At 40.6% G+C, this 72089-nt stretch overlaps 1 protein-coding gene across 1 annotated transcript; it reads left to right on the top strand.

The window, feature by feature from the left end:
- Nucleotides 1-24429: 24429 nt before the first annotated feature.
- On the top strand, nt 24430-42848 carry FAS (Fas cell surface death receptor; the record flags this gene model as incomplete). Its single annotated transcript, XM_080694827.1, has 10 exons — nt 24430-24537; nt 24758-24856; nt 26192-26348; nt 30684-30821; nt 32149-32257; nt 34637-34698; nt 35319-35387; nt 35578-35741; nt 41735-41759; nt 42481-42848. 10 exons carry the CDS (start codon nt 24430-24432, stop codon nt 42846-42848), a joined length of 1299 nt encoding a protein of 432 aa, XP_080550953.1.
- Nucleotides 42849-72089: the final 29241 nt, after the last annotated feature.

Consider the following 72089-nt stretch of genomic DNA (forward strand, 5'->3'; position numbering starts at 1 on the left):
CATATATAGTACCCTTAGGTAATATATATATATATATATATATATATATATATATATATATATATATATATATTCCTAGAAATTGAACCCAAGGGCATTCTACCTCTAAGCTATACGCCCAGCTCTTTTATTTTTATTTTTTTGAAACAGGGTCTTGCTAGGTTGTTGAGGCTGTTTTGGAACCAGTGATCCACCTGTCTCAACATCCCAAATATTGGGATTACAAACCCATACCACTATGCTTGGTATGATATTGTATTTTAAAATTATATATGCTATGTATTAAGAGTGACTTCAAATTTAAATTATTTAGGAATGCGATTGTGTTCCTGAATAAGAAGCTGTGTTAAATATAAAATGTTGTACAGCATTTCTTGAAAATGTTTTCATTTAATTAAAATATGTAAATGTTCAGTATTTGTATAGAGTTGAAGCTTGAAAACTGAATTGAATAATTCTTTCACTAAACATTAGACCTTCTTAGAGGCCAAAAACCAATACCAGTTCATAGGCAAGTTGCCTCGCATTTGAGATACTTAACTCTGGTTAAAGGAATTTTTGCCGAAGTCCCCAAGATTTCTATGAAAAATCAGCAAAATGTATACTTTGGGGTCCTGTGAGAGATGCTAATTCTCTACTCCTTTTAACATCTAAAGAATTAGTACTTTTTAAATAAATTTAATAAATAATTTGTGAACTGAATGGTTGCAAAGATAAGTTTGTGCCTCTCCTCTTCACATAAACAGATGAAACTCAGAAGACAGAACAGGAAATACGTTTCTTGGAACTTGCAAATCTATACAAGCTTCTATCCCATTTGCTCTGACATTTCAGAAAGGGATAAGAGAAAAAGATGCTGCTCTGTTGGAAGCCGGTCTCCAGGGAAGAAAAAATGTCAGCAAGGCAGGCTCACGCTAAGGCTGGGCGTAGACTTTAGTAAGCTAGGTCACTCCACCAGCAGGGAACTGTATGACTGGGACCACTCGGAGAGAGGAATCGATTAAACTGAGTCCTCTCTCCAGCTAAGCCATGCTAGATTGCTCTGCATCTAGTGGTTGTGTCTCCAAAAAGCCTTCTGTGATACCTGAAGCCAGACACCCCTTCCTTTTCGCTGTCATAGAATTTTACCTCTTCTGTTATCCTATTATTAATAGAAATTTACTATATCAAGAACTCACTATATGTCTTGTATCCCACAGCATCTCTTACAAAGTGCCTTCATTAAGCCTCATAATAAGCATATAAAATTCATTTTACAGATCAGAAAACTAAAATCTCAGAAAAAAAGACTGTAGATGATTGTTAATTTCAGATGGTTTGATTTTGGATCTCAACCTGACAATAGTATAAAAGTATACCTATATAACCAGTACAGTATTCAAAAGCTCACATGAGATAATTCAATATCTTATTAAGTTGGATGGTTTTACCCAATTGTAGGTTAATGTGAATGTTCTGAGCATGTCCAAGGTAGGCGAGGCTAAGCTATAATATCTGATATCTTAGGTGTGTTAAAAATGTACATATTTTTTATTTATGATATGTTTACCAGGATGTGACCCCATTGTGAAGGGAGGAGCATAATTGCCCCCCACCCTCACAACCAACATTACTGGAGTCAGATTTGACTTTAGAACCCATTGCCTAAGCCTGGAGATTATACTGCTCTACTTTGTGTTTTTCTAAGGGATAGAACTCATATCTTGTTTGTCTCTGTGTCCTGTTAATCTTTTCTTCTTGCAAAGGCAGTACTATCGCCCCAATTTAATTAATTTAATAAATACATTTCTGAGTTTAATAAATAATTAATTTAATAAATTAAAATTTGAAATTAAAACCCAAGAGTGAATTAGTCTTTTTTTTTTTTTTTTTTGGTGGTACTGGGGTTCCTGGAAGCCCTTCTACCTCCGGGCTACACTCCCAAACCTATTTTTACATTTTTATTTGGAAACAGGGTCTCCTAAGCCAGCTCTCGAGGCTGGCTTCGAACCTGCGCGATCCTCCTGTCTCTGCCTCCCAAGCGCGGGGATTACAAGCGTGCGCCACCACGCCCGGCTTGAATTAGTCTTAAACTTCACTTTGGGGCCAGAAAAAACTAGCAATATTAGAACTAAAATTGTTCCAGCCTGTCACTACCCACCCACCTACCTACCTCTCTTCCTCTTCCTCCTCCCCTTCCTTCTTTCCTTCCTTCCGTAATTCCTTTCTTTATTTTTTCCTCAGTTATGGGGTTGGAACCCAGGGCCTTGTGCATGCTAAACAAGTGCTCTACCACCTAACTACACCCCAACTCATTTTTTAATTCTTTAAGACAGAGTTTTACTATGTTTCTCAGGCTAGCCTCTAACTCTTACTCCTGCTTCAGCCACCTGAGCAGCTGGGATTACAGACATGGTCCGCCATGTCAGACGCATTATTTTCTAATTGGGGAAAGTGAAAATGTAATAGAGTTCTGGGACCTATTTAGAAACAAGACTAAAGATGAAAAATATCGTCTCTATATATGATTTTTCAGAATGTCTTAGAAAGTTTCTTTTCTCCTATTTAAAATGCAAAGACAGTTTTTTGGGCTATGTCACAGTACACACCCAGAATGCTACCATCTTCCAAAAGATAAAGAGGAGGCCTTGTGATTTATCAGACGCCGGATTCTTGCTGACTTCAAAGAGAGATGATCGCAGAAGAAGATGCCAGCACTCGGGAGAAAAGGGAGTCTGTCCAAATGCTTGTCAGGAACACTTAGTGTAGACTACTCACCACAGGGCCATTTTAGATTCTGGTAGGTGTAGGCAGAAAAAGCCTAATGAAGTAGAATAAAAGAGAAAATGAGAGCCTCAGACTGAGGCTAGCCTCTCCTCTCTTTCTCCTTGTCTCTTTTTCCATCTCTGTCTTCTAATTTATGATGACATTGTCGCTTTTCTTAACATGTCTGTAAGTCCTGAGAGATGGGGAAAGGACAGCATTGATGTAATGTTTGGATATTTATATCACAAATCTGGACAAAATACAAACCCAATTCAACCAGAAAAGGTAAAAGTTGCTCAGTCCTAAAAGTTGCTAATTGTCTAGTTGGTCCTGACGCCACAATCACATACCAGGTGGATCCACAGAGCCACAGCAAGGTCATTCCAAGTGTCTATGCCTTCCTCGCCCATCTCCTTCCGTGTGTGTGAAGCATCCATAAAAGCTGCAGGGAGGCCTTGGCCATGCTCGGTGGTAGAGGACACAGTGCTTGCTCTCAAGGCGCGTCTCAGCTAACCATGGAGACTGACAGACACAGAAAATACACACTCACCGGCCAAGTCTGTGGGCTCAGAAAATGGCCGGCGGGACTCAAGGACTAATGTGGACTTTTTTCCTTTTGAAATTCTATTTTACTTTTTAAAATTTTGCTCACTGCTTTCAATCTCCTACCTCTTTGACCTGAATTGAAACGAAGGAGTTGAGTCTTAGTAAGAGTTCAAAGCAACGAGTGGAAAGTGAACAGGAATTAAATACAATCTACCTGCAATTTAAAACCAAGAAGCCAGTGCATGAGGCACGGAGTCCAGAGTCACCTGAGAAGAGGTGACGGCTGACACTCTGGAGTATTTCTGAAGAGGTGGCAGGAACTGGGGACTAAAAAATGCTGGTAAGCAGCAGGTGGCTGAACATCTCCTGAGGAGGGCAGGGAAGGAGGAGGTGCCAGAGCCCAAGGTTTGCAAAGAGAGGGCTCTGAGAGGCAGAGGTTGGGGCTGATCATGACAATTAGTTGAATGTGTCATCCCCACTAACACATAAAATCTATGCTTGAAGGGGGGAACCGTGTCTGCTCTTGTGATGGGGAAGGGGTCACACACCTGAGAAAGTGAAGAAGCTGTGAAACACAGATAAAGAAGAGCGCTCTAGCTTACTCTAGGTGCATCTGGATTAACCTGAAGACGTCATTTAAAATAAGAGACAGCCGGGCGTGGTGGCGCACGCTTGTAATACCTGTGCTTGGGAGACTGAGGCAGGAGGATTACACAGGTTCAAAGCCAGCCTCAGCTATTAGTAAAGCTCTCAGCAACTTAGTGAGACCCTGTTTCCAAATAAAATATAAAAATAGGTCTGGTAGTATAGCCCGGAGGTAGGAAGCCTCTGGGTTCCATCCCCAGTACCGAGAGAGAGAAAGAGAGAGAGAGAGAGGAGAGAGAGAGAGAGAGAGAGAGAGAGAGAGAGAGAGAGCGAGCGAGCTGGGCACAGTGGCACAAGTTTGTAATCACAGCATTTGGGAGGCTGAGACAGGAGGATCACGGTTTGCAGACAGCCTCAGCCTCAGCTACTTAGTAAGGCCCTTTGCAAATCAGTGAGACCCTGTTTCAAAATAAAAAATAAAAATTAGGGCCAGGGGTGTAGGTTGGAGGTCGAATGGCCCTGGGTTCCATCCCCAGACCTGCAAAGAGAGAGAGAGAGAGACAGAGAGACTGACACACACACACATACACACACACACACACACACACACACACACACACACACACACAGACACAGAGAATTCTCACAAACTCGGAGTATAAAAATCAATCTGTTTACCTCTCAAATGTGCCAAGGAAAAATTGTAAGTTTGGAAGGGTCACAAGAGGGTACAGTGACTCGTGAAAGGGTACAAATCTTCCATTTTCTTCATATGAAAAGTGTGATCCGAGCTGCTCACGTAGAGAAAGATGGTCCTTCTAGAGGGGAAGCTTGGCTAATGGGGTGGGGACGGGGCACTGGGAGGTTAACTGCAGGGAGGTCAGCATAAGCAAAGGACAAACCATCAAAGAGGGAGCAGTGTCAGTGGACACAGTGTCCAGTTAGGAACCTCCAGGCCTGTGTTCCAACCCCAGCTCTACCACATACCAGCTGTAAGTGACTTAAAGCTCACTGAACCTAACTTTATTAATCTGAAAAGTGAGGACAATACTAGATATTAAGATAATGTGAGGATCAAGTGAGATCATGTGTCATAAAGCAGTTTTCTAGTGCCGTTGAGCCGTTACTAAATATTAGTCATGTGCTAATCACTGGGCTACGTAAGGGGTGACAGTGAAGAAATTGGCCATTGCTTTATCCTCAACAGTTATGGTTTGCAGCCTTCAGTTGTACTCACAGCATGAAAAGTTGACAGTAAGGTCTATTTGAGCTAAGGCTAGGCTAGTCTCCAAGGAACAGAAGGCAAAATGAAGAGATATGGTTTGGGGGATGAGGGAAGAGCCAAGATTAAGGAAGGACTGACAATTTCCAATTCAAGCCAAAATAAGAGGGCAAGAGATGGAGAAGGAGGGCAAGACGTCCTGAAAGAGAGAACTTTGGAGGAGGTAGGAAAGCTGAGGTAGGGAGAAAAATGTCAGGCTAGGTATTATAGACCCTTCCAGAAAACGCTTCCAGGGCCCAGTACTGTGCGGTTCAGTCTGCAAGGGTTGCAGATTGACTTTCTAATGAGGTGATTTCATACACAAAATAAGGCAGGAGATAGCATGCTATTGCGCAGAGAGCCCAGGCCTTATTCAGACAAATCTTGGCACCTCATTTGCAATATGAACTTGATCAAGCTACCTTTTTATACAAATCAGAATTTATTTTACCTTACAGATGGGGGTATGAGAATAAATGAGATGATATATGTAAGACAGTTGGACACATAGTCAATGCTCAACTATCTAGTGCATGTTAAGTAACACTACTACATACAGGAAGTAATTGCTTCGATTCAAATTTTATAACTTACTCACTGAACAACTAGTGCACTAACCACTCAGGGCCTTAGTGATTTCGCCTACATGTGGGCATCATAAACAGCCTGTCTCACTGGATTTTTATGAGCATTAAATGAGTCAAATTTGTAATGCCCTTAGAATGGCACCTGGTTCATATTAAGTGCTTTGAATGTGTTAGGTATTACTATTAAGAGAATTAAAAGCTGCATGTGTATCTGTTAATAGCTTTTAGCATAAGAGACAAGATGTTTAAAACAGACATCATACTGAACTTTTTTTTTTTTTGAGAAGAGGGAAAAGTAAGACATAAAAGGCAGAGTATGTGGCACAGAACTGTAAGATACATGTCCCCATGACAGAAATAAAAAAGGGCAGAGATCCACTGGGGGGCGAATTCATGGACATTTATGGTCACATTGTTCTGATTGGCTGAGGGAACCAGCAGGCTTCTGGCCAGTTTCCCTTCTGCTCACAGAAATAAAAGCTCAGTGTGTTTGAAAATGAGAAAAGATTTTTTTTTTTTTCTTTTTCTTGCTAGGAAAAATTTATGTAGTTAACCAACGCCAACTTTTTTCTGCTAAGTGAAAATTTGGCTTTGGCAGTGTAATATTAAGCTAAATGGAGACTGGATAAAAGTATGTTTGTTGTAAAGTTATTTAGATTTTCCTATATTTTTCATCTAATACCTCTAAAAGATGCTTCAATAATAATACAGCTGACAAAAGTGCTGCAAGTAGAGATAGAGTCTGTTTGTTTTTTCCATATAAGACCAAACAATTGGATTAGTGATTAATTTCTCTGAGCTCCCTAGACCCGTGTTTCCTCCTGGGCCATGGCAGATAGTAGCTTCAGTATCATTGGAGCCTTAGGGAAGTACAGAATCTCACCCTCCACCATTCGTCAGACTTACTGAATCAGAATTTGAATTTTAATGATATTAATAGTTATTTATATCCACCTTGAGGTTAGAAAGTCACTAAGTGTAGACTTATGCCACGCCATCTTAATTATATCCTCTTTATTTCCCTCCAAATGCACTGTTGTATGAGCTATGATTCTTACAAGCAAAAACGGTATAAACAGAAAAAAAATCTTAACAGAATTACTCGGTGCGATTAAGAGTTCCCCTAGCTCATTCTATTATGACCTTGGTCAATAAAGCCTGGAATTTAAGAAAATGTTGTGATAAAAGTATGCTATTAGTCAACTGAGTTTTTATTTTCATGGGGGTTTACATCTTGATCATAATGCCTCTGATTTAACACTATTGGAGAAATTCAGCAAGAGCTGAAAGTTTATCACTGTGGGATATTGGACAAGTCATTACAAGTTTCTCTTCTGTAAAATAAGATGGTAGGAGGACCTATTTTATGTGGAACTATACATGAAACTTACAGGAATTATCATATACACAAAGCATGCATACAGATCCATGCCACTACATAAGCATTGTATGCTATTAATCTTATCTATAATTTTGAACCCAAATTTCCCTTAACATATATTTGTGGGATAAACAAAAATAAATTTGAAGATTTTTTTTAACTGGACAAATCCATTGGATGGCCTGCCAGGTGGGAACATGTCTTCTTAATGTCTTTTCTCAGTATGGAGGCTGCTGTAAAATCTCAATTTCCCTCCCATTTGACCATGATCACAAAGTTAGGCTGCCTAGTTATTCTTGTTGCCTGAATGAAAAACTCTCAAGATGCAGGTTTGTGTAGTTTGGGAGAAGGTTTCAAATGGTAAGAAGCCTCTTCTTACCTTGAGTGATGGAAGAAGGGCTGCTGTCATTCTTTTTTTTTTTTTTTTATGGAGCATTCTAGTTCTGCTTCAAGTAGCATTTTTTGCACAGTGGCTGTTGAGCAAACACTTGTCAAACTACACCATGAGGGAGAATTTACAACCACTGGAAGGAAATCAGTACAGGTAAGTCCGAGGTCACTGGTGCTGGTAACTATGGGGCCTGCATAAATTGTTACCTGTAAACGGTGTTGCTGCCCCACACGGTCTTGAGAGCACAATTTGCAAATTTAACAATAAAAAAAAGCTACAAAACACAAGAAAAACTCCCATGCAAATCATTAGTCTAGAAAAGACCTACATTTACTGGGTAAGAAAATTGAGGCTAAGCATTACGCACCGTTTTGCCTAACTAGTCAGGTAACTAAACTAGGATTGATTGATTGATTGATTGGTACTGGGGGTGGAACCCAGAGTCTTTCTACCTCTGGAATCTACTCTCAGACCTATTTCATATTTTATTTGTAAACAGGGTCTCACTAAGTAGCTGAGGCTGGTTTCAAACCTGTCCGATCCTCCTGTCTCAGCCTCCCAAGCGTGGGGATTACAAGCGTGTGCCACCACGCCCGGCTCTAAACTAGGATTTAAATCCCTGGGGTCTATCCCTGGCAAGACAAGTTGCTCATGTGGGGTGTTCTTGGGAAGAAGAAAATGTCTCAGTGAACAGGTGCACAGATCATTAATTCAAAACCAAGCTCTCCCTTCTCTTTGTCCCTTGCACAGTTGTATTGGGTAGCAATTTGCTACCTATAATTGATGAAATATGCCTTCTTCAGAAAACACTCAGCCTCTGCTAAGTGCTTTGTGTTCTAAATTGGTCCTCAGCTGTCCTGTCCTATTCTCCTCCAACCTCCCACTCCATGGCCTCTCTCTAGCTCTGCAGGACTCACTGTGGTCCTCTCCTCTTGCTCACTCATGTCTCCCTTCAGCTGCCTCGAAGTCTCTTCTAATGGGGAAGTGCTACTCAGATAAAGGTTCAGCATCTCCTTTTGCTGGCACTAGACAGAATTTGAGAGACAACCCCCCCCCACCTCCACCATTGGCTGCTCTGAACATCTTCTCCTGCTCTTTCTCATCAACTCCCTTCCAGTATTTGGGAGAAATCTACAGCCCAGGTTCAATGGTCACCTCTTTAGTGGTCACTTGGGAATAGGAAGGAGGGTAGAGAGAAGGCAACCTTTCAGGCTTATCCCTTAGCAGTGGTGGTTTGGGTAGCAATTTTAGTGGTATGCAGGCAAATATTTTTTCAACAGTTGTGCGTTTATTTTTATAAATGCGTTCTATTTTCGGCAAGGAATGTTGAGTTCCTATTTACGGCTATAACATAACATTTTATTTTAAAAATAAAATGACTGAAAAAAAAACAAGTTGATTTTAAAAAATACATATTCCTTAAACATATATTTAATACCTACAGGTAGACCACAGAAATGTCAAAAGGATGCCCGAGGTTGATGAATCATTGTCTTCAGTTATGCCTGCTCGGAATTAAGCTTCACGGGCTATGGAGCAGCAAGTGGTTCCTATCTCTCCATGGGTTAGTTCTGAACACCCAGGCTGGGCACACTTCATGTGTGGACTCAGATATCTCTGCTTTCAGAACACTCCTCTATGCAGAGATGTCAGGGTAGAGGTGCTGACTACTTGAATTATGAAACCAGGCACCACGGAACAACCATTTTTTCCAAGTGACCCAAATGTTGTCCATATCCTACCATCTAAATACCCTTTAATACGGTGTCTTTTGCAGGTTATTGCCCAAGAGTTAGGTTAGCACGTTAGCAGGTTTCATGGTGGAGGAAGGGGGAGATGTAGCAGCTTCCTCCACCTTGGCAGCCAAGCCTCTCAGCCCTGGTCAGCCAGGCTCCAGCACAATTGTCCTTGGTCTATGCCATCCCTTCAGCTCACGCACAGGAGGTAGTGCAGGAAAGGAGGCTATGAGCCACTCATCTTGTCTTTCTTTCCATCTGAACTGTGACCCAAATTACCAGCTTGTCCTGGAAGGCTCCATGAAAGTAGGAACCAGCATTTGTTGAGTTCATTTCTTTAGTCATGTAAGGAAAAAAACAAAATATGTTCTCAGGGAAATGAAGATGTCTCTGTGGTCAGAATCACCGATTACCCACTAAATCAAGGCTCTCCCTCCTCTCACTTCCTTGGATCAGACCCTAAACATAGTTTTATTGGTTGATAGAAAGAAATTCAATTTTTGTAGGTTGGCGGATGTAGGCTCTGATGCCCTCTAGTGACAGAAAAATTCTTTGGTAGAAGTAATACCCCTCTGTAGGATTGTGTAGGCAGTTAAACTTACTTGGCTTGAAACGGAAATAGCTAATTAATAGTAATTTGGGTAACAAAGGATGTCTAAACTCTGATTCTACATGAGGTAAGAACTTGGCTTAGAGCTGGTGGTGCATGGCTATAATACCCAGTACTTAGGAGGTGGAGACAAGATTGCAGGTTTGAGGCCAATCTTTGCAGTTTCTCGAGACATATTTCAAAAAAAATAATAATAATAGCTTGAAGGTAGAATTACTCTGGGTTCAGTAGGTACAAAAGAAGAAGAAGGAGGGGAAGGAGAAGGAAAGGGAGACGGAGGAGAAGGAAGAAAAGATGAAAGAAAAGGAAAAAAGAAAAGGAAGAAAAAGGGATAAAAAGATCTTGGCTGAGGCAAAACCTGAGAATTTATGGAGCTGGGTAACTGTAGGCAGTCTGGGATTTAATTTCAGGGCTAAACCCATCCAGGACTTGGGAAGCCTGACACACTGCATCGTGTGAGTGCCTCTCACCAATAGCTGACTCTGCTTTTGGCCAGGACAGATCCACAAACTCCCTCCACAGCCAACCACAATAGCTCCAGATTCCTACTTCAAATTCAGTGGAGAACAAAAAATAGTTTATGTCCTAGTGTTTCTAGCAAAGGTCCCGAGGTTGACTCCAATTAAAAGGATGTGTTGATTGGCTTAGGCTAAGTGGTCCCTTCCCCCTACCCACAACAGGTAAGATTGGTGTCACAGCTGGCTACCGTGATGGTTAATATTACGGGTCAACTTGGCTAGGCCATGGTACTTAGGCACTTAGTCAAACACTATTCTAGGTATTTCTGTGGAGCTGTGCTTTGGGCTAACACTTAAATAAGGAGACTTTGAGTAAAGTAGCTGCCTTCTATAATAATGAGTTGACTTTATCTGATGAGTTGAAGGCTTTGAGAAAAAGACTGATACTGCTAAGGAGTGGGAAGTCTACCAGCACGCTGCCTTTGGACATGAACCTCAGCAATTTCATGAATCTGTGGCTAGATGGCCTGCACCGTGTATGTGAATTTGCTGGACTCTGAAATCCTGTGAGACAATTCCTTAAGCTCCATCTATCTGTCTACTTATCTTCTATCCATCCTGTGGAGGACCCTGACTAAGAGAGATATTCACATCAAATAGTTAAGAAGAGAGAAGAGGAGCAGTTTTTCTAAAGGCAACCTGAAAACACTATTATCAGGAAGGAAGAGATGTCTCCCGGGGAGTGTTCTGAGGGGCTCCCAGAGAAAGGAGGGGAGCTGACTGAGGACCAGTGCGGACAGGGGGGTCCTTGGATTACATGACAGAAAAGAATTTCAGTGCCCCTCAATCAGAGGTATAGACAGACATTTATTTTAGAAATCATCTATATATTAAAGGGAAAATGAGGGCTATCTCAAGAGAGAATTTGAGAGGATCCCAGCTCCTCTTCTAAAGGAGACCTGGTGAAGGGTGAATATGGAGAGATGACATTGGTCTAGTGATCACAAGATGGTTTCTGGTGGTCTAGTCATTCTCAGGACCCTCACACGAACGTGTTATCCAACATCTGGTCAATAGGTAATGCTAGGAAGTCCACTAAATGATCATTTTAAAAACTATAATCTTTTTGCTTAATCCATTTATTGGTAGGCTAATTAATACTGCACAAGATAATAATCATGAGTAAATTTATGCTAGGAAGAAGGAGAAAAGATGCAAAATAATCATTTATGCCAACTACAGATGAGAATTCTTAAAATCAACTTACTGCTGTTTACTAAAAATAGTTTGGTTTACAACATTCTATTTAAACATTAGATTCCCAGGGCAGGAGTAAAGAACCAAAATATCTTTGGTGTGGAAAAGTATTGAAGTTTGCCCTTTTCCTCTCTCAACTTTTTACATAGATATATGTTTGAATGTTATTTAGAATTTCACAGGGCAAGGGTATCTTTAGAATAGAGGAAATAAGCTTTAACTTACATGGTATGGCTTGAGTAAAATCAGGATGGTATTCCAAAACATCGCCTACATCGGTAGAGTAGCTGAAATTCTGTTACTAAAACTATACTTCTTTGCCCCTGTAGTCTTGGGAACCCTTCAGGTCTCTTGTGTTGGCAAAGTAAAAAAGGCTTTTAGGGACACCCAAACTAGTTTTCCCCAAACACCAGCATATCAGGAGGTATTCATTCAATAGATGTTCTTCAAAAGGTTCCACAGACAAAGAAGTTTGAGGAACTGTATATATCATCACCTCTTCCTAGATATTCACAATGCATATCAGCATATTAAAAACTCTGATAAGTCCTGTCCTAAAAGACTTGCTTAAATTAATCTCTGGTGAAGAAGAGGAAGAAATTAAAGGAGGGAGTAAGGGGCGTGGAGACAATCAAAGCACATTGTATGCGTGTATGAAAACCCATTAGTTTGTATAATTGCATATATGCTAACATTTAAATTAAAAAGTAAAAAACGAATGAGTTTAATGAGCCCTGAGTTTTCTAAAATCATTGGTCATAAAAAAAAAAAACAGACATTTTTCTACACCAAGTGCCTCTCCTTATTTCAATGAACTGGAGGGTAACTAGATGTATGAGTGGGAGGACATGGGCGCCTGGTAAAAAGATCAAGACCATGGTATCAAGAATATCTAGGTTGGCCGGGCATGCTGGTGCATGCTTGTAATCCCCGTGCTTGGGAGGCGGAGACAGGAGGATCATGTAGGTTTGAAGCCAGCTGTGCTGGCTTAAGAGACCCTGTTTCCAAATAAAAATATAAAAAATAGGTCTGGGAGTATAGCCCTGAGGTAGAAGGGCTTCCAGGAATCCTAGTACCAGAAGAAGAAGAAGAAGAAGGAGGAGGAGGAGGAGGAGGAGGAGGAGGAGGAGGAGGAGGAGGAGGAGGAGGAGGAGGAGGAGGAGGAGGAGGAGGAGGAGGAGGAGAAGGAGAAGGAGAAGGAGAAGGAGAAGGAGAAGGAGAAGAAGAAGAAGAAGAAGAAGAAGAAGAAGAAGAAGAAGAAGAAGAAGAAGAAGAAGAAGAAGAAGAAGAAGAAGAAGAAAAAGAACATCTTGGTTCAATTCCTGGCCCTATTTATTAACTAACTTTGCCAAGGTTGCTTAAACGTTTTTTGGCTACAATTGTTTACTTGTAAAGTAAGCTTAGTAATCACTCACTTGGCTGTAATGACAAATGGTCTCCTGCTTGAGACTAGAGGCACTCACAGGGAGCCCGAGTAGTGTATGAAGTGGCAATCATTATACAAAATGGTACAGGTTCTGTGCTGAGTATAATGCATTTGTGTGAGTATTGCATGAAGCCAAGTCATTTGTGAAAGTTGCTGATTCAAGAGGTGTTGACTTTGCCAGTTGTAATCCCTCTTTCTTTTCCTTCCTCCCTCCCTCACTTCCTCCATATTCTTAAATGCAAACACATTTTTCATCTTAGTATAGTTTTAGATTTACAGAAAAGTTACACAGATCATATAGAGGGTCCGTAGCCCGTCCTCCCTTCCCCCCTGCACTTCTCTTTGTGTCTACTACATGCCCAGACCGTGAACAAGATGCACAGCTGAGGAGTTAGGTATTCTGTGGCAGTGAAGGAACAGGACTCTCAGGAGGTGAGGGTTAAGAAAAAAGAAGCCCAGACCTCCCAACCCCCAAGAAAGAAGATGGTTCCATGTTGTTGATTGGACCTGAACATGAACAATTAAACGTGGAGGAGTGGAGCCAAGATGTCAGGAAGCAACGCTCTCTGTGTGCCAACCTTAGACTCATGGGCTGCTGCTGTGTACAGACCAGGGCCACACACGCAGAACAAAGTCTCATGACTTTGAGGAATTAAAGGTTAGAGATGACAAATTAACTAAGTCAATTAAAACAAGATGAGAAATGGGGGCTTTTTTCTTTGGTTAATGTCTATACATAGGGCTCCAAACATACAAACAGTCTTTTGTTCAGCACCAATATGGGCTACCCTTGTGGGACCCCTCCCTTGCCTGGGAGCTTTAACCCTGTTTCTCTTTGGTGGACCCAGTGGATTTTAGGGAAAGGCGATGTGCAATTGGCCTGAGCTACACTTGGGCAGTGCCAGAAGGCCTTCCTGGACTCTGGAGTTGGCCAACGCCCCAGAGGTGACCCGCCTCTCTGCTTGCTTAACTCTTTAAAATAAACTTCCTACTTTCACTTTCCTGCTGTCTGCGGATTTCATTCTTCCTTTCTATAGGACAAGGACCCAGTAAGAAACTCCGTATCACCGCCAGGGTCTTCTTCATGGCACTACACATCTACTGGAAAACAGGAGGGAGATGAGCCCATCAGCACAAGCCTGGGCTGTGAGCGCAGGCCAGATGCTGGAGGGTGACCAGGCCTAGGTTTCTAGACTTAGGGGCCTGAACAGACTTCCAGGAGAAAGTGTCCACTAAGAGGAAGCCAGAAAGATGAAGAGCAGGCCAGGCATGGGGGCAGGGAAAGTGCTAAAGGGGAGAAGCCCAGCCAGAGAGAAAGACAGGCAGGATTATGAGGCACAGTCTGGAGTGGAGGAGCAGGCCTGTAATCCTGGTGCTTGGGAGGCTAGACAGGAGGATTGCAGGTTTGAGGTCAGACTACATAATTTAGCGAGACCCTTTAGCAAATTTGTGGGACCCTGTTTCAAAATAAAAAAATAAAATAAAATAGGGCTGGGGGTGTAGCTCAGGGGCACGATGCCCTGTGGTTCAACCCCCAGTCCTCCCCCACCCCCCACACAAAAGAATTATGAGGTTCAGAGCTCAACAGAGGATACAAGCAAATATTGCGGTGGTGCCCTACAGGGACTTCCTGCTTGCTCCTTAATGGCAATGCCACCATTATAGGAACTTACCTTCTGTAACATTCATGCGAAACTATCCAAAGACATGTCTATGTTTTCAAAACAATAGTGACTTGGAGCAGTATTAACCACAGCACTAAAGCATTATAAGATTTTTTTTTTTTTTTGTCTTTTTAAAGAAAATCGTCCAGGAAATGAGTCACAAAGGAGAGGAAGTCATTGCGAACGTTTAATGCATCTGGGGCTTTTTGATTTGTCATAAGTAGTTAACTTCGTTCTTCTTTTGAGAAAGACACTCTTGGGGGTGGCCCTTCCTCTTCAGAATCCCTGGGCACATCTGTACCCTATGGTGTGATCACTGTCTCTCCATATTCGGGGCTCCCTTTGAGCACCTCTGGTCAGGACCAAGGCAACTGGCCAAGACACCAGCCCTCAGGTAGTCTTCCCTGGTTGGGAAAGCCCGCTCGATTGTGCAATAACCTCTGCCGCAGCCCCACCCCGCGCAGGCCAAGTGAGGAATCCATGGGGCCCCAGACCTCCCCAGCAAAACTTCCCTTGGGTCTGACCCGGGCAGGGGGCCTAGGTCACTATCTAGTCTCTGGAAAGTAGCCTTGCACAGGTGTTGAGCGCGGCTTCTGGGAAAGGGGAGGGAAGCGGGTGGGGAGCGAGTGGGGCGCCGGGGGCGGGCCCAGCCCGGGCACACCCCGGGGCCGGCCGGGCTCACTGGGCCCGCGCTGTCACTTGGGCGCTGGCGGCTCGCTGCGCTCGGAGGGGGAGAGGTGCGGATCGCTCCACAGCCATGCCCAGGACCCGGGCTCCTCTGCCTCTGGTGACCCTGCCCCGCCGGCGTGGGCTTCTCCCCGCTCAGCCCCGGGGCGCGCTCGGGGTGGGCGGCCGGGGACCGCGCGTGGGAGCGGTGGCGGCTGCTAGCCGGGGCTCGCTTTGGGCGTGCTTTATGCTGGCCCGCGGGGCAGGGGGAGAGGGGCCGGTGCTTTGGGGGACGACTGTGTGCGACTTAGCGGTGGCCTGGGGGCGGCCGGGCGGGGTCGCGGGGGAGACCCCGGCCGCTCGGAGGAGGGGACCTTCTGGCTTGTCTTACTAGTCTGGCTGCGGGACCTCGGGGTGTGCGCCCCGAGCCCGGGGTGGGGGCGCGAGGAGCTCGCGGTCTTTGGAGCAGAGTGTTCCTTTTCTGACAGCTCTTAAACTGGGAACTAAATTATGTACCCGGGGCTTCGGGAGGCGGCGTTTCTCCTTTGAGAAAGTTACCCTGGGCAGAATGCGCCTCAGGAGGATTGTTTACCTCCTTATCGCCGCCCAGAAAAAGAAACTTAATGTCTCTTCCCTTCCGGAAATCCCTCTCCTTAAGATTGCAGGTCGCTGGCTACCTCCGTGGGTTTTTGGTTTTGTTTTTTTCTGCAAAATCTCAGTGGGGTTTTTGATCTTGTTCTTTCCTTAAACAGTCTTAGTTTTAGCATTTTCTGCTTAGGAGCAGCTGCAGCTGACCTTGGTCGGAAGCTTGTGGACCTCCTTTGAAAAGTCTCTGGCTCAGAAATGCCCGGACCACGACTGCTCATTCAAGAGTCATGGATCCCAGAGGTTCATTTTGAGTTCTGAGAGTCAATGGATTATTTTATTGGGCCCCAGTGAAGCTTAGGCACGGTGTTTACAAATGCAATTTCAAGTCATTCCGCACAGCCGCCCTGTAGTGAGGAAGACATCCTCCTCTCCAGTTGCCAGAGGGTGAATAGAGCTTAGATATTTCAAGGCAGATAGAAAGGAACAGAGCTGGGCTTGAACTCTGATCTACTTCCAAGGCCCAGGCAATGTGCAGATTGCAGGTGGTTTCCAGAATACACCAAGAGTAGAAAGGAAAAGTTTGTGATGTCTGGAACCTTTTATAAGAAAGAACATTATTTAAGTTCAAAAGAATGAATGAAAGAAAGAAAGAAAGAAAGAAAGAAAGAAAGAAAGAAAGAAAGAAAGAAAAAGAAAGAAAGAATTCTCTGGGCTCCTTTAGAAATTTCCTTAGAGAAAATTTAAGATAAAAAATTAGAAACATTTTGTACCAATAACACTCCCCCAAGGCACATGAGTTGCTACTACAGTGTCTCTGGGTTTCTGATCAGCTGCTAACAAAGTGTAACAAAATTTTCAAGGCCTGGAGCTCTGCTTGTTTAACTATGTTTGCTAGATTATGCAGGCCTGAAGGACAAGGGAACTGCTTTTCTAAAAGAATGCATACACACATGCATATACATACATTAATATATACATTTTATATATCTATAATATTGAAAGTTAAATTACATTTATGACAATGGCCTAGGGAATTAAAGTCATTAAGTACTGTTATAAATGCAAATGGGTAGAATTTGAAAATCAGTCAACCCTATTATCCAGGTTGTTGTTTATATTGTGTAGTATATCGCCCATTTTTCTTTTTCTAATATGATGTTGTTGGTGTTGTTGCTGTTGTTGTTGCAGTACTGGGAACCCTGGGGCATTCGACCTCTGAGCTACACCCCCAGCCCTATTTTATTATTTATTTTTGAAACAGGGTCTCACTGAATTGCAGAGGGCCTCACTAAGTAGCTGGGGCTGTCCACGAATCCAGATCCTCCTGTCTCAGCCTCCCGAGTGCTGGGATTACAAGTGTGTGCCGTCACGCCTGGTTTTGATTTTTTAAATTTAGTCACTCGTGGCCTTGCCCCTACAGTCGCCCAGCATCATGCCTCTATTCTTCAATAGTGTCTACACTGCTGTCCCTGGTGCGTCTCCAGGAGTGCTAGCTCTTGTGCTTCTGCAGGTGGTGGTGCTTCCTGAGTATTAGCAATAAATAGGATGGAGGCAGAGTGCTAACTTCGTGGAGCACAAGCACATTATTTAGTTATGTTAATGAGCTGCAGGAAGATGGATATGTGTGTGGGTATAGTTTCCTTTTTTCTCTCTCTTTGCTTTTATTCCCTGTACCTACTGTCTTAAATGTTGTTTTCTCAACCCAAGGTCCTGGGAGTCTTTTTTTCCCATGGCACTAAAAAAAAAAAAAAAAAAAAAAAAAAATTGAGATCCAAAACATTCACAGATTTCTAGAGGAGACAAACTTACTTGAAAAGGAGTCACACTTATTTTTTTTCTTTTTTTTTTTGATCGTGTTTTTGTTTTTTAATAGTGCTTGGTCCAAATAGCTTTTTTTTTTTTTTTTAGGAAAATTAAGAATACTCGCTTAACTTATAATTTGATAATTTTCTTAAACCAATCCAAGAAACATGTAATGGATTGCGATGTATCTCTATTTTTTAGTTTTGAATGAACTTATTATCACAAAGGACTTGAAAAACTTTATGAATGTGATAAGAAGATGAAAGGTAAATCTAACATTAACATTAATAGAAAAACACAGGCTTCTGAATGGCATGATTGGGAAGAAAACCTTAAGTTAATATTTGGAGATTATCAAATGAAAACTGAAAATGTGGACAAATTAAAAATCTTCCGTTGTCTATACCTGAGATGTGGTTATCATCCTTAGAGGAAAATTCAGGTTTAATCTGGAAAAAGAAGTTTGATTTCTTGTGTTGAGTTTAGATGGGGCAAGTGGAAGAGGCGAAGAAGAACCAGAATTTGGATATTGTCTTTGTTTTTTTTTTTTTTTTGTTGTTGTTTTTTGTTTTTTTGCGGGTCTGGGGGTGGAACCCAGGGGCATTCGACCTCTGAGCTACACCCCCTGCCCTGTTTTCTTTTTTTTTTTTTTTTATTCTTTCTTTTGAAACTGGGTCTCACTGAGTTACAGAGGGCCTCACTAAGTAGCTGAGGCTGTCCGCGAACCACGATCCTCCAGGTCTCAGCCTCCCGAATGCTGGGATTACAAGCGTGCGCCACCACGCCCGGCTGGATATTGTCTTTGAATCAGTCTCTTTGGGGCTGTGGACAAGGGATTTACTTCTAAATAGCCAGAGAATGGAAGTGTCAGTATTTCAAAAGAATCTCTGAGGGCTGCAGGAAGGCTGCAGCGGGCGACCCATCATGATAGCACGGTTGTCAAGTGGGAGAGAATCACCATTCTCTGAGATAGTCAGAAACCTGAATAAGGAAATCCCCCCTCGAAAGCCCCTACTATCTTAAGTGCTGGAGTGAATTATCTTGAGTCCCAAAAGTCCCTTACTAAACACATGGTTTGTAACAGTACTAAAGACTTCGTACTTATGATAGAAAATAGTAAAAGGATATAATTTAAAACCGGATTCATAGGATAAAAAACAACTTGAAACCAACTTTAGGACAGTTAATCTAATTGTTCCTTTTCTTACGTAGGTAGATAAAGAAAAATTGACCAGATGAAGTAAAACAAAAAGTATATTCTGGAAAATTAAAATCACTCTTTATTTTAGGACTCTAATAGAAGTATTTTTGGTTTTACTTATAGTCTTCTAGCCTTACACATAATTGCATGTTTGATCAGTGATATTTATAGTCTGCTTTTTGTCACTTAGCATTTATAAAAACACTTTTATGTTTCTATTTAATTATATATATAATTTTTTTTTTGCGGGTCTGGAATGGAACTCAGGGGCATTCAACCTCCGAGCTACACCCCTTGTCCTATTTTTTATTCTTTATTTTGAAACAAGGTCTACTAAGTTGCAGAGGGCCTCACTAAGTAGCTGAGCCTGTCCGTGAACCATGATCCTCTAGTCTCAGCCTCCTGAATGCTGGGATTACAAGTGTGCACCACCATGCCCAACTTTATTTGATGTGCTATAGAGAGGGCATTTACTAAATGAGCTTATAATTATTATTTTATTATTTACTTTTATTTGGTTATTACTTATATTTATAATTTATTATAACTTGTTATTATAAAGAAAACATTTCGTAAATGTACTGGTATATACAGATGACTATATAAATATTCAAATACATATAAAAATATATATATTTTGAAAACATATAAATTCATTTAGTTGATGTGCACAGCCCAGCAAGGTAACCAAGTACAACATGGGCATAAGTTGTGGATTGGATAAACTTGTAAAAATTAGAATTAACTTATCATTGAATTCATCAGTGACAAGCTGTTCTTTGGTCTGATCCTGCAGCATTATATATTTATTTACCTCTTTATCCTATGATACTATAAATATAAAAAATACAAAATGTGAGAAACATGAACACTTTCGATTTCTGAGGGCAGAGATTGAAAAAATAAGCCATAAAACCTAAAAGAGAGTGAGAAGGTGTTTAGTGTATGTGATCTAGGCTTTTAACTTCTTGCTGAAGATGGAGCTCTGGAGTTTAACTGTCTTACAAAAAGGTCTTTGATCCCACTAAAGTTTATACACACACACACACACACACACACACACACACACACACACACACATATATATGATTGTTGTAAGGATTTAGGTCTGGTTTTATCTCCTTCTTCTTCTCCTTCTCCTCCTTCTTCTGTACTGGGAATGGAACCCGGGGGCATTCTAATTCCATCCTACACCCCCAGCCCTATTTTTTATTTTATTTTTTATTTTTTGGTGGTACTGGGGTTCCTGGAAGCCTTTCTACCTCCGGGCTACACTCCCAGACCTATTTTTTAATTTGGAAACAGGGTCTCTTAAGCCAGCAAGGCTGGCTCCGAACCAGCGTGATCCTCCTGTCTCTGCCTCCCAAGTGCCGGGATTACAAGCGTGCGCCACCACGCCCGGTGTCCTATTTTTTATTCTTTTTTTTGAAACAGTCTCACTGAGTTGCAAAGGGCCTCACTAAGTAGCTGAGGCTGTCTGCAAACCACGATCCTCTTGTTTTAGCCTCCCAAATGCTGGGATTACAAGCCCGTGCCACCACACCTGGCTTATTTCATTTTTAATTAATTAGTAATTAACTAAATTTTTACTACTGGGGATTGAACCCAGGGGCATTCTACTTCTGAGGTATACCCCTAGCTCAGGTTTGAAAACTTCTTTATTTTGAAACAGGGTCTCACTAAGTAGCTGAGGCTGGCCGAGAACCTGCGATCCTCCTGTCTCAGCCTCCCAAGTACTGGGATTACAAGTGGGTGCTATCATACTCGGCTTAGTTCTGATTTTATAAATTGAGGCTATATTCACAGGAAGACAAATACTAGAGAACCGTGCCTGCATGTGAAATCTAAAAATAAATAAATAAATAAATTCATAGACATAGAGAGTGATGACCAGGGGCTATTAGGAGAAGGAAAGGTAAAAAAAGGATACCAAATTTCAGATAATAAATTAAAGTGATCTTTTGAATAACATGATGACTACACTTAATAATAATGCTTTATATGCATAAAAGTTACTCAGAAAATAGATCTTAAATGTTTCTGCCACAAAGAAGAAAAAAACAACAGTGCAGATATTATTAGCTTGATTTTGCCATTCCATGGAGTATATAAAATTAAAAAATCATGTAAACCATATGCATATGTAATTTTTTCAGTTACATTTTTTAAATTGGCACTATGCTACACCCCAATTGCATTTTGTTTAGTTCACATAATATTGACACAGATATATATATATATATATATATATATATATATATATATATATAATTTTTAATATTAGTTGCCACCATTTAAATGTTGGAGATTTGGGGTTCTCTTATGATCTGGGCCAATGTAAGACATGGCCCCGGCTTCCTTGGAGCTCAGTCATGGCTCAGTAATGGCTGGCCCTAGGGCCCAGGTGTAGCACTCCAGTTTGACAGGCCCCTCTCATTCTTTATTGTCTATTATACCTGGCTGCTTCATTCTGTGTTATCTTATATGGCCCGTCTGGGCATTTAAGAGCTTTGCGCTCAATGTCCAGTTTATGACATTGCAGCCTTATGGTACCTATTTCTCCCACGGAAGATGAATTATGTCCAGACTTATTTTTGGGAAGGTTGCCATTTCCCCCATGAAAAGCCAGATCCTGATTTGAAAATGCAAATCGCAGATGCTGTTAATCTATAAAGTTCTTACCTTCTCACATGTAATTCCTCTAGCCCTGTTCTCTAGCTGTGATGGCCATGAACATCACCCAGGGGTGCTTGTTAAAGACGATTGTGAGAAGGGCCCTGTACTCAGAGATCTTGATTCCTCGGGACTGTGGTGGGGCCTAAGCATTATTTTTTTTAAAAGGGTCTCATTGCATGATTCTGATGTCTGTCAAGGTTTTAGGGCATTATTATATGATTCTAATATCTGCCAGTGCTTTGAGAATGATTTTTTGAACTCTGGTATTCAACTCAAAATCTCATTCTAGGTGAGATTTCCAAGTATCTTTCTCTCTTTTTTTTTTATTGCATGGTCAGTTATGGACCTAATCAGTTACTCTGCTGTCTCAATTGCCTCTCTCCTGGACTCTCTAGAAACTAATTTTAAGAAAGAAGGAGGGCTAGGACATATGTTTTTGTTTTGCATGTTTTAAAAAACAATATATAGCATTTTCACTTCTCTCCTATAGGAAAATTATTTTATTTCAGCTTTTCAATAACGTTAATAGTTTAAAATTGGCATTACTACTTGTTTTTATACATATATATTAGATATGATTAAAACTTTCAACAGCAACTGCCAGGCATGGTGACTCACCCAATCGATCTTGCATTAATGTGTTTTCTTTTTTAAAAGAACTATTTAAGTCATTTTTAGAATTTCTTTTCCTCAAGTGTTAATAAGTAACTAAAATTAAAATTAGCCAGCAATCCAAATTAATTAGTAGAACTTCATATCTTTTCTGTTTTTGTCCTCAGAAGTAGAGGACAGTGACATTTCAACCCACCCTATGGGTTAATTGGTCCCAGGCTAATGAGTCTGGAAGAAGTTCTGATTCATATCAGAGGCGGAACTTACTGCAAACTCTAGTTACCAGTTAGTTTGTGGTGATTTGTATAACTGAGCTTTTGGTTTCACAAATTAAATGGTTACCTTTCGTGTGTCACATCTCTTTGTCTGATAATTTTACCTCAAAACTGAAACAGCATTTTTTAAGTTTTGCTGTCAAATACCAGGCTGTGTGGTGACATAGTATGTGGATTAATTAGTCCTGATCAGACTCGTGTAAGGAAATGTGTCCAACCAAACAAAGGTTGACATTTATGATGTTTTATTTAGTGAAATTATAGGACTGCTAGAGGAACCCTAAAAGACAAAAATACATAAGCAAATAAAGCCAGGTGTGGTGGCCCACGCCTATAATCTTGGGAGGCTGAGATAGGAGGATCACAAGTTTGAGCAGCCTCAACAACTTAGTGAGGCCCTGTTTCAAAATAAAAAATAACAGGGGCTGGGGGTTATAGCTCAGAGGTAGAACACCTCTGAGTTCAATCCCTAGTACCAAAGAGAGAGAGATAAATTTATATGAAGGAATAAATACTACCAATTCAAATATTTAGAATTTTTCCACCTTCCAAATACTAGGTAAGCTATTATATATTCACTATCATTATTATCCAGATTTCTAATCTCATTGAAAGAAAATCCACAACACAAATGATAAATAAATACAGATCCTTAGGCTGCCCACACTTCTGTTACCCCATAGTTGTCCTTTTGTTATTATACAGTGAAGGTGTCCAAACTAGAGAAAAAAGCACGAGTTAATGAAATAAAAAAGTCACTCCCAGTCTCCTCAATTAGAAATCTATAAAACTTTGAGGAGTTATAAGCTAATTTTTCTGATGAGACTTTTTTCTTGAAATGTCCTTCTTCTATTTCCCTCCCTTCCACTGTTGCAATCCCTAATAAATAAATAAGTGTTGAATTGCCTGGACCACCGCTATGCTATTACACCTCTCATCAAAAGAGCACTTTTACTTTTCTGCAATAGCTGAGCACCGTGGTCTTTTTGAAGACGCTGCCTTGTGGCTTGATTTAGGATAGAACCCTCTTCCCCATGATTACTGCAGAGCTTGCCGCTGCTCCCCTAGGTCATGACAAACCGTTTGTGTTGAAAACTCCTCCATTTAGAGGCCTTCCCTCACCACAACACCTGCTGCTGCTTCTAAAAAGTCTTTCCTGTATGTTTTGATCTTTAACAAGAACTGGGGAGAAAGGTGGGGTTTTTGTTTCTTTTCTTATTTTTTTTCTTTGTGGAACTGGGGATTGAACTCCAGGATATTCTACATCTGAGCTATACCTTTAGCCCTTACCTACCTACCTATCTATCTATCTATTATTTATTTATTTATTTATTTATTTATTTATTTATTTATTTATTTATTTATTAAGCAGGGTTTCCCTTGCTGGGTTGCGGAGGATCTCCCTACACTGCCTTGGCTGGCCTGGGACCTGCGATCCTCCTGTCTCAACCTTCCAAGTCGTGGGAGGACAGGCGTATGCCACCTCACCGGGTCTTGTCTTGCTCATTAACTTCCTTCTCGAGTCCTAGCTCATCCCTCCACCAGTGGCCACGCTGGCCTTTTGGAGTTCTTCTTAATGGGAGCCTTGGTTTCTTCTACCAGTCCATATATTCCCACCACTGTGACCACTAAGACGTCATTCTAACTGCCCTGTTGGGTCTTGAGCGCTGACCACTCCTGGGCGGGTGGGCGACCCCATCTGAATGGGTGGAAGGGGGCAAGCGTGGGGCATATTCTGATGTAGCCATCCCTCTATCATTTCTTCTACTCAGTAACCTAACCACTTGGGAGGCTGCAAAAAAGCAATTCTTTTCCGATGCTACAGATAGGTATGAACATCTTCTTGTTCTCTCCATTTCGTATTGTCTGATAACAGGGTCAAATTCTTATCCTTGTTTCTGGGCAGTTAAAAGGAGCAGGTGCAATGATTCTGGGGTGAGCTGGCATCCAGATCTGACTAGATGTCTTCCAGATCTCTGCCCCTGCCCCATACTGCACTTGGGGTCACGGTGGTCCACAACCTCAGGCCCTACTGCAAGGAGGCAGATGCAGACAGCCCCTGCCAAGCTGTAGTCTGGGGGTGCCCAGCTTTGCCTTTTCTGCCAGCCAGAGCCCTGGCTTTGGGGGTCCTGCTGCAGTTTTTCCAGAGCAGAAGGCTTGGGACTGACTGCTGGTTCTCAGAGAAATCCTTTTAGAGACCTCCCTCTCTCCCCCACAGCATCCATTTGTTTTGAAGGGTCAACATATAATCACCACCTCTCCCTTCCCCCTCCCCGGGCTTTTTGCCAGCAATTGTCTGAAAACCAGTTGTTTGTGTTCATGGATGAAGCAAAAGTAATTGGGAAACTATTTCACGAACATGAAACCGAGACCAGAATTGGACCAGAAGTGCCGAGTTCTTCCTTAGCCACTCTTACTTTGGGGTTATTTTTATTTAATTAAAATTAATTAATTAATTTTGCAGCACTGGGGATTGCACCCAGAAACATTCTATTTCCGAGCTACACCACCAGCCCTTTTTCTTTTAAATATCAAAATAGGGTCTCTCTAGATTGCTGAGGGTTACTAAAATGCTGAGCTGGCCTCAAAACTGTGATCCTCCTGTCTCAGTCTCCCAAGAACCAGGATTAGAGACATGCACCACTACACCTGGATATTTTCGAGTTATAGAACAAGTCATTTCTCAACTCTGTGCTTGTCTTCACTTATAAAAATGCAGAAATAACTCCTCCTGTGTAGGCGTAACGTAACTTTGAAGAGATGTCACACGTTGAAGGGACTTTGTAAAAAGCCCGGCCAGCAGCCTGGAGGAGCATGTGCAGAGGGATTCGCATTCTCATTTGGCATTTTCATGAATGATTCAGAAAGAGGAGAGAGAAAAAAACAGATTTTCTGATTTGCAGAAAATATTAAAATCTTGTAGATAACAGGATACTGGAACAGACCCATTTTAAAAATCTGTCTCGAAGCCTAACAGATGTCATGGTCCCTTTCTGCTTTGACATTCTGGGGCACTATGGGATGGCAGCCTCTACAGATACAGGAGGCGCTGTGATCCCTCTGAGCATCAGATGTTAATCACCTGTGTGGGTCAGAGCTCCACCCTTTATCTGTCTGAATACCTGCTAGCCTTGTTTTTGCCCAGGACCTCGGCCTGTCCCTCATCTGAGCACTGCCAGGATCCTACAAAGCGCTGTTTCCAAAACCTCCGCACACACATGGTTCTCTCTCACCCTCACACTTCATCAGTCACAGCCTGCTGACAGGTAGAAGAACTGGGATTCAAACCACTGACAGTTTGAAATTTTCTTTTTCCCTACTCTACTACAGTGCCTTTCATATTAATATGATATCAGTAATCTAGTACTATTTATTAATGCACCAGGCACTGTGGCTAGAGCTTCAAGCGCCATGAGTTGCCTTTAGTGATCACAACAGGCCTATGAGGATGAGGTTGTCCCCAGAGTATAGATAGGGACACCGGGACTTGGAGAATTGGAGTGACTTTACCCACAGACGCAGGGCTCTGTAGGTGAGACCTAGCACTCACTTCTGAGCACAGCCATTAGAGACTCCAGGGACCGAGCTGGCTGCCGTGCAGTATGTAGGCTCCTTTCTGGGTGATTACACAGCAGAGCCAACCATTCAGGGCAGGTGACCTCTGTGTCCCAATTCCCTTGTCCCATAAGTCAGTAAAATGCTCTTCATGCTCTTCTCTTGCAGATACTTGCCTTAGTTACTGGATTATTGTCCAGAAGCACCAATGTTGAAGGCACTGATACCAACTCTGTGCAGCTGAGATGGAGGGAGAAAGCAGAGGCTCAGTGCTCGGAAGGCCTGTATCAGGGGGGCCAGTTCTGCTGCCAGCCATGTCCTCCTGGTAGGTCACACAAGACGTCCAACAATCAGAACGAGAATCAGGGTGAGGGGTGGCACAGGTTAACAATGAATGCAATTTCTTTTCAGATTTTGGGGTTTTTTTTTTGAACCATTATAACATTACTATGAAATTATTTTTCAAAGACCTTTTTTTTCATCTCTATTATACTTGTTTGACATGGTTATGAATAAGTAAAATTTACCAATGAGAAACACCTCTAGAATTAACATTGTCTATTTAGCTCCTTTTCTCCTGAGTAAAAGAAGACTTACTTGTGGGCATTAACGTTTATCATCTCAAAACTGACTAGGACGCATCATAACAATGATGCAGCTCTGAAGGCAAGAGATATCCACCCTTAGAGGATATGTGTCAGCATTTCCCTTCAGCCCTGTCTCTAAGAAAGCTTTTGTCCTGGTCCTGAGTTCTACAAAACACGTTTGCATTTTGCAGCTGAAAACCTAGATGAACTAGAAAAGGAATGAACAGAAGCAGTCAATATTTTATAAGTCAGTATTTTGAAATGCAAACCAATTTCAAATGGGAAATTCTTCAAACACTAGCAAATTGGAAGGTGAGCAAAATGCAACTGTGCAAACTTTGTTTTTTCCAATTTGAAATGGACTACTATTACATACAGACAGGGATCTTCTTCAGCTGCATTCTGAAGACAGGAAGGTAATGGAGAACAATGAGATTTATGCAATAGATTAATAGACCCAGAAAGGACTATGGAAAGTGGCATGTTTGGCCTCTCAGGCTTCCAGCACTCAAAGTGTAAAACTAGTGTGAGTCATGTGTATAAAAAGATTCTAATGGTCTCCCTTAGCCTCCTGTCCAGATTTTAATAAACCTTATGGAAAAACTCTTACAATATCACCTATTTGTACTTAACCTTTTTACATTTGCCCTTTTCCAAACAGCATTGAAGAATGGCTTCTTCACTTTTTTATAACTTGCCAAACAGATCAATTTGCCCTATGATTTGAAGTCTTTGTGCATATTTTAAAAATCTAAAATGCAAGTTGAGCTGGGCATGGTGATGCATGCCTGTAATCTTAGTACTTGGGAGGCTGAGACTGGAGGATTGCAGGTTCAAGGACAGCCTCAACTACTTAGTGAGTCCCTCTGCAACTTAGTGAGACCCTGTTTCAAAATAAGGAAAAAATAGGGCTGAGGGTGTATCTTGGAGGTAGAAGGTTTCAGTCCCCAGTACCACAGAACCACACACACACACATACACACACACACACATTTTAAGAAAATTAATATGCTTTGCATATCAAACTGTTAAGCATTTTTTATGTTTTTTTTAAGAAGTGATCTCAGCCCTGAGGAGTTTGCTTATGAGATATAAACTCTCACCTATCATTATAAGAATGTAAATGGTTACAAACCTTTAAAATAGAAATTTGGAGCTGGCATGGTGGCACATGCTTGTAATCCCAGGAACTAGTAGGCTGAGACAAAATGATCTCAGGTTTATAACCAGACCCAGAAACTTAGTGAGTCCCTCTGCAGTTTAGTGAGATTCTGTTTCCAAATAAAAATGAAACAGGGATGAGGGTGATTATATAATAATTCTCTGTAAATTAAAATCAAGTACTTAGAGTATTTTTTCAGTGATTCTATTTGTGAACTGACATTTTTGACCAATCAAAAATTTCTTTTTTTTTTTTTTGGTGGTACTGGGGGTGGAATCCAGAGGCTTTCTACCCCCGGGCTATACTCCCAGACCTTTTTTATATTTTATTTGGAAACAGGATCTCACTAAGTTGATGAAAGCCTCACTAAATAGCTGAGGCTGGCTTCGAATCCGTGCAATCCTCCTGTCTCAGCCTCCCAAGTGTGGGGATTCCAAGTGTGCGCCACCACGCCCGGCCCAATCAAAAATTTCTAAGTGAAGCTAAGCATGATAGTGCATGATTATAATCCCAGTACTTGGGAGGCTGAGACAGAAGGATCATGGGTTCACCACCAACCTCTGCAACTTAATGAGGCCTCTGCAACTTAGTGAGACCCTGTTTCCAAATAAAAAAAGAATAAAATAGGTCTGGGGTGTAGGCCAGAGGTAGAATGTCCCTGGGTTCCATCCTTAGTACCACCAAAAAAAAAAAAAAGATTCCTAAGTGATGTGTGCATATATGTATAATTACACTGCACCATAAAATTATTTAAAAATTCTTACCTCATTACTGCATCATTGTATACAATGAGGATTCTGCAGTATACTATATACACATACATAGTGGTCACAGATATGTATAGTCACGTATGTATACATATGTATGTGTATTTATACGTATAGGAACATAACAAAATAACACCTCAAGTTATTTGACATTTAGATTTTTTCCAAATATTTTATAATTTTCCAAATATACTCAAAAAAGAGTGAATTTTAAGATCTTATTTTCAGGAAAAGAGCTACTCATTTTTTGTATTTGAATAAATTTAGGTTGTATACTTTGGAGGAAAGAAATAATCTGTGATCTAGTATATTCCCTACCATGCTGTGGTCATTGTACTAGGCTCACTCTGCATGGTGATTCATTGAAGAGGCTGATTCACTTTAAAACCAATACACTACCACTAGCAAGGAATACAATTGTTTTGCCTTGTTTTCTGTAGGATACTGCTACAGTGTTATGTAGCCCTGATATCCAGTGTTTAAATTTTATTCAGGGTTTCTATGGTTTGTTTATTTTTTCTTTTGGCATACTCTTTTTTAACTAAAATATCATATATTTACATTCATAATTTACTTGTGTTGTAAATATTGTTTTATCAAAAAGAATACTGTGAGGTTATTATGAATGTCATGCACTTAGGAAGCACAACATACAATATTTCTTGCTGTATGTATGATTGAAATGAATTAGGCTTTGCATTTATTTACTTATTTACTTTGGTACTAGGTATTGAACCCAGGCGTTCTACCTCTGAACTACATCCCAGCTCTGTTTTCTTTTTTGAAACAGGGTCTTGCTAGTTGCTAGGGCTGTCCTTGAACCTCCACTCCTCCTGTGTCAGTTTCCCAAGTGCCAGGATTACAGATGTGTGCTACTATATTTAATTTCGCATATTTTTAAGTTAGTTCTACCATTAATAGAGTCTCAAGTTGTTTTCTTCTTCATTATCTATCCCCTTATGCTAATCTAATTTTCCCCTTAGCGCATACTACTGGACATCATAGATTTATTTGTGCATCATCTGCCTTGGAGATATCTTCCACAGTATCTCCAGTTCCTTGAAACTGCTCAACACACACTATTGTGTGTTTAATAAAAACACAAATAAGTGAGTTTTCCAGGAGCAGACATTGTTATACAATGCATAATAATAACAATACAGTGACTGGCATTATTTTTAAAGTCAATTAAAGCAGCACCGAGTATCATTTAAAATTGTTTTTATTCAGATAAGAAACCTGATGATAACTTTTGTTCTAAATATTTTTATGCTTGCCTATCTTGGAAGAAAATAGAATAGGGAAAAAGAAGAGAGGAGGAAACTGCATATTTACTAGGCAGAGCAAGTGTATTCTGATAGCAATGACAAGACAAGTATTATCTCTATCAGAGACATGACAAAAATTACAGAGACTAAGTACTTTGCTGAAGATTTTGTGTGTGTGTGTGTGTGGTGGTACTGGGGTTCCTAGAAATCCTTCTACCTCCGGGCTACACTCCCAGATTTATTTTATATTTTTATTTGGAAACAGGGTCTCTTAAGCCAGCGAAGCTGGCTTCGAACCTGCGCTATCCTCCTGTCTCCGCCTCCCAAGGGATGGGATTACAAGCGTGTGCCACCACACCCGGCTTCTCTGCTGAAGATTTTATAGCTACTAAAAATTTGGCCAAGGTCTTTAGAGCTTTGAATGTCTTTTTTCTTAAACTATAATATCTCTTATCAGGATTTATGGATGTCAGAAAGTAAACCTAAAGATCAGAACAAAATAAGTTAGTTCAGTAACCTTGGTGGCCAGTGACAGCTGACTCCACCCTGAATATGTTTCTTCTAACTTATTCCCTGCCCCCCAGAAAGTTAGCTGGCAAAAGCATTTCTTTGCATTTGATCATCCATACCTTCCCCTCCTTCTGTTGTGTGCTCCTGTTGCTAATCATCCTATTTCTTGGGCATTTGCCTCCACTCATCCTTTTGGCTTTTGTCTGAAGACTTTTCTGCTCTTGATGTGATTTGTACATTAACCTTCTCTTCCTCTATACACACCCTCACCCGTTTTAGGAGTGTTTTATTGTCGTCCTTGCCTACTCCTCATGCTGATACCTGGCCACCCCACTTTCAAACACTTGCTTTTTTTCCTCTGGGCAGGCACACGAAAAGATGCTGACTGCACGAGAAACGGGGAGAGCCCAAAATGTGTGCCCTGCCAAGAAGGGCAGGAGTACACCGATGAGGAACATTATTCTTCTAAATGCAGAAGATGTAGAATTTGTGATGAAGGACATGGTAAGTGTCTTCTGAAGCAATTGAAAGAGACCAAACCCAGGACTTGCTTCATGTAGAACTGCTTATAATGCAATTTGCGATCTACACCCACTCTGGTGTTATAACAGCATAGCAGATGGCACAGGATGGAGCTGGCTTTGGTAAAACAGGACCAGGTATTGAGCTAATAATCAGCAGTCTAGACATTCGTGGGTTGAGTCTCGGCAGTTCTCCCAGATGGAGGCCAAGGACTAAATATCAACCCTGTGGACGGGGTTCATCAGCTCCAGTCAAAACCACAGAAACTATTCATTTTTCCTGTCTTGATTTATGTTTGTATAATTGTCCTTGTAATGGCCAGAAAGAACTAAGTAGCCTAAAGATATAAGGACATAGAAGCCCAAAATACGCACGGAATGTCCTCCTATCTTTGGGGATCTGGTTTGTCCTAATGATTCCATTTGGGACCTGGATTTTCATGCATATCTCAATCTATTCTGAAGGAATAGATTAACATATAACAGAAGCACTCCTAGTTTTGCTTGATTTCAAGAAGTCTCTGGAAATAAAGTTGTTTTTTTTTTTGTTTTTTTTTGTTTTTTTTTTTTGCTTTTTGTTCCTATCTAGGCTTTAAATCAATGATCCCCAGCCCTAGCTGTGCTTTAAAATTGCCAACGGAGCCATTAAAAATACCAGTATTTACGGCCCAGCATGCTGGGCCACACTCATTATCCCAATACTTTGGAAGCTGGGATAGAAAGATTGCAGCTTTGAGGTCAGCATGCAGAAAGTTAGAGAGACTCTGTTTCAAAATTAAAAATTAAAAAGAACAGGGCTAGGGGAATATCTCTGAGGTAGAACACGCCTGGGTTCCCATCTCCAGTGTCATACACACACACACACACACACACACACCCCACAGTCATTAAAATTTGAGTTAAGGAGATCTTGCTTCAGAGTAATGAAATCAAAGTCTCCTAAGTGAGAGTCCTGGCTTTGGTCCAGTGAAGTCTAGAGTAGAGCCTGATACTTTCCATTCCCACACTGAGATGCTCATGCTCCTGGGCCATGGGCCACAGTTCTGAATAGCAGATCTCTAGACTAGAAGAACACGGGAGGCACCTAGGCAGTTACATGCTCGACTGTCCACTTAAAACTTCTTGCTGAATGAATTCATTTCTACTTGGGTTTGCCTGTTTTGCTGTTCAGCACTAGTTGTGTTACTAAAGGTGTGGGCATAACTGTTGATAAAAAACAGTAGATCTTGAAAAATTCATGCATCCCATTATTTTCCTAGTTCACGTATAACTAAGTGCTATAACTAATATTTTACATATTGGTTTTCTAGGCTTAGAAGTGGAAACAAACTGCAGCCAGACCCAGGATACCAAGTGTAGATGTCAATCAAACTTTTATTGTACGGCTTCCCCATGTGAACACTGTGACCCTTGCATCACGTAAGCTTTAGTCTTTTACTGATGAAAACACCAGCTATGCCATGAGAGATACTGTCTTCCTAGAGAGAAGTCACATTCGCTGAGAGTCAAGAATTTGGGAGATGGGCGTGGTGGCGCACGCTTGTAATCCCACTACTTGGGAGGCTGAGACAGGAGGATTGCACAGGTTCGAAGCCAGCCTCAGCTACTTAGTGAGACCCTGTTTCCAAACAAAATATATAATAGGTCTTGGGTGTATCCCAGAGGTAGAAGGTCCCTGGATTCCATGCCCAGTACCACACACACACACACACACACACACACACACACACACACACATACACGTGCGCGCATGCACACACACACAATGAATTACGGTTCTGTTTTTCCTCCAAACCACTAGACAATCATTTGCTCATTCTCATACTACTGCCCACTGAACATTAGCAAACACTTTTTAGCACTGGATGTCATTGAACACTTCCTGTGCACTTGACATTGTCCTGGATACTTACATTAATGAAGTGATAAAGACACAGTCAGTCATTAAGTTCTCAGTTTAGCAGCAAGATAGCCGAGAAAAGCAGTGGTCACTGTATCCCGACGGACACCAGGTGGCAAGCATACGGAGCAACTTGTGCCCGGGTTGTTACAAGCTCTACTTGAGGAGGCATGGCACATGGCTTGAGTCTTGAGGAAGGAAAGAGACAGTGTTAGTACATGGTTGGAAAATAAATTTCAAGTAGGGAAATAGCAGTTGCAAAGAGGTAGAGGAAGCTCCAGAGATCAAGGTTCTTAGCTGGAACATAGAAATGACTGAGGAGTCAGAGCTGGATTATGATGGACCTTGTCTTTCATGCTAAAGAGCTTGGTTCCGATCCAATGCTGGAAAACCCAATGGTGCATCTTCCTTCTGCTGATTAGCTGGGTTCTGAGCAGACCATTCACTTCTCTGAGCTTCAGTTTCTTCACTCACAGGATGCAAGTACTATTTAATTTTATTTGCCATATTTCCATGGAGATCGTTTTATACAAGTAGATTTTGCTTTGTGAGCTATTGTTTTGTGCAAATATAAATATTTAAGATTACTAATTTTTTTTCTTCTCCTTAAACTTGTCATTCATCTTGGGAAACTTTGGGGAGTTCATCTAATAGGCTTAAAAACGGAGACATGATGTCTGATGTCTTATTTGCTAGAAAAATTTTATGTACAGATAATCTAGCATCTCCCTTCTAGCCCCAAGTGTGTGAGGATAACCTCATGATGATAAAAAGGGAGAAAGGGCCTGACTTTGTCAAATAACAACAACTGATTAGATAACAGGTTCATGGAGGTTACCTGACTCACCCAAGCTCACCTAGCAAAGCCCTAGGTTTAGGGCAGAGATAAGCTGTGAACTCGGGGAATCTGGCTGTCAGTAGAAATCCCTACATCAGCACCTTGAGTCTCTTAATCGCCTCCTGGTACCCAAGATGTCAGCCATAGGGACTAGATGAGTAGCTTCCCTAATCAATGTCATGGTTACTTTGAAATTTCTTTTGGTAGTTTATTTTAAAACATAGTCTATTACACCAGGCAGAGTAGCACATACCTGCAATCCCAGTACTTTGGAGGCTGAGACAGGAGTGTTGCAGGTTGCAGGCCAGACTCAGCACCTTAGCGAGACAAAGTTAGTGAAAGTTAGTCTGTTTCAAAATAAAAAATAAAAGGTGCTGGGGATGTAGCTCAGAGGTGGAATGCCCCTGGGTTCGATCCTCAGTACCAAGAAAAGAAAAAGGAGAGAGAGAGAGAGAGAGAGAGAGAGAGAGGATGAGAGAGTTTATTTTAAGCTCTAGTATTTAAAGAGTTTAGTTTATTACCAGTTTTATCTTTGTCTATATTTCATCCTTTCTCATATGTCAATGTTTTATTAATTCTTGATATCTTAAAACACAGTGTCACTCCATAAGATAATATTTTCACCCAAATATTTAAAATTATGCCGTTAACTCATACACGTTTTTATATTTATTTATTTTTATTTTTTATCATTTTATTTTTGCGGTACCGGGAATTGAACCCAGGGACATTGTATTTCTGAGCTACATCACAAGCCCTATTTTTTATTCTCTATTTTGAAACAGGGTCTCACTACGTGGTGGAGGGCCTAGCTAAGTAGCTGAGGCTGATTGTGAGCCTGTGATCCTCCTGTCTCAGCCTCCCAAGTACTAGAATTACAAGCTGTGCCACCACGCTCAGCTTCATACTAGCTTTAGATGAGTGATCTAAACACATCTGGGAAAATATGTTTGCCAGAGATACAAAGGTGAATAAAATAGTCTGTAATTTATAATGTGTCATTAACCAGGATGAAGGGCTCAGCTCAGACTTTCTGAATTGGCTCTGTACTTTTTGCCAGGTGTGAACATGGAATTCTTGAGGAATGCACACTCACCAGCAATACCAGGTGCAAAGAAGAAAGTAAGCATTTCTCATTATTCCCATCACCACCTTCGAATATGAAGAAAGCTGATTGCTTCTGATTATTTTAGATGCAGTGCTTTGCTTCAGCTGCACGTGAGGAGGGGTACTGAGGATTGAACACAGGGGCATTCTCCTTCCAAGCTATATTCTTTTTCTAAGAAATGTTTTATTGAACATAAATGGTATACATTTAAACTCTACTTGGTGCCCTCTCCCCCCCTGCCCCTGTTTTCCCTCCCCCCCTCCCACCGATGGTTGCCCAGGGTAACCATGCCATATTTGTAATTTTACACATATTTGGATATAGACACTCATTAATCAAGTTCAGTCTTCCTCCTCCCCTATCTTTCCATTCCAGCTTTGCTGGTATTTCCCCTCCATTACCTGGAGTACCACTGGTATCCTCTACGTCCTGAGCTCTTTTAATTTTTTTGTTTTGAAACAGGGATCTCACTAGGTTGCTGAGTGTCTAAGTTGTCTAGGTTCGAACCTGCGATCCTCCTGTCTCAACCTCCCAAGCACTGGATTATGGGCACGTACCACCATACTCAGCTACTTTGTTTAATCTTATAAGGTTGCTTATTTTTCCTTAAAATGTCCAATGTTCCCAACTACAGGTTCCAGATCTAAATTGCTGTGGCTGCTACTCCTCCTCGTCCTCCCCTCGATTCCAGCAATAGTTATATGTGAGTTCTTAGCTTGCTCAATCATGGATGGAAAAGATTTGGGGAACAGTTGTTCATAGGATTTTTATCTGTCTCCTATCTGTAAGAAAGCCACCAGGTAGAGAGCTATGTTGTATTGTCGGTATCCTGCTACTGAATGCACCCCTGAGGACTGCTATGAACAGATGACCCCCTCAACTGCTGTTCCTAGCTAAAGTTTTGGAGAGTAGAGTGTTCTCTATGAACATCCTCAGGATGGTATTCCCCTCCTCCTTGAGGAGTCTCTGCAGTGACAGAGTTGACTCACATTTAGAAGTAACCCTTCACCATCATCAAGATTGCCCTCTGGATTATGAGGACACAAAAGCAAGAACCGTACCTGGAAAAGCATTGCAGAGGGCACTTGATAAGGACACTCTGTGCCTCCGAAGTCTTCAAAAATATATATTATTTCTCCTTCTTAACTTAAAACAGCATGGTGCAACATTTTATTCAAAGATTACATAAAGCCAGCAGATAAACCAAGTATTGGTATAATAATAACTAGTCTGGAAAATCACTTTAAATTATTCATAAAATACAGGGTTGCACCAACTCACACTAACTCAGAAGTCTTCCTTTTCTGTTGGAAAAAGTCACTGTTCTTTGGTTCAGCTGAAGATAAGAATTTGGTTTACCTTGGGAAGTTGTGTAGCTAAAAATGCTTTCTTGATACGTAAGCATTAAAATTGTACTCAGACGTACACGTTCTTTTCTTCCATCTCATACTGACTTCGAGGCACACACTTATCGATTGTGCACCCCTGTAAGTGTATGTACTTGAATTAAATGCCCCTCCATGGCGAGCTGATTGTAACTTTCCGCGTCCTATGGATTTGTGCCTGGCTGCAGCCTGGCCACCCACCATGCTGGAGATGAAGTGGTGGTGGCCATATAAGAAGTCAAAAGCCAGCTTCATGTTAGGCAAGGATGAGAAAATTGGACGACTCAATTAAGATGTGGCCTGTCTCTAGAATACTTGACTCTGGAGGTAAGATTAGCTCAGCTTTGCTTCCTGTTGTGTTTCGGCCAGTTTTAAGTTTCAATCAGTTTCTCCTTTGCCCTTACTTCTCTTAGTGTAAAAATATGTTCTTGTACTCGTCCCATCAGGCTGAGATCGAAGTCTGATGAACATTTCTCTGGTCTTTTAGGGCTGAGATTGCGCCGGAGTAAAAATCATGTTCACCATGAATCTGTGCCCTTAAAGTCTGTAAGTTTGGAAATATGCAATAGCTTTCTTGAAAAAATAGAGAAAATAGTAATTCAGTTTTTTGGTTTTTTCTTTCAAACAAATGTGTTGTTTTTGTATGTGCATGGGTTATAGTGGTAGCAAGAAATAATTAAGATATAGCACCTAATTTATAAATAAATTTCTACACAAAAACTGTTAAGCTACCAAAGGGGTTGTGGAAGTGTGCTAAATGTGAGTTGGAAAAAGGTGTGGCCAAGCTCCCTGTTGGAGATTGGTGTTACCCCTGCAGAGAAACTTCCTTTATAAACGTGTTGACTCAGTACCAAAGCACAGCAGAGAGGTTGCTTTAAAATCTATTGCAAAGGCCCAGCTCAACTCTCTCCAGACAGCTCTTGAGATAATTTCTTGCTATTTTTTTCTGACATGTGATAGAGGCATTTCAAAGAGCAAAACTATACATTAGGAGGAGAAAACAGTTCCTGTGAACCAAATAAAAATTTTCTCATTTGAACTAAGGGTTCAGAGGATGTTAAAGGTTTTTAAGTTGATACTATACAAAACATTTCAATGTGAACCATTTTCTGGTGTCAAAAATAAGAATAGATTTAGTGGATAAAATTTTAGACTGTTACTTATTTATTTATTTATTTATTTATTTATTTATTTATTTATTTACTTACTTACTTATTTTGCTGTACTGGGAATTGAACCCAGGGACATTTTATCTTCAAGCTACACCCCCAGTCCTATTTTTATTCTTTTTTTAAAATTAATTAATTAATTAATTTGTGGTACTGGGGATGGAACTCAGGGGCATTCTACCTCTGAGCTACACCCCCAGCCCTATTTTTTATTATTTATTTTGAAAAAGGGTAACGCTGAGTTACAACGGGCCTCACTAAGTAGTAACTGAGGCTGTTCTCAAACCGCAATCCTCCTAGCTCAGCCTCCCAAATTCTGGGATTACAAGTGTGAGCCACCATGCCTGGCTCTAATTTATTTACTTTTATTGATGCATTATTGTCATACATATTAAAGGTGTACAAGATAGTAGAGGCTTACATGCACACATCACTCATTAGCCCTTCCCTAAGTCTCACCCCATTCCCTTCCCCTCTTCTCCTTCTCATTTTTGGCTTAGTGATTGACTTTTATATGTTTATGAATGTACATCATGCATATTCAGGAATTTTCCTCTTCCCTCCTCCCATCCCCTAGGTTAGGTCACCATATATGCTCATTGATGGTTTCTCCTCTTTTATCTAGAGTTTCTCCTATGACCCTTTTTCTCCCTAGCTTCCACATATTAGGGAGAGCATTAATATTTTACTTTTTGTGACTGACTAATCTCCCTTAGCATAATCCTTTACAGTTCCATCCATTTCCCCACAAATGGCATAATTTTGTTCTTTATGGGTGAGTAAAATTCCATTGTGTACATATCCCATAGTTTTGTAATCCATTCATCTATTGATGGACATCTTGGTTGGTTCTATAGTTTGTCAATTGTTAATTGTTTGACTATGAACGTAGATATGCATACATTAGTTTGGTAGTTTGGTTTCCACTCTTTTAGGTCGATATCCAGAAGTCATATTGCTAGATCATATGGTAGGTTCATTCCCAATTTTCTGAGTATTCTCCATACTGTTTTCCAAAGTGGTTGCACTAATTTGCAATCCCATCAACAATGTTTTCACTTCTCCACACCCTCACCAGTATTTGTTGTTGTATGTGCTTTTAATGATTGCTATTCTAATTGGGGTTAGCTGAAATCTCAGGTTAGTTTTGATTCGCATCTCTCTGCTAATGAGGTTGAACATTTTTTTCATATGTTTATTGGCCATTTGAACTTCTTCCTCTGTGAATTTTCTATTTAGTTCACTTTCCCATTTTTGGAGTGGGTTATTTGTTTTCTTAGCATTGAGTTTCTTGAGTTCTCTGTAGATTCTAGATATTAGCCCTCTATTGGAGGAGTAGTGGGCAAAATTTTTCTCCCATTCTGTTGGCTCTCTGTTGAGGTACTTGATAGTTTCCTTTGCTGTACAGAAGCACTTCAGCTCAACGCAATTTCATGTATTGATTTTCTTTGTCCCTTCTGATATTTAGTTGCTACTTCTTGGCATAGATTACCTTGCTCTAGCCTTTCATCTTTAGTTTGTGACTATTTTTACTTGTAAGTTGTGTTTTGCAAAGGCAGCATATAGATTAATTCTGGGTTTTAATCCATTTTTCCATCTCATGTCTTTTTGTTAGTGAGTTGAGGCCATTTATGTTTCAGTGTGATTATTGAGATATGATCTTTAATTCCTAACATCTTGAGTTTTAACTTCTACTTGAGATAGTCTTTGTTTTTCTTTGCTTAGTTGCTTGTTTGATGGAAATTATTGTTTTGCTGGTTCTGGCATTTATTGCTTATTTCTTCTTTGCAGTTAATCTCTTTGAGTAGTTTCTCTAGTGCTGGTTTGAAAGACTAAATTCTTTCAGCTTTTGTTTGTTGTAGAAGATTTTTATTTCCCTGTCAAATTTGAGAGATACTTTTGCTGGATAAGAAATTTTTTACTGCAAGTAGTTTTCTTTCAGAGTTTGGAATATGTTGCTCCAGGCCCTCTTGGCTTTCTTGACTTGTTTTGAGAAATCTGAAGTGATTCTGATTGGTTTGCCTCTGAATGTTACTTGGTCTTTGGGTTTTGTTGCCTTTAAGATTCTCTTCTTGACCTCTATGTTAGTCAGTCTGACTATTATGTGGTGTGTTGAACCTTTTCTCTGATCTTGTCTAAAGAAGGTTCAATATGTTTCCTGCACTTGTGTATCGACTTGTTTTTCTATGTTTGGATACTTTTCTGACATTACTTCTTTGAAAAGATTGTTGATCCCTTTGGTTTCACTTTCTATTCCCTCTTCTATGCCTATTATTCTTAGGTTACCTCTTTTAAAATGGGCCCATAGGCCGGGTGTGGTGGCGCACACTCATAATTCCTGTGCTTGGGAGGTGGAGACAGGAGGATCATGCAGGTTTGAAGCCAGCTGCACTGGCTTAAAAGGCCCTGTTTCCAAATTTAAAAAGTATAAAAATAGGTCTGGGAGTGTATCCTGGAGGTAGAAGTGTTCCCAGGAACCCTAATACTACCCAAAAATAAAAAATTAAAAATAAATAGAATGGGTCCATATCTCTTCAATGTCCAATTCATACTGTTGAATTGTTTTTTTTAATTATATAGTATGCATTCATATTTGGAATGAGCATCTTCTAAGAGAAAGATTCTATTTTCCAGGTCATCTAGTCTATTGTTTAGAGTTTGTATTGATGCTTTCATTTCAATGATTGCCTCCTTTACTTCCTTCAGAGTTTCTTGCTGATTCCTGTTCAGGGTGTCAGATTCTTTATTTGTTCCTTTAGTTCTTTCAGGCCTTCTTTAAATTCTTTTTAGAAATCATGCATCATTTCTACTACTGAAGTTCTGATTCGTTCTTCTGATGAACTCTGTAATTCTGTGTTGTCAAGTTCTGTTATTGTGGGTTTATGAGAGCTCATTGCTTCTTTATGATTTCTCCTTATGATTTCAGGTTTCTTAAGTTTGTATATTTGTTGCTTTTGATAGCTTTCTTTCATTCTGTAGGTGTCAGCTGGTATCTACTAGGGCAAGTTGTATTCAGTGATGAAGGTTGAGCGAGGAAGAAGGTGCTGAAGTAGTAAATGCAATAGGGTAAAGTAGCAGATAGGATGGAGTAGAATGAGAGTTTGAATGTGGTAAGGTAATTATATATAGTAGAGATTACAGAGAGTGTATATATATAGGAGGAGTGGTGTTGTTGAGGGCCACTCTGGATCTCTGGAGGGTGCACTGAGCTTGGCCACCACTGCTGGGGTCCAGGCAGTAGTATTTCTGTGGAGCATGAGATGAGGAGCTGACTTCTTACAATGGCAGTGATCTGCAGCCATTTACTTTTCTTCAAGTTGCTGGCTTTTTTGCTGGGGGTCTCTGGAAGCTTCAGTGCCAGCAGTCCCAGTGCAGTGAGGCAAGGTGGTGCCACCTATTCTGTATTCTTTATTTTTTTTCGAAACAGAGTCTCACTAAATTGCAGAGGGCTTAACTAAGTAGCTGAGGTAAGCTGCGACCCTGAAATCCTTCTCTCTCTGTCTTTTTTTTCTATTTATTTATTTATTTAATTTTTGCAGTACTAGGGATGGAATCCTGGGGCATTCTACCTCTGAGATACACCTCTAGCCCTATTTTTTATTTTTTATTTTGAAACAGGTTTCACTGAGTTGCAAAGGGTCTCGCTAAGTAGCTGAGGCTGTCTGTGAGAGCTGGAATTACAAGTGTGAATTACCACCCTTGGCTATGTTGTTTATCTTAATGAGTCTATATAAAAACAATCTCAGCTCATTCCATGAATTTCATAAGTTCTTTGCCTTTGCAAAAAATGATGAATTGAATAATGAAAATGTATATATAAGCACAGTGGAATTTTACTTAGCTATAAAGAAGAACAAAATTATGTCATTTGCAGAAAAAAAATGGATGGAACTAGAGAATATTATAGAAATGAGATCAGCTAGTCTCAGAAAGTCAAGGGTAAATTTTTTTGTCATGTATGGAAGCTAGAGGAAAATTAGGAAACATAAAAATTTAGATAAATGAGTACAGAGACCAGTATAATTGTGGAAGGTGATTTGAGGAGGGAAGTAAAAAGGGGGAAAATAATTAATGAAGGAAACAGTCCAAATAATTCTATGTCCATATATGAAGGTGTCACTACCAATCTCACTAACATGGATGGGGTCGACCAGGGGACATGTGGGATCCAGAGAGAAATACACCAAGTTCTGTATCTATGTGTGTTTATATCATTTTGACCCTCACAATGATGTAAAATTACAATAAATCAATAAAAGTATTTAAAATAAGCCATTACTGCTTAGTTTCTAATGAGGCTATAAGCTTTTAGAATCAAAAGTTTAATGTTAAAATAACCCTTTCTAATCAATCTAGTTTCCTAATATTACACATTGTACAGCTGATTGTACCTCCCTCAGGATTAAAGAACAATGAAAAGATGATATTTAAAATATTCTAAACATATTCTTATTTATCTCTCTCCCTGTCTCCCTCAACTTTTTTTTCCTCCCCAGGATATAGTGCCAATGAACTTTTCAGGTAAGGATTTTATCATTTTGTTTCATAGAGATGACTTCTTTTGTAGAAGTAGGCAAATTTTTGCATAAAATAATGTTACTAATTTGAACAATATACTGTGGGCTTTACAGTTTTTTAAGCTTACAGGTCTTCCTGCTCAGCATTGAATGTTCATTAGGCATTTTGTTCTAGTCTATAACTACACTTAAAAAAAAAGTCAGGTAGCAATAGGACATTGTATCCCGAGGCTTAAGAAAGTTTCCCTTACAAGCAGCTATCTGTATTACAGAACTCTTGACTAAACTGATGTAGAGATGACATACACTGTGGATATGGTTATGTTTGCTCTACTCAACTCTCTATATAATGTGATAAGTGATTCTGTTTGGTCCTGTTCTTCCTCCTTAGCTTCAGAGATAATATGATCATAAACCCTTGGCCTGTTCTTTTAGGTTTATGGATCATTGATAATCAGGTGTAGAAGAGATGTTGGAGGGGATCTTTTTTAAACTTCTTATTTCATAGATGAGATAGGAAGGTACAGAGATATTATAAGTTATGCTTACATCAGACAGCAAGTTACTGGGGACACGGCAGGAATTGGAATTATAACTCAAGATTATTCTTGTTTTTGTTTTTCCCAATCAGCTGTTGAGATCTCTATGATTCACCTGTATGAGAAGGGGAGAGATAAACATGGCTTTTGCTGATAGAAATTTTATTTAGAAAAACAAAATTTCAGAGCCGATTTTCTCTTTTTCAGATGTCGAACTGAATGATAAATATATCATCACTATTGCTGAAGTAATGACATTAAATCAAGTTATAGAATTTTCTCGGAAGAATGGTATCAGTGAAGTCAAAATAGATGAGATCAAGAACAACCATCCTCAAGATACAGCTGAGCAGAAAGTCCAACTGCTTCGTAACTGGTATCAAGTTCACGGAAAGAAAAATGCATTTAACGATTTCATTACAGGTCTCAGAAAGGCCAATCTTTGTGCTCTTGCAGAGAAAATTCAGGATAAAGTCCAGAAAGATATTAGAGACCATGAAAATTCGAACTTCAGAAAGGAAAATGGAATCGAGTATGATGGAGCATGCCCATAATCCTACTACTTGGGAGACTGAGACAAGAGGATCACAGGTTTAAGGACAGCTTCAGCAATGTAGCAAGACTCTCAGCAACCTAGCAAAACTCTGTTTCAAAATAAAAAATATAAAGGGCTTGGGGTGTAGCTCAGAGGTAAAATGTCTCTGGTTCAATCACCGGTACCACAAAAAGAAAAAGAAAGAAAAGAAAAACAAAGCTTGGCCTAGGGTAAAAAACAACTAACTCAGTTCCAAGTATGTACCGTCAAGAAAAAGAAAATTTAGTGTGGCCGGGTGTGGTGGTGCACATTTGTAATCCCTGTACTTGGGAGGCAAAGACAGGAGGATTGCACAGGTTCGAAGCCAGCCTTGCTGGCTTAAGAGACCCTGTTTCCAAATAAAAATATAAGATAGATCTGGGAGTGTGGTCCGGAGGTAGAAGAGTTTCCAGGAACCCCAGTACCACCAAAAAAAGAAAAAATTTAGTGTGAAAGAAGTTTTGCACAGCTAAAGGCTGCATTGTTTGGAACTTTATGGTATGAATTTTATTTTTTCATTTATTAAATTTGTAGAGCTAACAAATCTGAAGAACTCATGATTCTTCCTTCAAGACTATTTAAAATCTAGGTGGGAGGATAGGTATGTTAAAGAGTAAATGTCAGAGCATGCTAAGCACTCAAATAGGAGCACAGACCATGGAAAAGAGCTTAGGATCATGTTCTAGTATCAATCATAAGATTCTGCAGGTATGAATGTACTTAGTGTGAATTAATGCAAATGTCAGTCTACTGTTGACCTCATTCCATGAATCAATAGTAGCTATGACCTTTTGTTGCAAAGTCACGATCACTGAAAAGGCTCTTTAGCTTCTTTATTACCGCCCAACCTGATGGTGATTCTGGAGCTCTCATCACATTTGTAAGTTTTGCTTACCACTCTGAGAGGACCATATTCAGGCCAAACTTGCATATATTTTTGAATGCAGCACTTAATTAAGTTTCATCTCAAAGGTCTTTTCACAGACCTCTGATATTTTATTGTCCAAAATTTAATTTTGAATTTGCACAGAAAAATCAGGTTAAATTATAATGTTTGACTATTTTTCTGTTTGGGTGCCATTTTACAGTTCCCAAATAATCTTCTTCTTTCTCAGGTGTCAAAAGCTTTTTGAACAGGAGATTATTACTTGAGTCTTGCTACCTCTCCATTGATGTTTATCTGAAACATGGAAAGATTGCCAAAGAAATACCTAATGACCCCATAAAAATCAAGACTGCCCTTATAAATTTTAGTCCAAACTGGAGAGACTAAACTGTTCTTACAGGAAGTAGCTCTGTAGCATTTCACCAGCCCACGTCTACCACTGGTGGCGGGAAGTAGGTTTGTACTTTGTCTTCCTCCTGCAGAATGTTCAACAATTTCCCGTGTGTTCTCTTTGGTTACAAATGGCAGCAGTAAAATCATTATCCGGTTTTAGGAATTGTTATTCCCTGTGGTTACTTCAACAAACAAGCCCCTTGGCCTATTACTGCCTTGTTACTTTTATATTCAAATGTCTGTGAAAGTTTGTATTAAAATGTGAATTTCAATAAATACTATTTATATTTATGTAGATTACAGTGAATTGAAAATGGTCATAAACTGAAGTTTAGAACCATCAGAAAGCTTCCACTGGTGGAAGGTGCTTTCTCTCTTATGTTTGGAAACATACAATGTAGGCTAAAATGCTTAATTGTAGTAATAGTTTCGGTATTTCTAGTTACTTCTTTTTCATTCACTTGTTTTACTTTAAACTACTGCTAAATGTAACCTGTTTATGAGTTTTCAAAGTGTTCTTCGATCACTTAGAAGGTACTTCCTTTTAAAAGCCTTCTAAGTTGGGCATGAGAGCACATGCCTGTAATCCTAGTACTTGGGATGCTGAGACAGAAGGATCACAGGTTTGAGACCATTCCAAGTACGGAAACTTTCAGCATTGTAGTAAGTCCCTGTTAACAAACAAAGAAACATGGGCGGGGGTGTAGCTCGAAAGTAGAATGCTCTTGGTTTCAATCTCCAGTATCACAAAAATAAATAAAGCTCTTCTATAGGTAGTCTTTTTTCCCTAGGTTGCAACTGCCAAGAATACCTCTTGAGCCTATCCAATTTGGTCTGTATGATCTCTGGCACTGCCCTATTCTTGGCCACCTTATCTTGGACTATTATAAGATTTAGCTTCTTAACTGCTCTTCCTACATTTATTCTCACCCCTCCAACCATGCTCCAAATACTGGCTACCATTATCTTTCAGTGGCAAGCTTGATCATGCTACTTTCCTGCTTACAACCCTCCAGTGGCTTCCCACCGCATTAGAGCAGAGGCTTCACATGACTTACACGAGGTTTAGTTCTGTGTATCTATCCGGGACCCTTTCTCAACACCTGCCTTTCTCCCAGGCTGAAGCCCCACCCCTGTCAAACCACTTTTGTTCCTTGAAGCTATGACGCTGAAATTCCATGTCGCGAACTTTTGCTTTCTTGGCCTTTCTCCCCGCTCTGCCCAGCTACTTCCAACTCACCCCTCTGTACTCAGCTTACAGGCTGCTTTCTGTGCCACTCCTACTCCTAGGCTATCAAAGTCATGCAGTTTATATCTTCATATATAATGTTGTTTTGTGGATAGTCTATTTTCCCCTTGATAAGCCACAAACCCTTGAGGGTAGAAATCATGATTAGCACAGAGTAGGGATTCGGCCATAGTCGTCTGTGTACTTGGTGACCGGCATGTGGTGGGACAGAGAGTGTTAGGGAGACAGAGTGTTAGGGAGTGTAGAGATGTCAGGGAGACAGATCTTTTTCTTAAAAATGAAATAAATTATAATTAATTTTTTGTGGGTCTAAGAATGGAACCCAGAGGCAGTCTACTTCTGAGCTACAACCCCCAGCCCTATTTTTTATTTTTTATTCTTTATTTGAAGCAGGGTCTCAATCTCACTAAGTTGCGGAGGGCCTCACTAGGTAGCTGAGGCTGTTCACGAACCGTGATCCTCCTGTCTCAGCCTCCCGAATGCTGGGATTACAAGCGTGTGCCACTGCGCCTGGCTTTAAATTATCATTATTTTAATGCAATGTAAGGATATTAATTTCATACATCTAATTATCACTCAATTATGCACTCAAAGGTCCTTTGAGAGACCTGTCCCAGGACTTTCAGTCCTTATTTCCCACTGCTTCCTTGATACCCCACCCATTTTGCTTCTCTTAACCACTATTCCCAGCTCAAATCATGCTCTCCACTATCTGCACCTTGTGTATTTCTTCCCTTAAAAACAAAACAAAACAAAAATCTCACCAAGATAGGCTTGGTGGTGGACACCTGTAATCCTAATACTTGAGAGGCTGAGATAGGAGGATCACAGGTTCAAGGCCAGCCTCAGCAACTTAGTGAGAGCCTCAGCAACTGAATGAGACCTTTGGTACTTATGGTCTTTTGGTTGATTCCCCTTTTGCCATCTCTCACCATCTGTATGAGCCTCAAACACAAAGCACAGGAACTTGGTTCCAAAGGTGGCTCCCAGACCCCAGGAGCGTGGAAAGAGTGGAAAGATACTTTCTTCTTTTCTTCCTCTTTTTCTCTTCTCTCTCTCTCTCGCTCTCGCTCTTTCTCCCTTTCTCTCTCTCCTCCCCTCTGCAGCACAAGCAAGAAATTCTATCAGTCTTTCCTCAGCTCTCAGCTTCTCTTCTCTTTCTTTGTCCTTCTCTCTTTTCAAGACAAAAAATAAAATAGGGCTTGGGGCATAACCCAGAGGCAAAATGCCCTTGGGTTCAAGTCCTAGTACCAAACCAAACTAAACAAAACAAAGCTAGCCAAATTTTATCCTTCCTCACTGACCTGGGGAAAACACTAGATCTCAAGGCACTGTCACCAACTCTGGAAGCCTTGAGTCTCTTCTGAAGTAGTCTGTGCCCATCCTCCCCCGGCACTGATGTAGACACTCCTGCACTGTTTGACCAGTGGTGTATGTGTAGGCATCTTGACCCCCTAAGTACACCAGGAAACTTTTTAGGGGCAGAGAGGAGCCAAAAAGAACTGGCTAAGAGGGCAGGCTCTGGAGACAGAGCACTTCAATCTCTGCAGTTCCTATATTTGAGGTCTTGCTCCTTGGGGCAAGTTGCTTAACATCTCTGACTTTACTTTCCTCACCTCTAGAACCAGAATACACCAAAAGCAGAGTGAGTAATTTTTTGTGTGTGGTACTGAGGATTAAACTTAGGGGCATTCTACCTCTGAGCTACACTCCCAGCCCTATTTTATTTTTCAGTTTTGAAGCAGGACCTCACTAAGTTGCTGGGACTGACCACAAACCTGTGATCCTCCTGTATCAGCCTCCCAAACACTGGGATTACAAGTGTGCACCGCCACACTGGATAGTGAATAACATTTGAACGCACATCACATTTCACATAGAGCTTTGGACTCGACTTCTCCAGCTAAGGCACTCCCCTGACCACTTGATGAAGAAACAAAAAGTGCAAGTCTACAGTAAAATGCAAAGAAATGGCCACCAGGGGACAATCAGAGGTTATGACAAAGGGAAAAAACTAGGGCTGCCTCCTTTTACCTTCCATTCTTTCCCTGATGGTGGGGGTGATGCTGCTGCTGCTGCTGCTGCTGCTGCTGCTGCTGATGATGATGATGATGATGATGATGATGCAGAGATGGGAAAGAAGGGTCATCGATGCAGGGAATGTGTTCTAGTTACACGCCAGCAAATGACGACGAAGTTAGAGCAGCAAGAAAGAGTTCTTGCCTCATATGCCCTCCACACTGCTCCCATCAGCCCTCTGTCTGACCTGCAGAGAGCAAATCTGAACTTCAGGACTTCAGGTTTGGTCCCTGAACCAGGGCCCCAAAGCTTCCTCCTCCTCAGTCCCTCCATTCAGGTTTATCTCCTTTGAAAGTCTCCCTAACAATTCTAACAATGGCTCAGGAGCTTGGCCACATGAAGACCTGTCCTCTACCTCTACGTAGGCTGATTCAGCCTAGAATTCCATTTTCCCCATCCATGAAACTCAGACATAACCCCTTTTCCAAGGCTTAGCTGAAGGTCACTCCCTTGGGAAGCTTTCCCTGGTGTCTTGGGCTAAAGATGCCGTTCTTATTCCAGCATTCTCAGGGCTCAGGCACCTTCTGCTTTTTAGGTTAATAATGTGTCCCTTGTTTTTTAGAGTATGGATTAATGATTGTGTAAAGTACTTGGTTCACTCAGAAATGGTAGAGATTATTATAATTACCACTCTTTTCATAATTAATTATATACAGAGCTTATTACCCTAAAAGCAGAAGACCAGGAGTTTTGATTGAGTAATCTTGCCTATCTAGGCATTTGCTGCAAAAATGACATACATAATAAGTCAATAGATTCCTAATTCATCCCCAAAGCAGCACAATGAGTAAATGATGTGTGTGTATGTGTGTGTGAGTGTGTGTGTGTGTGAGAGAGAGAAAGAGAGGGGGGGTATTAGTCTGTGGCACAATCCAGTGGATATATGATTGTTTTATCCCCTAATTATTAAACCAATAGATAGTCATATGGAAAATTCAATCAACACTAAAAAATTGAAAGAAGAAAATGTAAATTAACTCAAATCTCACTGATCAGAGATAACTCTTGTGAATTTCCAGATACACAGAAAGAGAGAGAGAGAAAGGGGGGGAGGGAGAATCTCATACTATATATGTTTATAACCAGATTTTTAAAGTATACTTTTCATTGGTACATTTTAATCACACATTATAATAAATTCCAGAGTGACAGGGACGTACTTGCACACAACACTCGGTAAGTTTCCCCTGTGCCCCCCATCTTCTGCATGATACTAAGATTGGCATTAATCATTTTGTACATGTATATGGTGTTAAGTGTTTTAACCAGATTTTTACTAAACAATGGGACATAGGTGCTATTCCATGTTTATATTTACAGGTAATTCTTCTTAAAACATATCCTTTAAAACATATCCTTTTTGAGTGCATAATAGTCCACTGCTTTGGGGGTATCATAATTCTTTAAAATATAGATGTTACAGTTTTGCTAAAATGTAAGTGTTATAAAGGAATGTGAAGATGTTGAATTACTATGAGTGAGTAACACTGTAGTTCTTACTTAACTTGTTTAACCGGAAGCTGAGGACTTGTTGGGGTGATGTCCCAGAAATTGGGCTGAATCCTGCTAGCACTGTGGGCTCAGATGAGCTCACCTGAGGAGAAGGGGAGGCCCTGGACCAACAACAAAGAAGAACTGGATGATGCTGAAAATTGACTTTTTCGGCAGCTGCTTTAGGGTCAGCCCTGTTTGGGGCTGTGAGGGTCTCTCAGGCCTCAGGTCCAGGTTTTGGAGCTGCGTTCAGCAGAGCAAGATCAGCTCCATTGCACTCAATGTTACCAAACAGCTAATCGGCATGCTATGGGACTGAGAAAAATACATAGAAAGTCATTAAAGAGGGAGGAAATTAACTTTATCCAATGCTTGCTGTGTACCACACTACAGGCTCTTAGCAAAAAAGAATTTGACAAAATTCTAAATTCATTCGTGGTAAAAAAAATTTGGGGACAAAACCAGGAATAGAAGATGACTTTCTCAATCTGGTGAAGGACATCCAGTAAAAAAACAAACAAACAAACAAATAAACAAACAAACAAAAACTATGACTAGCATTTTACTAATGGGGAGGGATTAAGTGCAGTTACCTGGCTTCTTCTTCCAATGGTCTTGTATCTCCACTCTCCACATGAAGATGGGGAGGGATGAAAGAGTCTATTAACTCATCAAAATTTATGCAACCAATAAGCGTAGAAAAATTCTAGTAAGTTGTAGACTGTTGTCAAGAAAAAAATGTCAAATTTTCAATTTCTTCTCTCAAATAGTGTCTAGCTTCTTTCTGCCTTGAGGTTTGGCTTTAATCAATAGCAGTACCTTGGAGATGCCTGACACCAAAGGATGCCCAATTCACTCTGAGGCTGTAGCATGTGGTTCATCAAATATGGTTTGAAAGATGTGATTTGAAAGGAGTAAAGGTGAGGTTAATTGACCAGGATTAGCCTTGTTTATATGTTCATCTATTCATTCATTTGGTAAATACTTAATTGCATGCCCACTCCACAGGCATTGTGCTAGATGTAGCTTATACACACGTTATCTGGAGCCCTGAAGCAGAAACTAATGAGATAATGATACAGTCCAATGTTATTATAGGTGCTCCTAGAAGAAAAGGTGAAGTGACGGGTCCAGCCCATCAGCGGTGGGGCTGAACAGGAAAATGAGCACCTACGGCCGGAACAGAAACACACCAGCCGGGAGTCGAGTCAAGCAGGATCTCATTTATTTTTCTCAGGCAACCCAATTTAAAGCAAAAAATGCGCAAGGGGGATTTCCAACAAGAAACTATTCTAACCTATCAAGCTAAAGGTCACTCTTGCATGTGCAAAGCACATAACTTGCAGTCAATCATGATCCAATGCACGAGGGGTTCACGAGCATGGAAGCATTATTTGAGCCAATAAGGCTCAACATTACCAAATTGGGCTAGCGGGGGCAAGGAGAGTAGTTGCGCCCTCCATATCTGCTTTGCGCTACATGTTGCAGATTCATTCATCAGAAGTTCAGGTGGTTGTGCAGACCTGCGCTCGATGCTACATGTAGCTGATTCATCGGAAGTTCTGTCAGGCAGTTTGAGCAGACCCCAACATCTCCCCCTTTCATATATATATATATATATATATATATATATATATATATATATATATATATCAGGGTGAAATGCATGGTCCCTGTCTTAGGTTGTCCTCTTTTGAGGATCTTACCCGTCATTGGGTACTCATGCTTAATAGCCACTCATAAGCCATCCCAGCCCCTGTCTTAGGTTGTCCTCCTCTGAGGATCTTACCCGTCATTGGGTACATGGAGAGCAGAGGAGGGATGTTCATAGTCAGAACACCTGTCATACTGATTGGGCTCTTTCTCGGTAAGCTTTGATATTGGATCTCTACTTGATGTATTTTAACTGCCTACAAACTGAACTAATCTACTGAGGATACAGGGGCCCAGGGTACAAACAATCAGGAGAGACACAAGGGGGCCCAATAGAGGGAAAAAATAAGGCAAAAGCCTATTGAAGCTTGTCCATAATGAGTTGTCTTTTAGATCTTGCCGGCGTTTTTCAAGGTCTTCTTGGGGTTGCTTTATCTTGTCCTGGACTAAGCCCAATTTAATAAAAACAGCATTTTTTCTGTAAAAACAAGCATATGCCTCCCTTTTCGGCTGTTAACAAGTCTAATTCTTTTTGGTTTTGTAACACTATATCTGCAAGGGAGTCTAAACGTGGCTTTGTAAAATGGATTACTTTAAATAGCCTGTCCATCTATGGGGAGTACTGGGAAGGTACCCGCTCCATAATCACAGGGCTGCCCCATCCTTTTATTAAGGATCTCTCTTGCCTTACCTGGGTCTCCAAATCCTTGTATACCATATCTTATTTGTGCTAGTAGGATTAGACTGATGAGGATTTTCGTCTCTCTTTTTGTGATTAAGAAGAGAGAGCTAATCTCAGGGATCACTTTTTCCCTGGAATCACAATTATTAGTGCATGGCGGAAGATATTTAATGTCCCTTGCGGGTACCCACAGGGGTCTTTTTTCATCTGGAGGGAAGACACATCCAAATCCCCTGCCAGCTGTAATCATTGGGTCTGGCCCTCTCCATATGCCTGTGAGTGGGTCTTTCCATTTCACCAAGACAGATATATATGTGATTGAGGATAACCATTGTTTCTGGAATGGTAAAAGTTTTGCGCTGTATTTCAAAAAATTTAATATTCTAAGCTGATCAAGTTGGGGTAATGAGTCCCCCCTTTGTTTTTGTAATTCAACCTTTAAGGTATGATTAATTTTTTTTTTACAATGGCCTGTCCTCTAGGATTATACGGAATGCCCACAGTATGGGAGATATTCCAGGTTTGGAGGAAAACAGCAAAGGCCTTGCCAAATAAAACATGGTCCATTATCCGTTTTTATTTGGTCGGGCAACCAGAGGGTGGCAAAACATTGTAGCATATGACTAATAGCATGTTTGGTCTTTTTCCCAGCATGGGCTGATGCCCAACATGCCCAGGAGAAGGTATCAACTGAAACAAAGATATATTTTAGTCTGCCAAAGGGGGAATAATGGGTAACATAAATTTGCCAAAGATTTTTGGGGCACAATCCTCGAGTGTTGCTGTCTGAGATTTGTAGGGGGGGTATTTGAAGGAAGGGTTGGCAGGTTCGACAGGCACACACAATCTTTTTTAAATCAGTTGCTGATGCCTGTGGGTATTTATGTTTTAAGCCCCTCCAATTGAAGTGAGTAAGTTGATGGAATTTGGTAGCCTCTGTTATGGAGAAAATAGAGGAGGCTAATTTGTCTGCAGTTTGATTGCCTTTAGAGAGGAGGCCCGGTAGATTTTGGTGGCCTCGTAAATGTTGTAAAAATATAGGATGTATTTGTTGTTTTAAAATTGTTTGTGTTTGAATTATTAGAGGGGTAATAGGATTGGAATCTAGTTTAATATGGGCCTCCATCAATAAAGGTAACAGATTAGCCACATATTGGCTATCTGAAAATGAATTGATGGGTTTATGAATGGCATTTAACACTAATTCTACTGTAAATAACTCTTTGAGCTGGGGGGAGCCTTCTATTGGATGGGATATTGTTTGAATTGGCTGTGGGTTTTGTCCGTTGACAAATGAAGGATATATAACCACGGCTGCCCCATATGCTCCCCATCGGTAAACGCCATCAGGAAATTTGGATTAGGCTCTCGGATAAAGATTTTTGGGGGCCTCCACTCTAATCTAGTAAAAGAGCTCATCCACTTATAGGGACCATAATGATAATCAACGTTACCCAAAAATCCCTCTAATGGTATTACCACTCTTTTATTATTTTTTTGTAACCAGGTGAAATCAGATAATTGGTAGGGGATAATTATATCTTGAGGGTCCATTCCAAAATGCCGATTTGCTATGTCTCTTCCTTTAGTAATGTAATCTGCTACTTGATCAATTATGGAATACACCCGGGGTGTTCCTCCTATAGCAAGATGAATCCAATGAATGGGCTCTCCCATCTGGGCCAAAAGAGCCAAGCATAGGGTGCTTCCCATGAAAACACATAAAAATTAAAGGCAGTGTGGGATTAAATTGCCTTAAGGATGCTTCATTAATCGACTTTTGCATTTTTGCTTTTTGGGTTATCCCAGCAATAGGGGCTTCAGTAGGCCCTTCATCTAATTTTTCCCGCGCTGTCAAAGCGGCTGTCCCTACCTGGTCTTGTGGTTCCCAGGGGTACCAGGCTGTAGGGCGGTTTCCTCCCGGGTTGACATTGACAGGAAAGAGGCCCACAGTTCCTCCGGCTCCCACTTCGCTGGCATATGGTGGCGGAGCCGAGCGTACGGAGAAGGAATTGGCCAGGGAAAGGGGCTGTGGGGAGCCCTTAGCATCCCCAAAGGGATCAAGGGAGGGATCGGGAGGTTTCTTAGGGGCTTCGGGACTGGAGGGAGGGTGTATGCTCTGCAGCCCCTTCTTTCGCTGGCTTGGGGCCACAGTCATCGAGTTTCTTCAGGGGTCACGGGGGAAAACAACTTTTAAGCGTGGAGATGGTGGGGAGAACCCCCAGGGGGGGATCTCCCATTGCTCTGTCTAGGCTTGCCTAACCAGTCCCTCAACTTGATCCCAGGTATCCCAATCAAAAAGATTACTTTTGGGGAGCCATGGTGCAGATTTTAAAAGGTACCCCCAGGCCTGGGTGGCTTGGTTATCAGTGAGATTAAGTCCTCGGCTCTTGAGAAAGAGTCGAAGGGATTCTAGGTCAGGGTCAGGTTTAGAACTGGACTTCCCCATAATTTATGGGGGGGGGGACACTCACCCGAGGGCTAATTAGCCTGTCAGCATTTCCTTCAGAGCAAGAAGCGGTGGTTCCTCACATGGGCACCAGACTGACAGGTCCAGCCTGTCAGCGGTGGGGCTGAACAGGAAAATGGGTGGCGACGGCCAGAACAGAAACATACCAGCCGGGAGTCTAGTCAAGCAGGATCTCATTTATTTTGCTCAGGCAACCCAATTTAAAGCAAAAAACTGCAAGGGGGATTTCCAACAGGAAACTATTCTAACCTATCAAGCTAAAGGTCACTCTTGCATGTGCAAAGCACATAACTTGCAGCCAATCATTATCCAATGCACGAGGGGTTCACGAGCACGGAAGCATTATTTGAGCCAATAAGGGTCAACATTACCAAATTGGGCTAGTGGGGGCAAGGAGAGTAGTTACGCCCTCCATATCCGCTCGGCACTACATGTTGCAGATTCATTCATCGGAAGTTCAGGTGGTTGTGCAGACCTGCACTCGACACTACATATAGCTGATTCATCGGAAGTTCTGTCAGGCAGTTTGAGCAGACCCCAACAGTGAAGGGGTAACATGATAGGTAGATTTGACCTAGTATGTGAAGACAGGGAAGTGGCCAATGACCTGAGATCTGGAGGAAGGGAGAGCATGCCAAGGGTTTGAAGGTTTGGGGAGAAGAGGCTGAAAGAAGCTCAGAGTAGCTGCAGAGGTAGGCCGCCACCACTTGGGGCCCAGGAGGGCGCTGTCCTGTGCAGCAGTCTTAGAGTTTCCCATTGGAAGGAGGGTAGTGGGTGACGATTTGAAGTGCTGACAACAGATCAGTAATTAGCAACTTGCAAGGTGTCTAGGGTGTCCTAGCAGCTTCTTGTTATCTTGAAGACTGTCTGCCTGGCCGCACAGTGGGAGCTTGTTTAAGGTTCTCTGGATAGTTCTCCAGATAGTCCTGTGCTCTCAGACATGCCCTGCTCTGTGAAATCCCCTATGTCTTTCAGTTTGAATTTGCAGAGGTGAGTGTGCTGGGGTAGAAGAAGACAAGTTCCCTCACATCTTTTAATTCCAGGGATGAGCTGGGAGGACCCCGCTCCCTGATAGTGAAATCAACCCTTAGCTTTTCCAATATTTTGCAACCATGTAGAAAAAAATAGAAAAAAAAAGCTGAATATTTTTAAGGCTGAGCCTCTGGAGACCTAAAGATACGGTGGGTCTAAAAGTGTTTCCTCAGTGTTGGGTCTGCTGGCTCTGTCCTATATGAGTAAATTAACGTCAGCTAAGAAAACACAGCTTGGCTACAAATTTAGGGCCAAAGTCCAAAGGGCCACTCGGCTGGTCCTTCAAATGCACCAGCAAAGAGTAAGAATGGCTCAAAACAAATCCATCATTTAAAGGCCCTCCAATGCAACCGGAAGAAATCACCCATTCAACAGTTTATGCTTTGCTTTCAAATGGCCACTAGATGGCAGTGTTTCCTCAGAATCGAAGTAGACCCTGCAGGTGTAAGACATCTTGGGGAAATACACCCAAGTCCTTTCATATTTCGGAGATTGTGTGTGTGTGTGTGTGTGTGTGTGTGTGTGTGTGTGTGTGTGTGTGTGTGTGCGTGCGTGCAATAGGAAATAGGAATAACTCAGCATAGAACTGGTCAAGGATTGAATCTGGAATAAGGCAACCCCAGGTTCAAATTCTAGCTGTTTCATTAAGTTTGTAAACTTGGATTTAACATCTTTAAAATCCCTCATCTATAAAGTGAAGACACATGATCCCTTCATATCATTGTGAAGCATAAGAAGAAAATATGTGTGACAGTGCAATAAATTATAGTGTACCATGAACTGGTTCTTAAGCATTAGTGTGTATAAGAACTCCCTGAGGGCACTTTAAGAACGCATCCTTCTGGGCCCAGTTCCCAGACATGCTTTGGTAAGCCCAGCATTATGCCTGAGAATCTGCATATTAGTGCCTATTAATCTGTACTTACCAAGCTGAGGAAAGCTCTTGAACTATAATTAGAGAAACTATTATTCAAATACCAATGGAAAAGCCAGGCGTGATGGCGCACGCTTGTAATCCCCGTGCTTGAGAGGCTGAGACAGGAGGATTGCACAGCTTTGAAGCCAGCCTCAGCTACTTAGTGAGGCTTTCAGAAACTTAGTGAGACCCTGTTTCCAAATAAAATATAAAATAGGTCTGGGAGGATAGCCCGGAGATAGAATGCCCCTGAGTTCCACCCCCAGTACCACAAATACCAATGGAAAGAACTTGGGCATAGCTACCCTTAGAATGACTTTTTTTTTTTTTCTATTTTGAATAAAAGTTGTACAAAATGCTTACTCTTCTTATATTAACTAAATGAAAGCCAAAAATCATATTTTTCTCATCTTCTTACATTCATAGAAAGTAGTTGGGAATTGGGACTATTTCTTGGATGATAATCAGATATCTGACAAGTGTAAAAAATCTGATGAGTATCCTCGGCAGTGCTAGGATACTTATACGTATGTTCAGGTCCTGGGGCCTGACAAATTCAGTAGAATTGCCCTGGGCTTTCCCCCTTGGGCTCTTGTGGGCCTATCTTTTCTTTTAAACAAGTGTCCTGGTGCCTTCTGGTAGTGGCTGGAGCATGGGTTTTACTCTGGGGAAATGGCCAGCTGTGCAGGAAGTTTAGAAATGAAGTTCCATGAGCCTCGTGTTCATCATGGTGGCTGTCCCAGGCCGGCAGGTCACATTGATCAATGCCAGCAGGGTTTTCATGATCTCCAAGCAAAGGCTGAGGCCTCTACTCTTCAGAGAATACCCTGATGGGCTGTTTTCCCAGAAGAGAAGTTTGGTCCCAAGCTGAATGCAGCAGGAGAGACGTGCAGTCTGGTCCCTGGGCATGTGGCCAAGGTGCAGTTGTTTGGATGGGACATCCCCAGCACCTGGATGTGGGTGTCTTGTCTTAGGTAACAGCAGACAAGGCTGTTCACAAAGTTTTCAGAAGCGACTGCAGAAACTTGTTTCTCTTGGACGGTATTCAACTTTACACTTACTTAAAAAAAAAGTGGTATTTACAATGAACTACAGGATTTTTAATCTTTCTAAAAATATTTATCGAACAACTTCTTTAGCTACACTGCAGTCTAGGTTCTTAGCTAGAATGTTAATAAAATAGCCAAAGATTTTACTATTGTGGAGCTGAAATTCTAGCAGCAGGAGACAGATAAACAATTAACCTAATGCTTGCATAAAATATTTTATGTTTGAAGGTGATCAGTGTCCTGATAAGTAGAACAGGGCGGGCAGGAGTGGGTCAAACACAGATAGAGGGAAAAGCAAGGTGTGTTATTAGAGTGGCCTGGAGAGGCCTCCACGGGACTGAGCAGACTGGAAGAAAAGTGATCCAAATAGAAAGAATAGTGAGAGCAAAGCCCCAGAGGCAGATCAAGCTGGGCGCCTGTGGAAGGGCAGGTCAGTGGGGCCACAGCAGTGGATAAGAGCTGGGAAAGTGCGAGCGATGAGGTCCAGACCGTGTTCTGCTGGGGAGCAGAGACCGGGAGGTGGGCATCTTTGTATCCTTAGTCACTAATATGATGTTCACATGAGCCAGGTGCTCAAATTGTGTGGTTTCGTTATGAGACCAAATCTTGGGGGAGATGGTCTGCCTGGAAAGCTTTGTGGGATTGACCTTCAGGGAAGACACTGTCCTTTAGGAAAAGAAGGTTTAGGAAAAATAGGTGCCCATGTATGTGCATGCTTCGGCTGCAGTGTGGAGGGCCTGCAAAGACCATGTATTGAATTAGTGGAACCCTGAACCAGTAAACGAGAGGAGTCTCAGTGCACACTCTACACCCCAGCTCCCTCAGCCCTTTTAGTCCGGAGCAAGCTCTGCCTGCACGTGGGCTTCTCCCCCCAACCCCTGCCCGGCACACACTGACCTATATGCATCATACCTTAATCATCCTTTCACTGAGAAAGGACTTGCTTAAGAACTTGGAATTTGGAAATTCCCTTGCATTCTTCCCCCCTTTTAGTTTTTAATAAGACAAAATTCACATAGCATACTAATTACCTAGTTAGAAGTATAAAATTCAGTGGTCTTTAGTATTTCACAATATTATGCAACCGTCACTTCCATCTACTTCCAAAAAACTGGTTCCAATCCCAGTACCACACACACAAAATAACCTTTGTACCCATTAGGTAATGTGTCCCCACTCACCCCCACCCCCACTCCCGCCCCAGCCCCTAGAAGCATGGGTCTGATTTCTGTATCTATGGTGTGAACCATCCTGGATGTTTCCTATGAATGGACTCATATTCTATGCAGCCTTTTGTGTCTGGTCCCTTCATGAAGGTGCATTTCTTACACTACACACAGTTGCGTGAAAGTGTAGGGTTGTTTTTGTTTTTGTTTTTGTTTTTGTTTTGTGGTACTGGGGTTCCTGGAAGCCCTTCTACCTCTGGGCTACACTCTCAGACCTTTTTTTTAAAAAAAATATTTTTATTTGGAAACAGGGTCTCTGAAGCCAGTGCGGCTGGCTTCAAACCAGCGTGATCCTCCTGTCTCTGCCTCCCAAGCGCGGGGATTACAAGCGTGCGCCACCACACCTGGCGAAAGGGTAGATTTTAATGCCTGTGCAGTCAGAGGAAGAACTCCATAGCAGCTGGATATTGCTTGGCAGCAGAAATAAAAGGCACTTTGGTTTTCTTCTGCTTCTGAAAGTGAAATGTATACAATGCATCTGCCAGACTTCTACTTCCTAGGGCTCGTCTGTTTTCGATAAAGACTCAGAAAATGGATGACATCAGTAATAGTGTTGATAAGCCATCTCATGGCCCACCTCACTTTCTGCCTTTCCTGTCAATGGAAGGATGTGTTAGAACAGGGAAGCCAGCTGCATTGATTGCCTGTGTGGGGTGAGAGGTTTGATAGAATCTTAATTTTCATTTAATGGTGTATCAGAGTGGGTACATGCATGAAACCTTTTTATTTATTTATTTTTGAGATACTGGGGATTGAATCTAAGGATTTCTACCACTGAGATACATTCCCAGCCCTATTTTATTTTGTTTTTTTGGGACACGGTCTCGCTAAGTTATTGCACACTGGCCTTGAACCTGCGATTCTCCTGCCTAAGTTCTCCAAGTACTGGATTACAGGCGTGTGCCATTGCACCAGGTGTTTTTTAATTTTTTATTATTTTATTATTTTTATTTTTTATTTTTTATAAGTGGAACATATTGAAAGTGGTGTGCATTTAGATTGTGCTTCATGCCCTTCCCCCTCCATTTCCCTTCTCCCTTCCAATAGAGAGCATCCAGGTTAACCATACTATATTTATACTCTTACACATATTCGTATGTAGCTCCTCCATTGAACAACCTCAGCTTTCTTCCTCTCCTATCCTTCCATTCAAGCTTTGCTGAGATTTCCCCTCCATCATCTGGAGTCCCTCTGGTATTACAGCTACTCCCTCGCTTGGGCATATTAGAGAAAACATATGTCCCTTCTCTTTCTGTGCTTGACTAAATCTCGCTTAACATAATGTGGTGTTTTTTATTTTTATGAATTCATCTTATTCCCAGATTCTACTTTCATTACTGTCTCTTATAAGTAGACATTCTACTATGCAGCCACGCATCTCTTAACAATGGGGATACATCCTGAGATTTTGTCATTTTAGGAACACCATAGAATTCACTTACACAAAGGTAGCAATATTATTTTATGTGACCCCTGTGCTATGTGCTATATGAGGTTCAACATTGACCAAAACGTCCTTATACAGAGCATGACTGTATTTAATGTGTGCCTATTTTTATCTAGTCTCGCAAAATATTTATTGCTGTTTTGTGCCCTTGCATTATATATATATATATATATATATATTTTTTTTTTAATATATATATTTGCATTTTTAATATATATATACTGAGATATATATATATATATCAGTAAAAACATGTATATATAACATATTTTTACTCAAAATCATGTTTTTAAGATTAACCCATATACATGCATATAAAACCTATATTTATAGATTATACACATCATCTATATGTTTGTGTATATCATACCTATCACACATGTATATAGCATGGCATCTTAGACAATTTTGGTGTTAAAGGAACATACGTTAACAAAAGGATCAAGTTTTCCTTTACATGCCCATAAAGTTCTTTTTTCTTTCTAAACTAATTATTTTAGAACTACAGGACAAATGTAATAATGTTGTTATTATTATTCAAGATAATAAAATCACTTCATACATATGTGCATTTATATTGCCTATTTTGATGTAGGCATTATGAGTCTCATTTAAGGATGAATAAATTGAGGACCTGAGAAGATATGACTTTGTACAAACACAATTCTTTCTGCAGACAACTCAAACTGACTTCTTATGCTGCAGAGACAATACTAAGATAATGAGCAACATCCTTGTAGGACCCCGGGGTCCCACTCTCAAGGGAAGCCTGGCCAGCCTTCACTGGACATGGACAGCGGCCTGGCATGAGGGCCACGGCGGTAGCTGGAGGCCAGGGCAGGTTCTCAGTCGAAACCTTTGGAAGGGCAACCAGACCAAGCTCAGGTCCAAAACAGGAAGGCGTTTGTTTTCTATGTCTCCTGTCACCTCTCATAAATGGTGTGTGTGTGTGTGTGTGTGTGTGTGTGTGTGTGTGTGTGTGTGTAAATTCCCTACTCAGTTTCAAGTCTATAAAGGAGTGCAGGAGTCTATAGCAGCCTTGTTTATCTCTGTGTGATTCTTTCATGATTACACTTGGCAAAATAATTGAGAATGTAGCTAACTGGCATTAGAAATACACACACACACATACATACACACACACACACACACACACACACCTATAACATTGCATTTTGCTCACTGAACAGATATGTGTAAATATTTATTATCCAAATATATTCCAGTACTCAGCTAAATGCTAGAGATTTAGCAATGAACAAACTAGATGTTGGTCTAACCACACTGAGTTTTTCATGGTGAAAATATATAGCAGAAAATGTGTAATAGTTAACTAAATCATTTTTACATAACCAGGGATACTTATTTAAAGTACAGGTGCTAAGAATCATTATAACAGGGAATCCTAATTTAGTCTGTGGTAGCAATGGAAGATCAGGGAGGGGATTCCTGGGGAAATGAAATTGAAGTGTATTTCTTTTCATATCTAAATATATCTCTATATAGACATGAAAACCTAAAAGTGATTATAAGTTAATCAGTAAAATTAAGTTCAATTATCATATATATTATATGTAGTAGAATAGTAAATATATATATATGTTTGTGTATATTACTCTGTGTGTGTGTTTTGTTTTCTGAAGCAAGGTCTCCTTCAGTCGCTGAGAGTCTCGCTACACTGCTGAGGTCAGCCTTGACACACACACACACACACACACACACACACACACACACACACACAATTTACTCTCTAAGGAGAATATTTAAAACCCACTTTCAACAATAATGATCCTCTGAGGAATACTGGCCTGGAGGACCAGTAGCTGGTTTTCAGGAGACCTAGAGTCCTCTAAGATTATTCACTGAGTTGGGCTGGTATGCAATTGTCCAGGAGAGTCTGTTCTATGTGTTACCTTCTGTAAACTCATGTTGAGAGTGGCTTCCAGATCCTCTCCTTGGAAAGTAGATATTGCTGTGCACATACCAACTGCCAACCTCAGCTGGGCATTTCACACACACTGTTTCATGCCAGCAAAACCCTGAGCACCGAGTATCAAGTGTCTTTATTTTATGAGTGATGAAACCAAGGCTCAGAAGAGTTAAATATTCCCTCTGCCTCCTCTCCACAGCTCCACAGCTCAGAAGGTACAGGTAGAACTTGAACTCTGGTCTTTTTTTCTTCTACCATTGTACTTTGGGCGTGTGTGTGTGTGTGTGTGTGTGTGTGTGTGTGTGTGTACTTAAGTTTTTAAACCAACTTTATCATGATGCAATTTACATACATCAAGTTCACACATTTTAAATGTATGGTTCAATAGTTTTACGTACATCCATAAAATTGTACAGCCAAGACCACAAGTTAAGTTTAGAACATTTTCACCATGTCCAACTTTAAACCCTTACCCTTTACCAGTAACTCCCTTTCTCTCACCCCCAGCCCTAAGCAACTACTAGTCTACTTCTGTCTCTATATTCTAGACATTTCATATAAATGAAATCATGTCAGGAATGATATGTGACCTTTTGTGATTATTTTTCATTTAGCCTGTTTTTAAGACTCTACCATATTATAGATATTTCATTTCTTCACTCTTTTGTATGGGCAGATAATATTACCTTGGTTGCCTAGGGCTGGGCATGAGGGGAGGGAATCACTGGTAGTGGGGATGGGTTTGGGGGAAAGGGTGATGAAAATATTCTAAGTTTAGATTGTGAGTTGACTGCACAGTTGTACAAAGAAAGAAGATCACTGAACTGCATAGTCTAAGTGAATGAATTATATATGGGTGAGTTGTATCATCTCCATGATGCTGAAGTAGAGGAGGTTTTCCTTCAAGCCTGCTAATTCAGTACTGCTTTCCAGATCTTTCTGCCTTCTTCTGCATCTACCGGGACCACCATAGAAACTTACTTAGCAAAGACATTTCGTAACTTTCTGTCCTCTTTTCTTCCTTAGCCCAAGAACAACCATTGATTTGAATATTATCTGTTTTTGTCTCCCAATGCCAAGATGAAGAAGTCTGCTGCTGGGTGAGTCACGTGTGTGTGTGTGTGTGTGTGTGTGTGTGTGTGTGTGTGTGTTCATGCTTCAATTCTCTTCTCAACCAAATTGAAAAAAGATGGACAATTATAAAATAAAACTGGATAAAGAATCATTTTTAGTTGTAACTATTTCCCATATGGCTCCACCAAGTTCCTCATGTATTCCTTATTAGTGTATGTGAGGGGAGAGTACTGGGGATTGAGTCCAGAGGCATTCTACCTCTAAGCTGCATCTCCAATTTTTTCATATTTTATTTTATTTATTTGTGGAACATATTGAAAATGGTATACATTTAGACTGTGCTTGGTCCCATTTTTTTAGGGGGTTTTTTGTGGTACTGGAATTCCTGGAAACCCTTCTACATCTGGGTTACACTCCCAGACCTATTTTTATATTTTTATCTGGAAACAGGGTCTCTTAAGCCAGAGAGGCTGGCTTCCAACCTGTGCGATCCTCCTGTCTCCGCCTCCCAAGCTCAGGGATTACAAGCGTGCGCCACCACGCCCAGCCTTAGCTTTTGTTTTGAAACAGGGTCTCACCAAGTTGATAAGAATTCCTCTTTCTGTGATCCTCTTGTCTCATCCTCTCAAGTACTGGGTTTGCAGACATGCACCGCCATGCCTGTTTTAGCGGTCCTTGAGTGATTTTAGTAGACTCTCCTAAGGAAGCACAGCACCTCATAATCAAGCCTGCATGGTGTAGCCATCAACAAAAGCAAAGGGCCCTTTTTCTTGAATATTCCTACCAGAATACTCCTGAGCACAGAAAATACTGTATATCTCTTGTGAGCTGATAGGTCAAATTTAGGGTTTTCTCTAAATGCTTTTATAAATCTTTCATTCAGTTTCACAATTACTTCCACATTCATTGTATCATAAAAATAGAATTGTAGGAACTTAACTTCCTCGTGATTCCAATCTTCAAGCAAATTCAATGATTCAGGAAAGTACACTATATTATCTTATAATTTGGCATTATTTCTAGTGGTTATAGTTTTTTATTTCAGTTCTGTTAAAAGGAGAACTATCACAAAGACGTTTCTGTTCCCCACTCTTCCCTGGACTTCCCTCCCATGTCTTCTTTATGTACCTCAAAGTGATTTATGTTTGCAGAGAGGTTATAAATGCTATGAAGATGCCAGAAATCATAAGTTGAGGAAAAGGAAAAACTCATTCCATATATATTATGTGTGCGTCTGCGAGTGTACATGCATGGGTATGTGTGTGTTATATTCTGAAACTTCCATGGGATCAGTTAAAGACCTGAGAAGAAAACACAACTACACAGAAATATAGAACTGCATGAAATACTAAGGCAAGAATTACTTTAAACTTGTGGTTTTCATTAAGTAAAAATAAGAAAAGTATGACTAAAATTGAGTAAAAATAAGAAAAAGTAAAAATAAAAATAATGTAAGTAAAAATAAGAAATTAAGAAGCCGGATGTGGTGGTGCACGCTTGTAATCCCAGCATTCGGGAGGCTGAGACCAGAGGATTGCAGTTTTTGGATAGCCTCAGCTACTTAGTGAAGTCCTCTGCAACTTAGCGAGACCCTGTTCAAAATAAAGAATAAAAAATAGGGCAGGGGGTGTAGCCGAATGCCCCTGGGCTCCATCCCCAGATCCACAAAAAATAATAATAATAATAATAATTTTTTTTCGGATGGAACCCAGGGGCATTGAATGAGAAATTGAATGTCCTGAGGTCTAGTTCAGAGATAGGATGCCCTTAGTTTCAATCCCCAGTACCCAAAAAAGTAAAGTATAATATGGAATACTAATATAAAGCAAATAAATTAAAATAGTCTAATTTCCACATTATGATCAGAAGTAAAACAAAACATTCAAATAGCTTAAGATCATGTTTCTAGATCTCACAATGCATGTGGTTTGGAATGCCATTTTGTTTTGTAATTCCTTACTAAGTATAGAGGCCAAGAATCATCCCATGAATACAGAAACTTTTATTCATATCCCATAGATTTCAACTTCACTTCCAGAGAAAATATGTGGACAGGCAGAACAATTAGTCAAGTTTTCTGAAACATTAAATTTTAATATAGAAAGCATGTTCTCATATAGCCTTAAGAAGATGAAAATATAAACCTGAGCTTCACAAGCAACTTTCAGTTCTTAATTACCAAGAGAGTGGGCTGTTAGAGGACAACCTCCACCTCTTTGGCCTGCTCTTTCTTGCTGGTGTAGCCTAAACTTTGATTGGCCCTCACTGTTCTACTGCCTGAGTCCACCCCATAACTCACCCCAAGTGCACTGAGTCTTCTGCTGTGGCTGACCACCTGCACACGTAGAGTTGTCTGATCATCACATATGGGTCTGGAAAGACTGCCACACAGTGTATCAAGAGGTCACTGAAAGGGACTGGGAGACTCAGCCTAGAAGTGCAGGGAGACTCAGCCTAGAAGTACAGGGGCCTTATCTCCTTGTAGGGAAAATGTGACCGTTGGAAAACTGCAGCTGGGAAGGATCTGGGAGGATAAAGCCTTCCTCCTTCCTCTTTCTTGAAAGGACAGTTTCCCTTGCCAACTAGATGGAGACTATTCAAGTAGAGATGCCTGATGACCAATCTTCTGCATCTTTTCATGACACCTCAAGGTGTCATGCAAAGTAAGCATCATCTCGATCCCATCCTTCCTTGACAGGAATGCTCAGACACACAATTCAAGAGTTTGCGTCTACTGAACATTGCCATCATTTACTATCTTGCTCTAAGATTTTTTTATGAAGATTTATAAAACATTAATAAACTAATCAAAAACTTGTGTCTTAAACATATGCCAATGTTCCTGGAAGCTTCTTTTGCAGATCAGGCTTTCTTGAAAGCTAGAAATAATAACACAAGACAAGTAACACTCCAGCTAATTTGTCCCATCTTCAAGAGGAATCATTTGAGTTAGAAAGCCCAAGCATCCTCACTTGCTATATCCTCTCTTACCTGCTGTATCCTCTCTGTCAGCCCTGCTGATCAACCCAGGTTTTCTAACCACATCCCTGCTCTTTGTCCCATTGTGCGCTAGCTCAGACTCCGCAGTCTTCTGGGCGGGATGCTCAGAGCCGCTGTTCTGTCTGCCTCCAGGTTCGCAGACTGGCTCCCATTCTCCCCAGTGCTGCAGATGAGTCTTTCTAAAGTGCATGGCAGGTTGCTTTGCTCCTCTGCTCAAGAATCCTCAGAAGTTCTCATGCCTTATAGAGAAAGTCTTTGGATTAAACTCATTATGGGACCATTCCCCCTCCTCTGCCCACCTCCCCTGAGAGTGCAGAGTAACTACAAAACACATGCTAAGTGCTATGAAAAGAGAGAGTCCAGCACGCCAGCTGGGCTGGTGGGCAGTAATTTAAAAGAGGTATTTGTATTTGAACGTGTTTTCCCTGAAACTAGGTTTAGGAAGTGTCCATCTTATTTACTCTTTTACCCTTTTTTCCCCTCGGAGATAAGGATGTTTACTCTTGTGGATCACATTATTGTTTTAAAGTATTCCCTGCATGGGAGAATCATGCATGCATGCCAAGTGCTTGTCAGGTAAGTATTATCCTCCTGGCAGGGGAATTAAATCCTCGTTGCCGCCCCACTAGGTTGATGTCAGCCTCGCCGCGTGACTTCTTTGTCAGTAAGATGTGAGTGGAGGTGACGCATGTCTCTTCTCCAGAGAAGCTTTAAGAGCTGTGGTGTGGTTCTGGACATTTCTTTCTTTTTATGCCGTTCTTTTGGTCTGTGTTCAGAACAATGACTATCTGGAATGGAATGGAAGCTGACCTGAAACACACAAGCAACATAAAAGAGAAATAAGCATCTGTTGTTCTAAGTCTCTGAGATTTTAGGGCTCATTGTAACTGTAGTGTAGCCTGATGGGAGCTGATCTGTGCATTCACTTACATAGTGTCTCAGTTATTTACTGCTGCTTATAAAGTCCATCCCAAATTAGTGGCTTAAAACAACAATAATCAATGATTACTTAGTTTTCTTACAAACCTGCAATTCAAGCAGGGCTGGGGGCTAGGGCTGGAGCCTAGGAGAGTTGCAGATAGCTTTTCTCCACTTTATGCAGTGTGATAACACAGGCAGTTCAGGGGTAGAGAACCAGAACCATAGGTCCTTGCTCTGGTCTCGCTCCTCCCTCACCCCTCACATGTTGGTGGTTGAGGCCAGTGGTCCTCTGGAATCTTGGGATCTCAGCATGAGGCTGCGCCAGCACCAGTGCCATCCTGCAGCCTCTCCTCTGGACTGAGCTTTCCTCACTGCCTGGGCCTGGTCTCTACAGTGAGCACAATAAAGAAGCAAGCAGAAGCTCCACTTACTTTTATTTATGTATTTATTCATTTATTGTGGTATTAGCAATTGAACCCAGGGGCATTCTACCTCTGAGCTACATCACCAGCCCTTTTATTTATTTAAAATTTATTTATTTATTTATTTATGTATTTTTTGCAGTACTGGGAATGGAACTCAGGGTCATTCTACCTCCAAGCTACACCCCCAACCCTATTTTTTATTCTTTTATTTTGAAACAGGGTCTCACTAAGTTGTAGAGGGCCTCATTAAGTAGTTGAGGCTGTCTTAACCTCCCAAATACTGGGATTACAAGCATGTGCCACCACGCCTAGCTTGTTTGTTTTAAAACAAGTTTTCACTAAATTACTGATCTTGAACCTGTGATCCTCCTGTTTCAGCCTCCCAAGTACTGTAATTACAGGCATGCATCACCAAGGCCCTCAGCTCCAATGCCTTTATGGCCTAGCCTTCAAAAGCATAAAGAGCTATTTCCACACTGCACCTCAAATATCAAACCAATTATGAGTGTGCACGTGTGCACACACACACACACAGAGGAAAGAAAAAAAATGTAGTAGTGTTCTCTGGAGAAATAAGATTCATAAGATGTGTGTGTGTGTGTGTGTGTGTGTTTCAACTTTTAAAAATTCATCCACAGCCGGACGTGGTGGCGCACACTTGTAATCCCCGCACTTGGGAGGCGGAGACAGGAGGATCGGGCAGGTTCGAAGCCAGCCATGCTGGCATAAGAGACCCTGTTTCAAAAATATAAAAATAGGTCTGGGAGTGTAGCCCAAAGGTAGAAGGGCTTCCAGGAACCCCAGTACCACCAAAAAATAATAAAAAAAAATTCATCCACAAATACAAAGAAAAAGTGGCTATTAGCCAGGTGTGGTGGTGCATATTTGTAATCCCAGCATTCGGGAGGCTGAGACAGGAGGATTGCACAGGTTCAAAGCCAGCCTCAGCTACTTAGTGAGGCCTTTTGCAACTCAGTAAGACCCTGTTTCAAAATAAAGAATAAAAAATAGGGCTGGGGATGTAACTCAGAGGTAGGATGCCCCTGGCTTTCATCCCTAGTACTGCAAAAAAAAAAAAGTGGTTATTTATTTTTTAAAAAGTGGTTATTTTACAAAATTATATAGGGCAGATAGGACAGGGAAGGCTTATGATGCACATTTAACTTAAAACACCACAATTATTATGAAAAAACCAAATGAACCTAATAGAAAAGAAAATTGAATTATTCCATAATGTATAATTAAGAGAAAAATGAGTTGAGAAAATTAATACATAAATATTTGTCATTAAAATGACTGAGTTCGCTGAGCGTGGGGCGCACGCTTGTAATCCCTGCGCTTGGGAGGCTGAGACAGGAGGATCACGCAGGTTCGAAGCCAGCCTCAGCTGGCTTAAGAGACACTGTTTCCAAAATAAAAATATAAAATAAGTCTGGTAGTATAGCCTGGAGGTAGAAGGTTCCTGGGCTCCATCCCCAGTACCAAAAAAAAAAAAAAAAAAGACTGAGTTATAGTTAAATAGGTTAAATTAAATTAAATAGATTAAATATTATATATTTATTATAATTAAAATAGTTAAATTGCTTTGTTTAATCCAATAAGTTATTAAGACAACTGAAGTAGAGGTTATAAAGCACCTATAACCATATCATGGGGCACATTTGAAAGAAGTTAACAGGATACACTTGAACTTAGAGGTCAGGGTTTGTAAACTAATCCCATAAGATGAGCATTAACTTGGAATGTCCTATCGCCTTCATAATTACACAACAAGATTGGTGCAGGAGGGCTTAGTATTTCTGTCTGTGGAATTATGATATTGGAATTCTGTAACTCCCAATCTTTCATGCTGTTCACAGGTTTCTAATAGCTGCACAAAATCTATTGGTTGTTAACCCAGAAACTATAACTTTCTTGAAATGATAACTGCTATGGAGAGGATCTTCTTGTCTCCTCCCAAATTCATAAATTGAAATCCTATGCCCTAGTGTAGTGCTATTTGCAGGTAGGCACTTCAAGAGGCGGTTAGGTCATGAAGGCGGAGCCTTCAGTGATGGGACTTGTGTCCTAATAAAAAGAATCCCATGAGCGCCCTCACCCCTCTGCCACATGAAGTCACAAGGGTAAATTACATCTGAGCCAGGAGGTGAGCCCTCCACAGACACTAACTCTGCTTTCATCTTGATCTGGAACTTCCTAGCTTCTAGAACTGTGAAAAATAAATTTCTGTGATTTATAAAGCCACCCAGTTTATGATATTTTGTTACTAGCCTCCCAAACAAAGAACATGACCTCAACTCACCTTGAAAGTGATGTCAGCTTATCTTCAGAGGTGACCCCTTCTTAACGGGAGGACTCGGGCTTCTTAACAAAAATGGCTGCTCATCACTGAAAAAATGAATAGTAAAACATAAATCAAACCTGTAGACTTACCACTTGCGTTCTGCAGTTAGGAACAAGTTTTATAATCAGTGGGATAGTCTCCCAATATTTGAATTTAAAGTATTTTCAATACTTAAGAGATTTTGACATTGTAAGCCTTGTTGTTCCTAATAAACTATAAAATTGAAGTTAGAGTTTGGGATTTAAGTTGAATGTTATAAAAATTGTTTGCCAAAATGCATCAATTGTATTGAGATGTTGAACTCTCAATTTAAGATCAACTATACTAATAAATTACTTATGTAGGTGATTATTTAAGTACTCAAGAAAAGTTTGTAAAGGTCTTCAAATTTTGGAATATTTGATTAAAAATGAACATAATAGTTAGAAGTGCATTTAAGGTATTTAAATAATTTAATTTACTATGTTTATAATCCTTTTTTTCAGTACTGGGGATTGAACCCAAGGGCATTCTGCCTCTGAGCACACCCCAGCCCTATTTTTTATTCCTTATTTTGAAACAGGGTCTTACTAAGTTTCAAAGGGCTTCACTAATTCACTGAGGCTAGCCTTGAACCTATGATCCGCCTGTCTCAGACTCCCAAGTACTGGGATTACAAGCATGTGCCACCATATTGGCTCTATAAATCATTTAATATGTCTCAGTTGAGGTGATCAAAGCATTTTTCAGAGTAATAGTTCTTACTTATGCACTATTGACTCACTTCTTAAATTTATAAGACTGAGAAAAGTCATGGGGGTTTGAAGAAAACTGTTTCTGAATTTTTATTTTAATAAACTGAATTTTAACTTCAAGCCTAAGTGTCTTGAGCTTGAAAGCTACCCCAAGAAGACAAAAACTGAGTGTCTGAAGCCAAATTTCCACTGTGAGAAGCATAGGGATTTCAAGTGAAAAACCATTAAAATTGGAATCAAAGTCATATACAATGTGACTAAGTTAAACTTTCTCAAGTTGGAGAGGTAGATGATAAATGTGTTTATAAGATGGCCAAAATAAAAGAGCAAATAAAAGAACTTGCATCTAAACATATGCTAGCAAACCTGATAAATTAAAAGAATGAAATCCAACTAGAGAAAATAATTTCTTACTATCTCACATAGATGAAAGATCAGATTGTTCCCATTAATATTAAACACTCAAACACTGGAAAGAAAAAATAACACCCTGACCTTTCTGTTCTCAGGTAAGTCTCCTTTTATCTGGGAAAATATTTCATCTTTTGATATTCTGAGTGATTTCACAAGGTCTAAAATAATATAACATTTACATAACCCTCTTAGAGAAAAAAATGCTTCAAAAGTGGATTATTATTATTATTATTATTTTTTTTTTTTTGGTGGTGGTACTGGGGGTGGAACCCAGGGGATTTCTACCTCTGGGCTATACTCCCTGACCTATTTTTATATTTTATTTGGAAACAGGGTCTCACTAAGTTGCTGAGAGCTTCACTAAGTAGCTGAGCTGATCGAACCTGTGCGATCCTCCTGTCTCAGCCTCCCAAGTGCTGGGATTACAAGTGTGCGCCACCATGCCTGGAAATGGCAGAGTAAAGAATTTGAGAATAAGAAAAGGGGATATAAATGAATTGTAAATATTCTTCATCATCATCATCATTGTAAAACTCAAATTGCAGGACCCTGCTAGATAGATTCTAGTGGTGTTTTAATGATTTCTCTTCTATTTTTACTTTCTTCTCAGTACTGAGAAATTTACTTTTCTGGCACTACAGTTTTTAAGTTATTATCTGGGTGTAATCTCTTCCCATTTTTGCAATAAAAATTATAATAATCCTACTGTTTATATTCTATTAAGTGGCTCTATGTCAGTAACAGTTTAGCTTCTTATGTCTTTAGGTATTTATCTAAATGAATTACAAAGGAGAGATGCACAATAACCACTAATTTTCAAAAAATTTGCAAAATTAATTTTATTATTAAATGTTACATTAAGTGATTTGAGTCACTGATGACCTTATTTGCCTTTCTTATTGGCAATATATAATAGAACATTTACAGAAAAAATATTCCCTTTCATCAGGTCCTTTCCATATTGTATTCCTTGAAAAAAACGAAAGGATAGATTAAGTAAACTTAAATAATCAGTAAGATTTTAACATATGCATATAAAAACTATAAAGTAATATGCCAAAATGTTAACTCTGAGTTTTGTGTTCTGTGTAATTTGAGCTTCAGGTGCATTTTGTACTATTGAAAGTATCTCTCATATACATGCATTTATTTTATAATATAACCAAATTTGCTTTTTAAAAATTGACATGTAATATCAATTTTCTAAATGTTCTAAATGTCACATAAGTGACACTTACATAAAAAATAGATGCCCAGAAGGTATTAACCAAAAGTGCTACACAATTTAAGCAACAAGATGATGATATGGTACTAGATTTTAACCTGAATTAGAAATAAATGCCCAGAAGCCCCCACTGGTATAAAAAAAGTTAGATAAATTAATAAAGAATGGGAAAGAGACAAATCTGTCATTTGGAAAAAAATCTAAATAATTAATGTAAATACTTCCCAATTTTTAAGTGTGAGCTGTGCATGGTGACATCCTTTCCAAGACTACAGTATAGAGATAGAAGGGGGAGGAACTTTACAGGGGTAAACCAGGTAAACACAATCAGCGCCGGGTGACCCAGGTCAACATCAAAGTCACTAACTGTGTCAATGGCAAGTGCCCTAGATGTGATGGGATGAAAATGGCACTTTACCTACGTGATCTTTTCCCCCAAACCTATAGCCCCAGTCTAATCATGAGAAAACATCAGACAAATTCCAGCTGAGAAACATTCTACAAAACACCCAACCAGTGCTCCTCAAAACTGTCAAGTTCATCACCCGTAAGAAAAATCTGGTCAACTGTCACAGCCAAGA

This window comes from Muscardinus avellanarius (assembly GCF_963383645.1).
Source record: "Muscardinus avellanarius genome assembly, chromosome: 4".
Classification (NCBI taxonomy): Eukaryota; Metazoa; Chordata; class Mammalia; order Rodentia; family Gliridae; genus Muscardinus; species Muscardinus avellanarius.